We start from the raw sequence: 72,089 nt of genomic DNA, 5'->3' as shown, positions 1-72,089 counted from the left end.
CAGCGTGATTTGAATATGTTGTCTGTCATCTCTGGGATCTGTAGTGTTTACAATCATTGCGTTTCTTGTGTGGATCAAGTGCATCAGTTATTGTATAGTTTTAACATGTTTTTTTTCTATAAACGCTGAGTGCAATATCCCAGTTAAAAATAAAACTTTTCAAAGGAAGTTTTATTTATAGTTTGACTTTCGACACCGTAATTAAAATACGTTTAAATCAATTTAGGTCCAATAAATAATGTGTTATACCTACAGATCATAAACCATATGTTTCTAATTAAAGCTCAGCATTGAACTACATGCTTACATTTCAAGAGGCCTTCTTCATGTTATGTTTTAAAATCCCGTGCTACTTAATAATTACTTTCAGACAAAACCTGTTGTATGATCGAAATCAATGTGAACACATTTTTATGATACCAGTTTTCTTCATTCTAAACCAAAAAGGTAACATATTTTACCTTTTATGATTTTAGTTGTTTAACTATCTACACATCCAACCACTATATTATTAAGTCTTTTTTTTTTATTAAAAGGTAGACCTTTTTACATACAGTGGTAACTCGACATACGAGTGCCCCAATACAAGAGAGCGTTGGGGTAAGAATTGTTGAGCAAGCTAAAATGTGCTTTGACATACAAGCAAAATTTGAGATACGAGTAACCGGATTAGCGAGTGTAGATGTTCGTGGAAAAGAAACACCGCAAAACAGTATTCTTTAAAATTATTTTCCTATATTATTATATTAATGCAACTTTGTATTTCAATAAATTAAAGCGTAAGCCTCTAATAAATATCTAGACAGCGTTTTTATTTGCAAACATATGATAAGACCGTCCACTTTTAGCATTATTTGTGTACCGAGGTATTAACATGTAAGTGTATTATATTATTCTGTACGAAGCGTAAATGATAGCATATGGGTACCTGGTTTTTTTAGACATGCTCCAATCAACTTCCAACCTTTTTAAAAAATCAATACAGCAGCAACCCGTTCGTGGATTTTTATATAGCAAAAACGAAATATTATTGATTACATTTGCATTTATTAATGTACAGATTAAAATATTATTTTGATTTCAATACAGAAAGATCACCAGTACTAATTAAAGATGTGTACAGTTACTTATAAACAAAACGCTGTTGCAAATCTCTGGCGTTTGCTTTATGATTATTTAAATTTTAAAATTTACTCCATCACACACAAAAAAATTCCAAAGAGCATACTAAAACTTAATATGTTTACCCATTTTTTCAACACAAATGTATATTACCACTTGGCAACCTTCATTAGTTGACTTTAACAAATTTTGTTAGAGTTAATTTCCCTAACATAGGGGATATAACTAGGAAACTGTGCATTTTTACTTTCTCGTATATACGAAGTATAGAGAAAGTCTTGTAATCGTGCACAAAAATCACATTAAATTTGGACAGTTTTCACCGTTTTACTCCTCTGTCCTTCATCACATCCGGGATATAGAAGACTTATTTTAATCGGGCAAAAATTATAAACTCAGATATATAAAAAATGTTGGCGTTTTATGCGTAATGGAGTTGGAAAAACTGGATTATCCAATTCTGTCCGTGTGTGTGTCCGTGTGTAAACACGATAACTTGAGTACCGTTACAGCTAGGTTGATGAAATTTCATATATAAGTATTATATCAAAATCGTAGATCCATATCAACGTTTGAGCGATTTCCGATAACCAGAAGTGGTACTTTATCTACTTTGAATTTTTCAAAAGCCTATAACTTGAGTACTAATTAAGATAGATAAATGCAATTTCACATGTAAGTAAAAGATCTAATTCTCTACCTTCGGTTAAATTTTGAGTAATTTCTGTTGAATGGAAGTAGTAATTTACGCTACTTCCGATTTCTCAAAAAACTAATGTAAATTTATTAAGTATTAATAATATTGCGCACTATTACGCACATTTGGTTTTGGTGCTCGCTTGGTGCGCAATTTTTTTTCTACTAGATTTTATTCTATCTATAATAATAGTTTCGCTGTCTGTCTATCTATCTATCTATCTATCTATCTATCTATCTATCTATCTATCTATCTATCTATCTATCTATCTATCTATCTGTCTGACAAGAACGCTCTAGAGAAAAGACAAGCAATTTAAAAACATGCATAGTAATTCGAAAAACGAAGTATGACGTCGACACATTTAGCATAGAGTTGAAAATAATCTCACAGTAATATAATGACGTCATTGATTCTGGCGTAAACATTGAATAAAGAGGAAATGTTGTCTAATCTAAGTGGTTTGCGTGAAGAGTTTCTTGCATACAATTCTTCGGGTAGGGGCGAAGCCCCACCCCCCGCGTAAGAACGTCTGAGCCCCTCCCCCTCCCCGACTCAAAAGAAATTTCTTCATCGATACTCTATAATAAAATTACCGCCTAATTAATGTGTCTAATCTAAAAAGTGGTTTTCTTGCAATTTCTTTAATGCAATTCTTCGCGTAGTGGCTATGCGCGACACCAGTGTTTCTTTCAGACTTTTTCCTCCCCGGAAAGGGGTGAGGGTACTTGAAATTTTCGGGGGCGGGGGTAGAATTTTCGGGGAGGGGGCGGACACTGGAAAAAGTATGTAATTATATTTCGTTGAATGGGACGGTAGACATGTTTTTTAGGGGGGTGGGGGGGGGGGTGGGGGGTGGGGGTGGTGTGTGGGGGTGGGGGTGGTGGGGGTGGTGTGTGGGGGGTGGGTTGGTTTTAGTTTAGAGAAAAGAGACAGCACTATCAGCCTAGCGCCCGTTGTACCCTTCCTCAACGGGCCATTTTTCTCGTTTTTAAATGTTTAAGTAAACAAAAATCATGTCTATATTCCGAGTTGACATCCCACGTAGTGTTATATTAGAATATTCGAGAAAGTTTAGGGGAGATCACTCCAGGTTTATTTTTTCATACATTTAATATCTTGAAGAGAGTAGAATATTTATCAATGTACAATCGTGTTAATATTAGCGTCTGTTTTCTTTTAATGAATTTCACTAAGTGTGTGGTGTATCGATTAATTTGTATTTTTATTTTGTCACATATAGTCGTCCATATACAAACATAAATCTGATATAAATAAACAAAACAGTGCATTAAACTTTAAACATATTAAGCAATAATATATTTTTAAAAAGCAAAGCAAAAGTTAAAATTGTGCAACTTACGTACCTGCCAAATTATAGTAAAGAATAGGTTAGGTAGCAATCATATAATTTAGATATGTGTATGTTTATTAATTACAATGCCTTAGCTTTGTCTTAGCTTTCCTTGAAATATTTCTTTTAACTTGATGTCAGGGTATTTTTTAGAATAAAATCTGATTGTATTCCTGTATTTCCATATGGTGGATATATAAATAGCCGTTGCTGCAAGTCTGCTTTCGTATTCTGTTCTGTGTCTATTCGTGTTAATTAAGTGTAATAATAATTGCTTTATTTGTTGTGGCTGTTTGATTGGTGGTTTTTAATATATTCGCAAGCGTTTGCTTTTCTTTCCGTACTAACGTACAATCGTAATACATGTGTGTCCTAGTTTCTGGTATATTTTGTTAAGATGTTTGACATGTGGTTCTAATACAGGGGTCGGCAACCTTTTGAAGCGGAAGAGCCAAAAGTTACAATTTTTTAAATTTCCCTGGTTTTAAAGAGCCACTAACATTTTTTTTATTTCAAATATTTAATTTTTTGATTAAGATTATTAGTATTTGTGCAAGGAGCTGGAGAGCCGCACCTTGATATCCCAAAAGAGCCGGCATGCGGCTCGCGAGCCGCAGGTTGCCGACCCCTGTTCTAATATTTTGAATTGAGTTATTTCCTAAATTTTTTTTTTCTTTTTTTTTTTTTTTTTTTTTTTTTTGAGTTATTTTCTCTAAAATTAAAAAAAAATACAAACTAAATGATAGAAAACCTGAGAGCGTTGATGGAAGTTTGGGCAAAAAATATATTTGAGACTATACATCATTTTGTAATGGTTCTTACGAATTAAAACACATAAGCAATTTAGCTTATCTTCAAATCGAAACGTTTATCTTAAACGATATATATTTGAAATTATAAGTTCTTGTTAGAAAATTAATACAATATTGTAACAGTTGTATGCTATTTTGGAACTGTTTACATTTTAATAAGCTAAAAATGTTTATATTATTTCCCTTTAAAATTGTACATTACATTTAGTCCCCTTCTTTTATAAAAACGAATCAATACAATATAATTCTAATATGAGTCTTTCTCTTATTCGGTGAGCTTAGCACAGAGACATTAGTCCGATCAATTTTATTTTCTTTAATAAGTGTGACCATTGCAACCGTATTATTTATATTTATTTTGTTTTATGTTCCTATTCGTTTAATATCGAGTAGTTGAGAGCTAATGTTATATTGTTTGTTTTATTGTCCGCCATTCTTCTCTTATTTAATGTTGGATTTAAAATATTTTGGATGGATTTAAATTTGCATACTATGTCACATTTTTTGTCACTATTATCATTCGATACCTCTCGTTTCTTTTCTTTGTTGCTCTTTGTGATTTTTTTTTTGTGTTACAAAAACATCTATGATCTGGGTTCGGTGTAACATTTTCTCCATCTCTTCTGATTGTAGCTGATTTATTTTACTGCCAATAACGCACTTTTTAGTCATATACTTTAATTGATTGTAGTATAAGCATCTCTTATATGGTGACATGTGCCAACTTTTCTGACACTTGAAAACAGACAAGCAATATCTTGTATTTTTTTGTAGACGTCCTTGATGTCATGACTAACCTGCAGTATAAAATATCATATCTGTTCCTCTTCCGTTGTATGATCCATCTGGTACTACTGAACTACTATAGTAGTTAACTTTATCAATATCATTCATTAGATAAACTCTGTGATAAAACTGTGGAGGTTCTATCAACTGCCACACCCACAGCGTGATTTAAATATTGTGTATGCTTTCTCTTGTAATTTTTTTATTGGTCATTAACAAAGTTATCGCCTAAATCTTGATCTGGGCTTACCTGAGAGCTACAGACCGTTCTCCCTCTGCTCTAACATCAGCAAGCTCTTGGAAAGGCTGGTCAATGCCCGCTTGTTTTGTTTTTTGTCAAATAAAAGACTGATAGACTCGTGTCAATCGGGCTTTTTGTGGGGATGGCAGCCAGTGGACTCCGTTCTTCAGTTGATTAAGGAAATCATTGGCTGTTTCCACACAAAGGTCACCACCTATGTGCTGTCCTTCGATCTGAAACAGGCCTACAATAAGGTATGGAGATCCAAATTGATATTAAAACTCCGTCAAATGAGCGTGTGTAAGAACATGTACCGGTGACCAACAGACTTTCTGAACGCTTGTATTATCAGGACCAGGGTAGGAACTGACCTATCTGATCTGATAACGATCGAGTATGGTCTGCCACAGGGATCAGCTCAGTGTTGCACGCTCTTTCTATGCTGTATCAACGATCTCGATACGGAGATAGATGTTGGGAAGGTGTAATTAGCGGATGGTCTCATGACGTGGGTCCAGGGTACAAACAAAACTATCGCTCAGCAGAGAGTGAAGTTACAATCTAACCTGGCCTGTATTGCCGAGTACTGACGTAACTGGCTGTTGGAGATCAACCTGGAGAAGACCATGTACTCGCTGTTCACGAATGACATGGCCACATTAAAGAGCCGGTCAAGATTACGATTGACAGTGAAAGCCAGTGAACTTTTGGGCCCGTCTGGACCAGATATTGAGGCTAACGTAGAGTGTGTGAGATCTATGTAACAATGAGTCAAAACGTTTCAATCACTAACAATGTATGTGTACTCTATTCTTATAGTAGAATCAATATCATAGCAAAAACAAAATACATACATAATAACTTTTTTACGTGCACAAACAATATTAAAAAAAAAAAACAACAACAATCATACATTATATTTTGTATAAAATATGTATTTAATGTAAACGCTTTAGTCGCTTTATTAAAACTATTATTATTGCCGAATGTTTTGCATCTGAGCGAACATGAACAACGTTAAGGAAAAAACATCTTTAAATTGAAATTACTGTTACTGTTATTTTTTTTTTTATTTTTTTTTAATGGCTATGACAATTTTACTAACGACTCAATATTTCTTACTACATGCCTATTTCATATGAGATGACAGTCAAATATTCACATACAAATAGAAATTTGCTAATTTACTTTTTTCAAATTTAAAAAAAAAAATGATCAACATTTTTTTTTTCATTTTAAACTAATGATTATTTTAAAAACTCTCTAAATTTGGTCTTGAGGTTGTTCTAATATTAATTATGTACCAACTGTGAACAACCAACATATAGTCAATAACAAACTCATGTTATAAAAATTATAAAATAATCTGAACAACTGGCTAGCAGTGACGTCACGAGGTCGCCCTCTGTGACAACCATGTACCAAAACTGCCTGTTACTGTCAACTTTTATTAGAAAAAGGATTATCCAAATTTAACAATCAGGAACACTTGATTAAATATAAAACTCACAATATGTATTTGTAATATTTATAATTTGATTACAGTTCGTCTATTTGAGTTATATCACAATTTTAAACTAAATTTTGAGTAATTTTATACAATTAGTTCAAATAATGTATAATAATACATTCATTGTAATTAAAAGTTATATTTCTAATCATATTTTTTTGTGTTTTATATGTTATTTATATTTTTTTGCTCAATTGATTTACTAACGTTTAAAATGTCCCCTGATTTCTGAAAAAAAAACAATCATGGGAGATAACTTAATATAGAAAATGATTATCTATATTACATCCAAATTAATATAATTTCTTTTTGGGATGGTGCCCTTGTTTTGTCAAATGTGTGTGGATATAATGTGTTTTTATTTGTTTCTTTTACGTTACATGTAATGAATTACATTTATGTATTATCGCAATATCGTAGGTTTACTGAAGTTGTTGCAAATCGAGCTAAGCCATTAAAATACTTTACACTTTCTTAGTAGCTATTTATTTTAGCAGTAATAGTTTTATTATATGATACTAAGCTAAATAAATATTGTTTATCTTAAGTACTTTCCTCTTTTCATTTTGTTATATACGCTAATATCTAAAATGTTTATTATGTAAATCTTAAATATCTTCATGTATATTTCATTGTTAAGCTACATTGAACCTTTGGGCCCGTCTATGTTCTAAATCTAAGTCAAACACTTGAAATAATGTATGTGTGGTCGATACTATCGGTTGAATGAATATAATAATAGAAATAAAATGTATGCATAATAACTGTTATGAAATGCACAAAAGGTATTTTTTAAAAACGTACATACAATATAGTATGTAGCCAAATAATTTAAAGTTAATGCGTAAGTCTCTAAAATTAAATTTATTATTTCCAAAAAAAATTTCCTTTAATGAAACTTGATAACTTATCAAACTTTTGTATCATTAATTTGAAATTTATTTTGTTTAAATATTAAAAAAAAAACATTATTTTTTTTTATACTTTGTCAAACAGTGTTCCAACATAAAAATCTATATTTTGCGATAAGTATTTATCTTTCTAAAGTTTCACATTTTGAGTTATATTAAAGTAATTATATGGACTTTTCTATAGTAGTTCTGTTTTAGAGTTTTGTCGACTCAATGGGACAGCACTGAGCCCAGTTTATCATTAAAGATGTAGCAGATAGTGTGTATGATCTACATGCACATTTTACAGCTAGAGAATAGGTCTGTGATGTTCTATTGTTTGATATGATTGACATGCGCATTTGACAGATCAAGAAAAGGTCTGTAATGTTCTATTGTTTGGTATGATTGACATGCGCATCTGACAGATCAAGAAAAGGTATGTAATGTTCTATTGTTTGGTATGATTGACATGCACATTAGACAGATCAAGAAAAGGTCTGTAATGTTCTATTGTTTGCTATGATTGACATGCACATTTGACAGATCAAGAAAAGGTCTGTAATGTTCTATTGTTTGGTATGAATGACATGCGCATTTGACAGATCAAGAACAGGTCTGTAATGTTCTATTGTGTGGTGACCTGATACAGACAGTCTGACAAAAGAAGACGAAGACACTTGGGCGTAACTTAATGAAAAAAAAAAGGAGTTGTTAGGCAATGTGTTCTTCGTTAATTGAAATTTAGTATTGGGTATGCTGCCGTGTCGAAAATTGCAGTATTAAAGTTGTTGTTTGTGTCTAAATTCCCAGCAACTTCGTCAAACATATATGTAAAAGCATGATTATCAACAATCAAAGTTTAACAGTTCGTGGAATAGAAACAAAGTTGGAACTGGTTGTGTATAGGAGCTATTAAATGACACTTACCTAACTCATTCGCGAAACAGTTTTCTCTCAAATTATTTTACTATATTATTAAAGAAATGTAATTTTTTGTTGTTGTAAAGGCCTAAACATAAAAGCGTAAGACAATAGGAAATTCTTTTTTTTAAAAAAAAGTATTCATTTGCAAACACATGATAAGACCGTAACTTTTAGCATGCTTTGAGAACAGTGATTCTTCTAGACTCTTTTCTCCGGGGGGGGGGGGGGGCACTTGAAATGTTCGGGGGGGGGGGGGGCGGTAGACTTTCGTCGGGGGGGCGGACACTGTTAAAAGTATATATTTTCTATATAAATTATATAAATTTTATTTCGTTCGGGGGGTGGTAGAATTTTTTCAGGGGAGCTTTGCCCCCCCCCCACCCCCCGAAGAGATGCCTGGAAGAAACTCTGTTTGAGAACCGGCATAGTTATATGTTAGTATTTTATACTGTTTGGCCCAACGCGTAAATGATAGCGACTGTGTGACTAACCAATTTTATTTAAAAATTTCAAAAAAGATAATTCTACTACGTGTTCTTGTATTTTTATGTAACGAAATTTAATTATCATTATTTCCAATTGTATTTAGTTTTTGAAAGTAACTTTTAAAAAAATAACTATACTTTTAAAGTTTTTTTTTCATTCAAAGAAGGAATTATATTTCAAACACACGGTGGCTTATTAGCTAACGTTGATAATTATAAGTAAAAATTCTTAAAAGCATTTTTTGAAATATAAATTTTGGTGTTTATTTTGAAGAATAATTTAAATTTAAAATACATTATATAAAACACTGAAATAAATATGTATATTTTTACCAATATCGTATTTATTTATATCGAAATCATTAATACAAGTGTGTAATTTTACTTAGTTTCTTTCTCTTATTGACTTGTTTTTAAATATTTAATTGTTATCTCCCCTAACGCAAGGGAAATAAAAAGGTGACGTATTTTAGAACAGTGTTTATATTCTTCTAGTTGATTTCGTCTTATTCGCAAAAATGTGTTTGCTTGTTTCAGTATGTTTCAGCAATAAATTGTCAAGTACACGTAATACTAAATGGGACACAATCTTTAAACATTGTTTTCATAGGTTTATCTAATAATTTATTGCAACTATATCGCCTATATTTGCCTTGTATCTGTATATGTTTATATTTTATAATCTAAATTTTGCAATGGTTTACAGTAATCACGTTTAACCCTGAATGTATCTTATTTAGATGGTTAATATTTTATTTCATTTGAATTGTAATAATATAAGAAAATAGTGTTACCATGAGATATATATGCACCATTTTATGATGAAACTGATAATATTAACTAATATATATATATATATATATATATATATATATATATATATATATATATATATATATATATATATATATATATATATATATACACACACTAGTGTAGGCCTACCCGTCCCCGCGCGTTTCCGCGGGAATATAAGAAAGTCCTACGACATATATAAGAGTTTCACCCATGCATTAGCAATCCTGTGTTCTTGGACTCATTACCTTGTTTTCTTAAAGTGAGTTGTTTAAATGTAAACAATGCATGCGCTTGGATCATAAATATCGGGACACGGGTTTACCTACACTACCGCATAAAAAACCTTGAGTTTACATTAATCAATCACCGAAATAATGAGGTAGAACACACTTCGGTGACCGCCCATGTGCCAGGGACGTAGAAGGGCGCTCTCAGTAGCCCCACCCGATTATACTAACGCATAGGCGCCGCGTACGGCCCATGGCTCCTTAAAAATAACAGGCGTCGTCGTGCCAAATAGCATCATGTTAACAATAATGCAGATTGCGTCATTCGCTATATATATATATATATATATATATATATATATATATATATATATATATATATATAAAACCATATAACCAAGGTATTTTCATTATATTTTATATTCTCATAGTTTGCTTTATTTCTACATTTTCAAACAATGTTTCTAAATAAAGCCACTGCTGCTATTTATGACTCTAAATCACTTCTATTTGAATGTACAGGTATAGAATATTTATTTGAACAAATAGATAGATTAATATTCCAGGTTTGATTGTAACCACTAACTATATTTTTTTAAGATCTGTTTCATTTATGATATACAGGTTCATTCTAGGAAGAGATGCAGTTCTGTTGCTACGTGTACCTTACATAACTGACATTTAGCTTTTTGGATCCTAATAATAGGTGTTGTGTTAAAAAATAATCTATAAGCTATTTCCCTGGCGTTTGGAGTTATATTTTTAAAATGTAGAGTTCTAAAAGTATCCTTTACATCAATATCCAAGAATAATGTGCACCAAGATATTCTATTATATAATGGAGTTTGTAGTTTTTTAACTAGATTTTTGTAGATTTGTTTACTTGTTTCTTTTAATAAAGCTTCATTCCCTTTAATAATGTTTATGCATTGTGCATGAAATGTATTTAGTTGTGTTCCTGCATAATGGGGGAGTTATTATTGAATTTGGATAATTTATTTCATTGAATTCCTATATAGTAGTGAGCTAGTGGATGGTAAGGTGGTTCATTTATAACATTTGCAATATATTTCAGTCTTCTTTCTTCTTCTTCGTTCTTAATTATTTGTGCTGAAGGGGATCGAGATTTATCTGCCAGTGGGTTTGAACTGGAGACTGTTCGAATGTATCAACCATGAGCTTTTTGCCGACTCGACCACGCCTCCAACACAATTAAGAGTTACGTGTCAACTGGTTTTGCGCCATTGAGGCCATTGACTCCGATTTCAGCCTGCTTTTCTTTTTGGATTTGCTTCCATAGCCTTTGTCCAACCAAGAACAAACTACAAGGCAGCAGTTGTTTAATTTTGGAGTTGTCTCTCCTAGAAGAGTGGCTGTCCCCAGCTAACGAGCCTCATCTGCCCGAGGGTTCGAACTCGAGAGTATTTCAGTCAAAAAGTGTCTATTTGTTGTATATCATACAGGCTTATACATCCATGGAGTTTGTTCTGTATTAGAGTATTGTGACCAATATTGCTAATAGTATTTAAAAAAAAAACAACTTTCTGATGTATTGATTTGTTGTTTTAATTAAAGATTTATGAATAGGTTTTGTGGTGGCTGTGTATATTATTTTAGGAATGACATATCTAGTTACAATGGCCGCCCTGCCAAAAAGTTGTTGTTGAGCACACCATAAACTGATCTATTTTTCCTTTGACTTTACTCAGAACAGGTTCCCATATTTCGTCAGCTCCTTCTTGAGGATTGTTTAAATGTGATATTCCATAACTTTTCAAGCACTTTTCTCCCTTCAGATTCAAAAGATATGTTTGTTTGTCTTTCCATTTTCCCAGACCCATCACTTTTGTCTTTTCTAAATTGATCTTTCCTCCGTTGGCCAGTCCGAAATCTTGAAACGCTTTGAATATTGATGATATAGAATTTTCATTTTGAAGGCTGAAAACTGTGTCATCAGCGTATGCCAACATTTTCCTGTTTAACATATTTGGTATGGGGTCATCCATAAATGACGTCACATTCGTAGGGGGGAGGGGGGTCTGTAATTTTGTGACGATGTGTGATGAGGGTGGGGGGGGGGTCAGATGTTGCGACGTCACATTTTTGCATTATAAAAAAGCAATGTTAGAAAACGAATTTTAGACGTTATTTCGCGTTTTAGATAACTAATTTATTAATAAATTGTAATAATTTAGACAAGATTTTGGAAAAATATCGATGTTTTTAAAAAAATTCAACTGCAATTTTGAGGGGGGTTGTAGGTTGAGGTGTGACGTTATTTTAGGAGGGGGGGGGGGGTCTGGCTTTTTGTGACGACGTGTGACGGAGGGGAGGGGGGAGGTAAAATCGTCCAAAAAAGCGTGACGTCATTTATGGATGACCCCTATGTCAATGCCTTTTATTTCATTGCTTCAACCAAATATTCTCTAAAATTGGTTCTACAGACAATATATATAATATTGGGGAGAGGGGGCAACCTTGTCTCACTGATTTCTCAATATTATAAGCTCTAGTAATTTTATGATTGATAAGTAGGTGGCTGTGGGCATTATAATAAATTATGTTAATCTAGGTATTTAAATGTTTTCCTAAATCACATGTTTTCAAAACTTCAAAAGTTATGAGATATTCTGTCAAAAGCCTTTTCCTGATCTATACAAAGTATACATGCCTGTGTGTCTTGTTCAAAAGTATACTGTATGATGTCCCTAATTATATGATTGTTATTTTGTATATTTCTACCTCTTACACTACATTGTTGATCTATATTTATTAGTTTATGTAAAGAGGATTTTAATTTTATGACCAGGGCCTTTGTTAAAATTTTGTAATCAGTATTTAACAGGGATATGGGTCTATAATTCTTTGTGAAATAGTGGTCTGTATTGGACTTATGAATCAAATTTATCAATGACTTATTAACATTTTCAAGGCAATTTTCCAATGAATACATTTCTTTCAAAACTTCTAATAAAAATGGACTTAGTTCTACTTTGAAGATTTATAAAATTATCTAGTTATTCCATCCGGTCCTGGAGATTTGTTGTCGTGTAAACTGTTAATGGCTTTTTTTAGATCATCTACACTAAAAGGTGCGTCCAACTGTTTCATGTCCTCATCATTTAATTTTTTGGTGTAATTGACATAAAAGTCCTGTTTTTCCGCATGTGTTGGTTCATATGAGTACAGATCAGTATAATAATTTGTAAATGATTTTTTAATTAGAATTTACTCTCCTCTCCATTTGCCATTTCGATTTTTTTTATGCTTCTACTTTTTTGTCGACCCTGCTCCAGTATAAGGGAATGGTGAGTATGGCCATCTGACCCAATGATTTCAATTATTTTATTCCTAATCTGTGATCATTTATATTTGTATTCTAACAAATCCTCTAGTGTTTTTTTCCACCTTCTCTATTGTACCCACATTTTTAAATGTTTTTGACATCTATCTTCAAATTTTTCTAAATATTAAAATATTTTAAATTAAAAACCATTTTTTTTTACTCAGTAATAGTCGATTAATTATTGAATTAAGATTAGAAGAAATGATGATTTGAATTAAAAACCGTTAATATTTTTATATGGAAATAATTAGCTATCAGCCATTCAACATGTTACAATTAAATCACTATATATTAAGCATTAAGTATTGTAATCTGACTTAAGTTTCACATTTAGCGTTAGATCTAGTATTAAAGGGCATATTTATAGGTAGTTTCATTTTACTTTATTGTTTCAAAGATATTTTTGTTTCTATTTTTATTTTCTATTTTGGTATTAAAATTAGTATATGTTATTATATTTTTATTCTTTTGTTTTTGTGCGTTTCTTAAACTAATGTACAAATATGTAATTGTTTCCCCTGCTTAAAAAACATAAGAGTTATCTTTACCTAAACAATACTTTGTCAATGATTGATGATTGTCTATACTGCGATCTATGACAAAGTATGAATTGAAATATAATGTTTTTTTTTTTTACTTTATAAGTAAGCTATCATTCATCGGTGTTATTACACTAAAGTAGACCTAAACACGATTGTTTTAACTCAATTTAATCTATTTAAATATTGTACACTTTCTTAGCAGCTATATATCTTAGAAGTATTTTTTTTTAAATATGTTATACTTAGCTTTCTTTCTTAAAAATAACGCGTTGTCTCATATACGCTAAATTCTATGTATATTTGATTAATGTTAAAATCTTTGTATCAGAAATACATGCATTCTAAAAGCGCGTAATGATTAATTCAGTTCTGAAGTAGGTGGGGATAGACCAATATAGCTAGAACTTGTATATACAAATCGTACGAAAAGACGTGTTTTTGTTTTTTAAATGTGATAGTCTTTTGTACTACATTAACTACATGGACGGCTTCTTTTTCGACCACGACGACCGATTAAAGTTGAAGGCGAACATACATAATAACAAAACTGTGTTGATAATAGTCAGTGCTGACTTGTGATTATAAACTGGACATTTTTTAAGAGTGTTTTTATCTACACTACACAATGGGACATCGTCGAGCCCAGTTTATCATTAAAGATGTAGCAGCTAGTGTGTATGATCTACATCAGGGGTCTCCAAACTTTTCAGCCCGAGGGCCGCATTAACTATCAAATATCAGTTCGGGGGTCAGAGTTTCTTTACGGCATCTCTTCAGGGTCGTGGCGCCCCCCCCCCCCCTTTCGGAAGAACGTCTACCGCCCCTCCCCCCCCCCCCCAACGAAACATAATTTATATAGAAATATATACAAATTTCAAGTGTCCACCTCCCGAGGTCCACGTTTGTTCAAATTGTTCTTCACGTATTTCATTCTTGAAAATGTTTGTTCACACATATGTTGTTCGAAAATTTGAAAGGTACTTTGATGCAAAAGTTTTAATGTTAGGATAGTCTTCCTTGAGCAAAAACGTATGAAAACCCATCTGCCCTTCTTTGAACGTGTCTCTAAGGAAGTCATTTTCTTGCAATTCAATGACCTCCAGCTGCAGTTCACCTTTGCAACTGGCTTTATTTGCTTCAAATGGGCTTTGAAACAGTCTCACATCTTCTGCTTATGAATCCAAGTCAAAAAACCGCTACTAAACTGCAGATAGAGGTCTTTAATGATCTCGTATGTAAATGACGTGGTTGTTTCAGCCGTAAAGACCTTGCACTGCTGAAAGTGTGTCAAGTTGTTAGCCTGTACTTGTTCCAAAAACATGACAAGTTTGTATCTAAAGGCATTTATGTGGGTGTAAAGATCAGAAACTAGATTTCACTCTGTTGCCGTTTTAGGTTCCGAAAAATTAAATGACTAGTTATGTCTGCAATTTCTATACCCACTCTTCATCAGACAAAAATGGCTGTGACTTGGCTTTACTATCAGGAAGTCACCTATTTCTTTTCTTAGATACTCTGCTCAGAATTTTCTCGCAAAATTAGCAATCTTACTGATGTGAAATATGGTAAATCTTGCGTTTTTGTGTTTGTCTCTAAACTATCTATGGTTAGATATCCTCTCCGGTAACAGTGTCATACATTTTATATAGGGAAGACAGCTCTTGTGTTATGTTCAGGTCTTTACTCTCTAATGAACACACGAAGTTGAGAGGTGGAACAGCTGCCCAGCGACTCATCCGTTGCAATTGAAAAATGGCTGAACGTTCTTGAATTTTTCGCTATTAGAGTCACTATGTTTTCACCAATGTCTGCAACACGGCGAGTTATTGTATTTGCACACAAAGCTACATTTTCAAAGAGTTTTGAATTTTCTGTGCAAAGCTCCTCAGCCACCTCCAACAAACATTTATTCAGTGGACAAAAAGATCGTCGCGGGCCGGATAAAATGACCTCGGGCCGTAGTTTGGAGACCCCTGATCTACATGCACATTTGACAGCAAGAAAATAGGTCGGTAATGTTCTATTGTTTGGTATGAATGACATGCGCATTTGACAGATCAAGAAAAGGTCTGTAATGTTCTATTGTTTGGTATGATTGACATGCGCATTTGACAGATCAAGAAAAGGTCTGTAATGTTCTATTGTTTGGTGACCTGACACAGACAGTCCGACAAAAGAAGACGAAGACACGTGGGCGTAACTTCATGAAAAAAATGAAGTTGCTAGGCATTGTGTTGTTCGTAAATTAAAATATAGTTTTGGGTATGCTGCCGTGGCGAAAATTGCAGTATTAAAGTTGTTGTATATGTCTAATTTCCCAGCAACTTCATCAAACAAACATATTAGCGAGTTATATTTAAAAGCAGGATTATCAACAATCCAACTTTATTGCATCGAAAACTAAATACAGGAATAGGATTGCATGACATCACACATCACACCTTCAGAAATACATAGGTATTCCTTAACTTTTGAAACACTATAAAAGTCATAATATAATAAACTAAAGGAAAACAAAAACTGATATTTTTCCACTTGCATACTTGTAAAACGATGATAAGGAAAAACTTAAATAAAACTCATATTTTTTTATAACTTCATACATCAACTAAAAAAAGCTTATCATGCTGGTTTTTATTAATTGGCTACATCGCATTGTATCACCTTTATTTCTCACAACCATCATATGATAACTGTCGTTTTTGTTTGTATTTTTTTTTGTTACATCCTCTCTTCAAGATTTTTATCGTAACAAGAACGGCTCTAGCCTGGGTTGGATGTAACATTTTCTCCATCTCTTACGATTGTTGCTTATATATTTGTACAGCCAAATAAAGCACTGTCCAGTCCCACACTAGCACGTATTGATGTGTAGTCAGCTCTTGAAGCTTAAGATACCTCTGCTAACTTTTCAAACTCTAGAAAACAAAATAACCAGATCGTATCTCTTCTTTTACACTTCATTAATCTCATGACTAACCTCCAGTATTAAATCTACTATCTGTTCTTCTTCAGTTGGATGACCCAAAACTTTTCACTGGTGCTCTAGAAGTACAGTTAAAGCATATATCAACATTTGAGATACGAGTAACCGGATTAGCGAGTTTAACAGTTCGTGAAATAGAAACACCGCGAAAAAGTTGGAACTGATTGTGTATAGGAGCTATTTAATGACACTTACATGACTCAGGTGTGAAACAATTTTCTCTCAAATTAGTTTACTATATTATTATATAACTATACTATTTTTATATAAATGCATTTTTTTGTTGCAATTGCCAAAAAATAAAAGCGTAGGACAATAAGAAAAAAAATAAAAATCGTATTCATTTGAAAACACATGATAAGACCGTAACTTTTAGCATGCTTTGAGAACCAGTATGTTTATATTATAGTATATCTATATATATATATATATATATATAATTCTCTTCTGGGATCAGTTAGAAAACAAGCTGCAAGCGCGCCTTTGCAGTCCCCTCTCTTCCTCTCTATCACTACCACCCCCACCCCACCCCCACATGATCTGGTGAGCGGTGTTCACTCTGTTTACATTTTACAATCCCAGAGACGGGTTTGGTGACGGCTATTAGGGACAGATAATTTAGTTTGAAACGATTTTAAACTTAGAGGAGGTAACTAAGAGGAGGCTGCTTTCACGTGGGGGGGGGGGGGGGGGTAGTGTTTTTAAGCAAATATTTTCAATGGCAGCATTGGTACTGTCGAATTCACAAATTATAAATTACTGAAAAGTAGAAAAAAAAAAAAAAAAAACTAAATAGCGGCGTATGATACGCAGCGGGTCGGCTCGTATATATATAATTCTCTTCTGGGAGACATTAGAAAACAAGCTGCAAGCGCGACTTGCAGTCCCCTCTCTTCCTCTCTATCATTACCACCCCCCCCCCCCGCCCTCTCACATGGTCAGGTGAGCTGTGGTTCACGCTAAATGTTTACAAACCGTAGAGACGGGTTTAGTGACGGCTATTAATGGCAGATAATTTAGTTTGAAACGATTTTAAACTTAGGGGAGGTAACTAAGAGGAGGGTGTGGGGCAGGGGTTGGGGGAAAGGAGGGTTTTAGTGTTTTAAAGCAAATATTTTCAGTGGCAGCATTGGTTCTGTCGAATTCACAAATTATGAATTACTGAAATGTTGAAAAAACAACTAAATAGCGGCGTATGATTCGCCGCGGGTCGGCTCGTATTATATATTTCGGTCCGAAGCATACATACTAGCGACTGCGTGCCTATTTCTTTAGTCAATAGCCTACCAACTTTATATATTTTCTAAAAGGTAATTCATTCTCATGATTTCATTCCATTACTTTAAGTACATGTTCTGATTAGATTTAATATTAATGTTTGATATCATTCATTACGTCTTGTTTGTAATTTTTAAAAAAATGTAATTTGTATTCCCTGCCTAGAAAGTATAAAAAGAGATAGGATTATGAACCAGATGTCAATCATATTCGTTAAACTATGTTTCATTAATCGGTGGAATACCCACATCCATTAGTTAGTAATCAGTTTGGTTTTATTAGAAAATGTTTATATGAATTGGTTAGATCGATTATTAATACATCTTCACAATTGTAACGTAGGTTCGTTAAAAATAAGATTTGACATTTCGAGAATACGCTAAAAAGTCAGTAACATAACTGTAGTTTATTATTTAAAATGTGTACACACTACACATTTAAAATCGAGAAATAAAATATGTATCACTGACATAAAGACATGCTGCACAGTCTTGACTCGGGGTGGGGGGGGGGAGAGGGGGGGGCTTTTTAAGAACATCGATAAAGGTAATCTGACAACAAAGTGTGTTGTGTGTTTACAGCCCAAACAGTTAACTAGAACATTGAGCATTGGACGTTACTAACGGGGAGACAATAACAACTTGAAGTTTGTTATTCAACTTGTTACCCTTGAAAAAAACTAGGTAGTAGTTTTATATTAAATCGATCGTAATGGAGTGGAAATCAACTACATTTTAAAACGTTTACAACGATCTACTGTATGCCGTGAATAATGTCCTAAAGTACTAAACACATTTAAGTAGAGCTAAATTAAATTGGGGATTACAGATATTCAAAACGATAGTCAAAATTAAATAATTTGAAAATTTTGGGCACAAGTTAATCGTTATGACAATAGCAGTCACAAAATATATAAGAAAATAAGTAACATATTTATACAGTTTTGTAAATTTTTAAATACAAAAGCAATTTAGTTTTTTTTTTTTTATGATACGTGTCATTCTTTAAACACTACATACGAAATAATTTGTTACTATTTGAAAATTACTATGGTAATTTGATCGATGTATACTTTGTTGGTACTTTCATTTAAACTTTAAACAACAAAATATTGTGTAAGCTGTTTCCCTTTTAAAATGTAATATAAAGGAAGTTTCCATTATTTATCGAAGCTATAAAGAGTATTCTCATAGACGTCTTTCTCTTAATCGGTGAGTAGTTAAGAGGCAATGTTATGTCGTTTGTTTTGCTGATCGACTTTCTTCACTTATTTAATTGTTGCATTTAAAATGTTCTTGGGCGGATTTAAATTTCCTATATGTCGTTCTATAGACAAACAGGACAACTTTTGTATAGAAATGTATCAGATGATTGTCAGAACTGTAGGGTGTACTCATGTCTGTGCTGCTCGACCTATGTGTAGTTTAATCTTGGTTTACATTGACCCTGGTGTAGAAATAGATTTTTTGGGAATGTGAACATTCATAATATAAACAGATATTCAATCAACACAAAAGCAGAAATATATTTGTAAATTATTTCAACTTAAATACGAGACAAACAATGAAATTAGAAATCTTAAAAAATGACACTCGGGTTCAGAATTTTTTTTTTATATTTACTAAGCAGTAAACAATCAACTTTTGCATTAAAAAAAAAATTAATTGTATTTTATTGTACTGAAAGATTAGGTAGATACAGTTCAAGATGTTCTCACAAGTGTAAATATTCTTGTTCTTCTGCTTTTGTATTTAGTTAATCTACCAGAGTAATGTTTATTGTAGACACCACTTCCAGTGTGGGGGATTGAAGGCAGGTCTACACCCCCCACCCCACCCCCACCCCACTCACACACACACGCACACCTTATGAAAGAAATATACTTTATATAGAAAATATCTGCTATTAAAATTGTCAACCCCTCCCCCCCCCCCCCCTATCGTAGAAAACATAAACGCTTTCTTTATAGTTTAAAATCAGACACAGTAATTACAATTTTTTTTTAAAGTCAACTTGGGCCAACAAAATTATATGCTGTTGCTACAAATCATGTACCACATGTTTCTAATTAAAGCTCAGCGTTTATGTGTATTATTTAACAAGATTAATCCGAATATGACTTTTATTTTCATTAGCACTTAGTTCGGTATAACAAAAAAAAAATAATCATTCCTCATCATTATCATTTCATAGTTCTCGTTTATTTGTTTTCTCTGTTGCATCAACTTTTCAAATTTTTCCGTTGCAAGAACAGCTCTGACCTGGATTAGATGTGCCATCTTCCCTTTCTCTTCTCCTTGTTGCTTATATCTTTTTACAGCCAAATAAAGCACTGTTCACTTTTACACTTGCGCGTATTGATGTATAGTCAGCTCCTAGAGCTAAAGCTACATTTTTTAGTTTATTCATTTTTTTTTTAATTTAAAGCCGAAAAAAATCATTGGCAGTTTTCGTCATCGGATTTTTAGGACTGATGCAGATTTACAGTAGTAATACTTCTTTCTTACATGTAGCCTACATTCATTCCTTTAATATGGTTTACTTATACATAGATCTAATATAAATATACGAGCTGACCCGCTGCGTATCATACGCCGCTATTTAGTTGTATTTTTTCTACTTTTCAGTAATTTATAATTTGTGAATTCGACAGTACCAATGCTGCCATTGAAAATATTTGCTTAAAAACACTACCCCCCCCCCCACACACACACACGTGAAAGCAGCCTCCTCTTAGTTACCTCCTCTAAGTTTAAAATCGTTTCAAACTAAATTATCTGCCCTTAATAGCCGTCACCAAACCCGTCTCTATGAATGTAAAATGTAAACAGAGTGAACACCGCTCACCAGATCATGTGGGGGTGGGGTGGGGGTGGTAGTAATAGTGATAGAGAGGAAGAGAGGGGACTGCAAAGGCGCGCTTGCAGCTTGTTTTCTAACTGATCCCAGAAGAGAATTATATATATAGATAATTACAATTGTATTTTAAAAAAACCTGAAAATGCAAATGAGTAATTAAATGAGGATTCAACGGATATTTTTTTTTTCCATCGGCGTAATCTGAGTGGTGTTTGGGCATTTAAGTAGAGCTAAAATACATTTGGAATTACAGAGAGTTAAATCAATAGTCACATATTTTTTTTAAATAAAGTCAAAATTAAATATTTCGTATCAAATGGGTATAACCATCTAAACATTGATAAAAAGCAGTCACAAGACATATAACAAAATCAATAACACATTTAAATGGTTCTAATGCTTTTGAAATACAAACGCAATTTAATTCATCTTTTATGCTGAGTGTTATTCCTTGAATATTTCATACGTGATCATTTCTTACTATAAGAAAATTACTACAGTAATTTGATTAATGTATAATTGTTTTCTACTTCTTAGTTAGACTTTAATCAACACAACTTTGTGTAAGTTTTTTCCCTTGTTTAATAATGCTACAATTTGGTTAACGAGAAATAAAATACCATAACGGGAAATATTGTAGTATACAGTAAAATTTTCTTTTTAATAACATTTTATACCATGAAATAAAAACAAAAACGTTAAAGTATGTCACTGACCTACATATTATTGTAATAAGACTAGATGCACTACAGTGACTTTAGAAGTAAATTTTAAAAAATATATCTATATATTGTTTGTTGTTTAGATTCCAACACATTGATAGAGTATCCGACTTTTCTAGCTTTTGTCAACTGCTCTTGTAAGAAAGCTATGACATCAAAGGTTTCAGTAGACGTCTTGATTTCTTCAAGTTCCTTGCGGTATGTCTTCATCTTTTACATCAAAGGTTTCAGTAGACGTCTTGATTTCTTCAAGTTCCTTGCGGTATGTCTTCATCTTTGTAGCGTTCTAGGCTCACCTCTGTCTTGACCACACGAAGTACATCCTATGCCTTTTTTTTAAATTTGCGCTTCTTCATCTTTTTATGGCCAATCCTAGTGATACGTTTCATTTTTGCTTCTTTAGCTGGAGAGCTTCTACCTTTTTTTTTTGTTTATCATTTCAGTTTTTTAATAGTTTGAGCTTCAACAGCATCTATAATGTTATTTGCCACCGGGCAGTCATAGAAATATTTGACAGCAGAGATTTTGTCAAGGATCACTAGCTGGGTTAAATGTCCCAACAGTCTAGACGGGCATCTGTACTCCTTGTCATAATCCACTGCTACAGCTTTTTTGGGCTACACCCTCAGAGGGTAAAATCTGTAGAGCTTGCTTTAGAGGTTGAACATACTTTTTTTTTAACAGAATAATCTGTAATATAGACATTACTTTCCTGCAAGGGGATCTTTGGTTGGAGAAATGGCATCTACTAAATCCAAATGATGAAACTGATATTATTGAGAGATTATTCAAGAAATTGTGGCAGATGTATCCTGTTCGACACTGTTGAGATGATTTAATGTCAGCAATAAGAAGGATGAAAATAGGATTTAGCTGTAAAAGATTTAACTTCGGCGTCATAAAGAATAGAGGTTTTCCAAAAAAAAAAAAAAATTGGGGTGTTTTTCTTTTAAACGCAATATTTATATAAGACAAGGCACAACTTATATAACAAAGTATATAACATCTTTTTATGAATCTCACACATTTAAATACACAAGCACTTTAGTTACATTTGTATATAGAAACATATATATTTGATGATATATTCGAATTTATAAGTTGCTATTATAAAATGAATATCATAATTTAAAAGGTTTATATTATTGTTGTACTACTTAGGTACACGTTAATCAACACGATAATGTGGAGGTTGTTTCCCTTATACAATGTAAATTAAATTAAGTCCCCTTCATTTATCACATGAAAACAATAAGATTTTAAAATACGTCTTTCTCTTAATCGGTTAGCTTAGCACAGAGACATGGGTCTCATCAATTATTATTTTATTTTATTAGTATCCATACAATGCTTACGGTATAGACGTAATGTTATTCAATGTTGGTGTATTTAAAATGTGTTTTGGTGGATTTAAATGCGCCTATTATGTCACCATTTGTTGTCACTAATTTGATAGTCCTCGAATATTTTTTGTTTTCTTTTGTTGTTTTTCATCTTCATGATTTTTTTGTCGTTACAAAAACAGCTATGGTCTGGGTTACATGTAATTTTGTTTCCATCTCTTCTGATTGATTCTTTATAAAAAGACAATCACCAAACTCTGTGATAAAACTGTGGAGGTTCCATCAACTGCCACACCCACAGCGTGATTTTAATATTGTGTCTGTTATCTCTGATATCTTCACTATTATAGTGTTTACAATCATTGTGTTTCTTGTATGGATAAAGTGCATCTGTTATTGCATATTTCATGTTTACTTTTTCTTCTTCTTCTTCGTTCTTAATTTTTAGTGTTGGGAGGGATCGAGCCTTATCTGCCAGAGGGTTTGAACTCGAGACTTTTTAATTAAGGGTTACGTGTCAACTGGTTATGCACCATTGAGGCCATTGACTCCGATTTCAGCCTGCTTTTCTTTTTGGATGTGCTTCCATAGCCTTTGTCCAACCAAGAACAAACTACATGGCAGCAGTTGTTTGATTTTGGAGTTGACTGTCCTAAAAGAGTGGTCGTCACCAGCTAACGAGCCTCATCTGCCCGACGGTTCGATCTCGAGTAGTTTTTACAATCATTGCGTTGCTTGTATGGATAAAGTGCAACAGTTGTTGCATAGTTTTAACATTTTTTTCGTCTATAATAGCTGAGTGCAATATCCCAGTTAAAAATAACACTTTTCAAAGGAAGTTTTATTTATAGTTTGACTTCAGACTCAGTAATTAAAATATGTTTAAATCAATTTAGGTCCAATACTTTTTTTGCGATTCCTACAGATCATAAACCATATGTTTCTAAATAATGGTTATCGTTGGAATGCAAACTTTTCAAAAAGTCTTCTTTATGTTATGTTTTAAAATTCCTTAATATGTATGGTATAAATAAACAACTTTTAGACAAACCCTCTTGTATGATCGACAACAATGTTTACGTGCAATGTCCGCTGTAAAGTGAACACATTTTTATTATACCAATTTTCTTTGTTTTATACCAAAAAGGTAACATATTTTACCTTCCATGGTTTCAGTTGTTTAACCATCTACATCTCCACCCACTATAATATTATTGAGTCTAAGTTCTTCTTATTAAAAGGAAGATTTTTTTTTTCTTACTGTGGTACTCACGAGTGCCCCAATATAACAAAGTTTTGGGGTAAGAGTTGTTGAACAAGCTTAAATATGCTTTGACATTCGACCAAATTTTGAGATACAAGTAACCGGATTAGCGAGTTTAAAAGTTCGTGTAAAAGAAACACCGCGAAACGGTATTCTTTAAAATTATTTTACTATATTATTTTGTAAATAAATAAAAGCGTAATACTATAATACACATTTAGAAAGCGTTTTCATTTGTAAACACATACGACCGTACACGTTTAGCATTATTTTATTATCGGCGTATAAGTAAAAGTATAAAAAAGTAAAAAAAAAAAAATTGGGAAGACTGATCAATGCACGCATGCTTAAATGATAGCGACTGTGTGCTTAATTGTTTTTAAACATGTGCCTACCAACGTCCCACGTTTTTAAGACGTATTTCAGCTAGAATCTAGATCTTCGTGTTCTTGGAATTGTATGTAACCAAATCTAATTTAATATAATTTTCAGTCGTATTTTGTTTTTGAAAAGAATGAAAATTTTACTTGAAAAATAATTTAGCAAAAGATAATACTTCTCTTATTTACAAGTAAAGCTTTTTAAAAGCATTTTTAATAAGTAAAGCTCTGCTGTAAGTTTTGCAGAATATTTTAAATTTAAAATACATTTTACAAAAATTTAAAATATGTTTTCTATATCCATTCAAAAAGTAACGTTGTTTGTTTGATAGTCCTGAAACTAAAGTTGTATTTACACTTAGTGTTTTTCACTTATTGACTTTATTAAATAACTTTGAGTTATCTCTCCTAAAGCAAGGGAAATAAAAAGGTGACGTCTTTAAGAACAGTGCTGTATATATTATTTTAATCAATTTTGTCTTATCCGTGAAATTTCAAGATCAATATTTCATATACACACATTTAATATGTCGAAGTGAGTAGAATATTTATTTATACTTAACCGTATTAAATATATGCGTTTTTTTCGGTTTGCTTTTAATGAATTTCACCAAGTGTGTGATTAATCTACTGAATCTCTTGTTACATAAGGTCTTCCATATACGTTCATACATCTTCTATAAATAAACAAAACCTATGTTTATAGAATGTGTCCTATTATATGTAATGTCTAAAAATGTGTTTGCTTATTTAAGCACCAATGTGTGGTCAATCACACTTTATGCTAATTGGGAAATTATCTTTAAACATTGTTTTCTTAGGTTTATTTCTTTCACAGAATAATTTATTGCAACATTATCGCCTATATTTACCTTGTATCTGCATACGTTTTTATTTTATAATCTAAACTGTGCAATGAATTAAAATAATCATGTTTAACTCTGAATGCGCCTCATTTAAATGATTAATATGATACTGCATTTTAATAGTATTAATAAAAGAAAATAATGTTAACTTCAGAGAAACCATACTATTTATTATGAAACTAATGATACTATTCACTATAATATATACCATGTCAATATATATTTTTTAAAACCCAACATTAAACGTAATGTAAATCAAAAGATTATCTCATGTATACACTGGAAGGGCTTATATTATATTGAAAAATTGAAGGCGAAAAAAAACCATCCATTTGTTTGATGAACAATGGTTGTTAGGTCAAACCTTTGTTTCATTGGCTGAAAATATACTGATAATTGTCAAAACCTTGGCATACTTCTTCATAATATTAAATCGCAACTAACGTAGTAAAATTATGGAATACATTAATACACACACAGGTAGCTGATCAGTTTATTTGTGTGTGTGTGTGTGTGTGTGTGTGTGTGTGTGTGTGTGTGTGTGTGTGTGTCTGAAAACACGATAACTTGAGTAGCGTTACAGCTAAGTTGATGACATTTTAAATATTAGTATTATATCAAATTTGTAGATCCTCTAACTAGAAAACTATTTCAGATAGATACATGAAGTATCATATATAAGTAAAATATGTAATGCTCTACATTATATTAAATTTTGAATAACTTTCGTCGACCGGATGTAGTAGTTTAGGCTATTTCCGATTTCTCAAAACACGCATGTGAATTTATAAAGTACTAATAATATTCCGCACTATTATACACAATTTTTTTGGCGTTCACTTAGTGTGCAATTCTTTTTTCTACGAGATTGTATTATATTTTAAAAGTATAAGTAATTAAAATGGATAAAACATATTGTCTATATCCCAAGTTGACATTCCCCGTAGTGTTATATAAGAATATTCAAGAAAGTATAGGGGAGATCACTCCCGGTTTATTTAAGCATACATCTAATATGTTGAAGGGAGTAGAATATTTATTAATCGACAATCGTGTTAACCAGGGGTCTCCAAACTACGGCCCGCGGGCCGGATGCGGCCTGCGAAGTCCTATCATCCGGCCCGCGGAGATTTTTTTGTCCAAGGAAAAAGCGTTTCTTGGTGATGGCTAAAGAACTTTGCTTAGAAAAATCAAAGACATGCCTGGAAGAAACTGGCCCCCAAACTGAAATGTGATAGTTAATACGGCCCTCGGACCGAAAAGTTTGGAGACCCCTGGTGTTAACTACCAGCGTCTGTTCATTTTTCTATTAATGAATTTCACCAAGTGTGTGGTGTTTCGATTTTTTGTTTTGTTTTATTTGGTGGTCCATATACAACCATACATCTGTTATAAATAAACTAAACAGTGCATATGAATATATGGTTTAAACATATTAAGCTATAATATATTTTAAGAAAGAAAAACAAAAGTTAAAATTGTGCAACTTACGTAACAAAAAAAATTATAGTAAGGAAAATGTTAAGTAACACTAATATATTTTTAGACATTTATATGTTTATTAACTACAAAGTCTTAGCTATGTCTTAGCTTTTCTTGAAATATTTATTTTAAATCGATGCCAGAGTATTTTTTTAGAATAAAATCTGATTGTATTCCTATATTTCCATATAGTGGATATATTAATAGCCGCTGCTACACGTCTGCTTTCGTCTTGTTTTTGTCTAGTTATGTTAATTACGTTAAGTGTAATTGCATTATTTGTTGTGGCTGTTTGATTGGTGGTTTTTAATATATGCGTACGCGTTTGCTTTTCTTTCCGTACTAACGTGCAATCTTAATAAATGTTTTATAGTTTATTGTGTATTTTGTTAAGCTGTTTGACATGTGGTTTTCACATTTTGATTTAAGTCGATAGTTTCTACAGTTAATTTTTTTTTTTTTTTTTTTTTTTTTTTTTTTTTTTTTTTTTTTTTTTTTTTTTCTAAAGTTAAGATAGAACTAATACGAAAGGAAAGTATGCCTCGGTATGACTATTAGATAAAGATCTGGCACAAGATATATTTGAGATTATATATCAATTAGTAATGGTTTTTACGAATTAAATTACATAAGAAACTTAGCTTATTTTCAAATCGTAACATTTCTCTTAAACGACATATATTTGAAATTATAAGTTCTTATTAGAAAATTAATACAATAGTGTAATAGATGTATGCTATTTTTGAACTGCTTAGGTACACTTTAATTAGCAAAATAATGTTTAAGTTGTCTCCCTTATAAATTGTAAATTAAATTAAGTCCCCTTATTTTATAACATCGAAACAACCTATATATATATATATATATAACGAGCCGACCCGCTGCGTATCATACGCCGCTATTTAGTTGTTCTTTTTTTCTTCCACTTTTCAGTAATTTATAATTTGTGAATTCGACAGTACCAATGCTGCCGCTGAAAATATTTGCTTAAAAACACTAACTCCCCCCCCCCCCCCCCCACGTGAAAGCAGCCTCCTCTTAGTTACCTCCTCTAAGTTTAAAATCGTTTCAAACTAAATTATCTGCCCCTAATAGCCGTCACCAAACCCGTCTCTATGATTGCAAAATGTAAACAGCGTGACCACAGCTCACCAGACAATGTGGGGGTGGGGTCGGGGTGGTAGTGATAGTGATAGAGAGAAAGAGAGGGGACTGCAAGATATAATTCTCTTCTGGGAGCCGTTAGAAAACAAGCTGCAAGCGCCTTGATTTTTTTTTTTATTCCGTAAAAGGTCCCAGATGAAGGTAATTTTCCAGATTTTAATTATATAACATGTGTTTTTTAAATACATAATAGGGTGGGTCACTATATTATCTATTAAATACCACTGCTAAAATTAAACGTTCAGAGTAAAACGAGAAAGGTTTTAAAGTGAACGAAAGAGCTTAGCATTAACAGTAAGTAAGTGAACGAACTAAAGCTTCTCCGCCTATCGCCTTCACTCTACATTGGGCCGACACCACCAACAGCATCTTCCGTAGTCTAAAGTCGTCTGAACATTTTACGTAAGCTTACATACGTGTTTTATGTTAAAGTAATACTTCTGACATATTTTTTTTAAATTAATTAAATACTTGTTTTAGGTTATCAATAAATTAACTAATTGAACTTAAAACTTTTTTTTTTTTAACTGCGGCAATCAAATGTAGTTTCTTCATAGTGTACTAGACTTTAGCGCCTTTTTATGTCGGTGTGAACTTTTTTATCGTCACCGATGCTGCACTGTTTGATACTTTTGTGTGCTTTGTTCTCATGAGCCTCGACTTCCGTGGGTGTTGTATACTTCTTGGTGCAGAACTTGCATTGCGAGATGTCGTGGACTATCTTTATGGTCTTTAGAGCCTTTGTTGTTTTCTCTAACTCTGTGTGGCTGAGTTCATTTTTTTTCTTTTGGTTAACGTGTTGATGTTCATTTCCGTTTCCGGTTTGAGGCTTGGTGTTGCATTGTTTTGATTTGCTGTTGTTGTTGATTCTCCGACTGGTGGCTTCGCTGCAGTCGTAACTGGAGTTGCTTGTTGGTTCGTCGACTTTGGGGATTCCGTTGGTTACTGCGGTGTGGATGATCCGCCTGGTGGCTCTGTTATAATCGTCAGTGAACTTGGTTGTTGGTCCCTCGGTTGCTGCGGTGCGGGTAGTCCTGTATCCTGTGTTGTCGCGAGGTTTGCATCATGGCAATACAATACAACAACCAAAATTAAATAATTCGAAATCGACGGTCGAAAAAAGAGTTATTGTTAAATATTAGCCACATATGATATAACAACATATATACCATATTTAAATGGTTCTTTTGATTTTTAAATACAAATGCAATTTAGTTCTATGTTTATATTGAATGTTATTTCCATCTGAAGATATCTAATTTGATATACCGGAAGTTAGGTATAAAAACAATAATGGTGATTTAATAGAAGAAATACTTATCTAGCTTCACTATCCAAGTGTATATGTTTATATGCTAGAGTGAAATTGTAAAATCACTGTGGTGTACGCTTTAAAATATTTTTTTACCAAAATGTGTACGTTTGATTTGTAGGCGTGATTTAATTATTTTATTTCTCATTTATGTGAACTTCACGATCATCGTGTTTATAATCATCGCATTTCTTGTACAAATAAGGAACATCCGTTATAGCATAATTTTTTTAAATTTATAGTTTGACATCAGAAATAGTAATTATATTTTCTTTAAGTCAAATTTGGTTCAAGAAATTATATGCTATTTCTGTTGATCATATACATTATTTTTTCTAGTTAATGCTCAGCATTGGTATTCAATATCTTTGAAAACACGGCGTCGTATAGTTGTTAATTAAAGTGTAGACTTTAACATACAGTGGTACCTCAACATAAAAGTGCCCCAATATAAGAGAATGTTGGGGATACGAGCCGTTAAGCAAGCTAAAATGTTCTTTGATATACAAGCAAAATTTGAGTTACGAGTAACCCGATTAGCGAGTGTAGATGTTCGTGGAAAAGAAACTGCGCGAAAAAGTTGCAACTAACTGTGCAAAGGAGCGTTTTGATAACACTAATTGCCTAACACAATTCATTTTACTTTATTGCTACATAAATGCAACTTTTGTTTTATATACCAATACATATAAGCGTAAGACTCTAATACAAATTTTAAAAGCGTACTCATTTGTAAACACAAGATAAGACCGTCCACTTTTTGCATTATTTGATTATCGGCGTGTTTATATGTAAGCTAATTATATTATTTGGTACGAAGTGTAAATGATATAATGTGTGTACCTAGTTATTTTTATACATGTGCCTATCTACTTCCAACCTTTTAAAAAACATACTATATCCTAAAACCGTTAGTAGATTCTAATTGAGCAAAAACCCAAAATTATTATTGATTACCTTTTGACCTTTTAAATAACATAATATAGCTACAACCTGTTAGTGGACTTGTATTTAGCAAAAAATCAATTGCTATTTATAACAATTGCATTTATAAGTTTTGTAAAGTAAAATTATTTTTCAAATACGATAGACGTGAAATCGCAATAATAAAAGATTTTTTTCAACTATATATAAGCTAGTGTTTAGTGTAATGCTCTGGCGTTTTAGTTTTGATTATTTTAAATTTTAAATCTATTCCAGCACGAGTGAAAAAATGTATACATTTTTATGTGCAAACTATAACATTTTAATTCAACTCTTTTACTTTAATACAAAAGATTATCACAACATGACGACCACCATTTGTTGATAATTGTTGTATTGTAAGAGTTGTTTCCCCTAACATACAGAAGATAACTAGGTAACTCGGTGCATTTCTCTATCAGTGTTGTTTATATTCCTCTATTAGATTTCGTTATATCCGCAAAATTTCCATAACGAACTGACACATACACAAATTTAATATGTTTTAGTATTAGAATATGTATTTATACAAAACCATAGTAAATTTTCGCATGTTTTCAGTTTGCTTTTAAAGAATTTCAACAAGTGTGTAGTTCATCGATAGAATCATTATTTTTTTTCCTGTTTCATATTGTCGTCCATATCGATCCAAAAATATATTATAAATAAACGAAAAAGTGCTTATTCATACATACATTGAATATACATGTATATTATGCAGAGTTTCTTCCAGGCATCTCTTCCTCTGCCCCCCACCCCCCACGAAGAAAGTCCACCGCCCCAACCCCACCCCCGAACGAAATGGAATTTATATAGGAAACATATACTTCTTCTTCTTCGTTCTTAATTGAGAATATGGTGGGGGATTTTGACAACAAGTCCAACTTCGTGAATAAACCGGACTGTGGTCTCCATTTTGGCAGGTGCCCCATATAATTTTTCCCTGAGTGGGGTGAGCAGGGGCCAGTGTCTGACTCGCGCCTGGCTATATAAAGAACATTCCTGAAGGACGTGCTCCGTATTTTCCGGGGCCTTGCCACAACGGCATATTTCGCCACACCCAATTTTTAGTTTTTTATGCATGTGTTGATTTAGTCTGCTATGGCCTGTTCTAAGTCGAAAGATTATGTATTGTTGTTTTTGTGTCAAATTATAATATTCTTCATCTTTATTGAAGTGAGGGTGTGTGTCAGACCACATTTTTCATCTCTTCCATTCTTAAATATACATAATATAATACATAGAAACGTTTAGTGGTAGGGGTGGGAGTTATAATAAAGTAAGCTGGCATAATCAGTGTTCTGAAAAGAAACAGTGACATACGGTTATGAAGTTTTTTTAATTTTGTGGTGGTTGGGGTCGGGGGTTAAGGCCGCCAGTCTGTCCATCCAAAAGTGTTTTTTTTTCGTTATACACTTGTTTAATTTGTTATTTATTTTTGGTTTAAATTAAAAACCATTAATATATATATTTTTTTTTACAAGTTTAATAGATCTCCTTCCACACAGTTCACTCCAGTCGAGCCTGGAGCTAGCTGTGTGGATAGGTTGCATGAACATGATAAAATAGATACAATACATAGCATTGCATAAAGAGAAAAATGTACAATGTCATTTTCTTGATTTCCTCAGTTTTTCTCTGTTCCATTTTCCATGTTTCTTTGATTTCTTGTTTCCTTTTCTTGGTTTGATTTATTCCGTGTTTCTTTTGATTTCTTGTCGGCAACCTGCGGCTCGCGAGCCGCATGCGGCTCTTTTGATGTCGAGATGCGGCTCTTCAGCTCCATGCACAAATATTAATAATTATTTTATTTTATTTTTAAAATTAATAAAAATATTGTTCATCAACAGTCGGTAATGAACGATATAATAATAAATATAAACGATAAACACTCGCTATTATATTAGAATATTTAGTATGGCCATATTTCAATGTATTTCCTATAACGCTTTTATCCCAAATTGAATCATTCAACTTTGTTGTGGATATCACAAATAAAATAAACGAGCTAAATGTAAAACTGCATGAAAAGGAAAACCCAGCCTATGACTTGCTTGAAGAAGATGATTGTTTCGAAAACAAATTATTTCATTTTGTTGAAGACACGGAGAGCGGTAAATTACTTTATTTCGAAAAACCTAAAAAATTATCATGATAAAACCAACGCTACTGTTAACATGAATAACTTGAGCATTGCTATAAACCAAACATTTGTGGAGCGGTTAGTTCACATATCTCAAGAGCAAGTTGGATTATTTGGAGGTCCAGTAAAACGTGCACGTTTCACTGCACAACTGGACAACTCTAATAGAAATGTCGCGAGTTAAGGCCCTATTATGTGACTCATGAATATTCTTCAAGGATGCCACAGTGATGCGAATAAGTTGGCATTTGGAGTGCTGACGATCTTCGGGTCAACATATTCACGCAAGCAAGCGTTTTCTTGCATGAATATGATACAAAGCATAAGAGCCAACTAACAAATAACAATCTAGAGGCATGCTTGAAATTGAAAAAAAGTTATGAGCCAGGTTTAAACAATCTTTCAAAAGGCATGCAAGGCGAAACTGTTGTAAATAGTATTCAATATTCAATAATTAAAGTTATATACTTTGATTACTGATTTAATTATTCTAGCATAGCTAGATAAAAAACTTTAATACTTTTTCTGCGAAACATGTGCATGTTCTTATTTGAATAAATATTATTTCATATATATATATATATATATATATATATATATATATATATATATATATATATATATATATATATATACAATCATAATCAATAAATATCATAATATTGAAATAAAAATGGTAGTGGCTCTTTAAACACTGGGATATTTGGTAAATTGTAACTTTTGGCTCTTCCGTCTCAAAAGGTTGCCGACCCCTGGGGTAGAGTGAAGTTGTTGACGAGTGTTTATTTTGGGTAAGTTGAGTTGGTTTTGAGAGATGGTTAGTTCATTTGCTGGTATTTGACGGAACCTCCCACCTAAGATTTCTCCTAGGTGGGTGTCGTCAGAGTGTGAGTGAGTTTGTTGATAGCGAGGTAGTTGTGTTTGGCGTAGTTGATCTTTGAGAGATGAGTTTGATTTGCTGGCAATTGTGACGGACCTCCCACCTAAGATTTCTCCTAGGTGGGTGTCGTCAGGCAGAAAATTAGAAGATTGAAAGTTAGCCACTCGTACATTTGAAACCACCCAATACAAGTACTGGGTGACTCATCTCGAGGGCATGTGCACTTCAAGGGATGTGTGGGCGCATCCCCACAGCGGTCGTTGGCGAGATTTGCAATTGATTGCTTGAGGAGTTGAGTAGTAGATTGACCGCCTCTCGACCCCGGCAACCAGTCCTAAAAGGGCTGACCAACCAAATGACTAAGAGCTATGGGTTAATATTTTTATATCGAAAATAATTGAAGAATTGCTGGGAGTGAGATCAAATTTAAAATCACTATATATTTAACATTAAGTACTGTAATCTAACAAAAGTTTCAGATTTAGAGTTAGATCAAATATTAAAAGGCCTGTTTATAAATTATGTCATTTTACATTATCGTTTTAAAGAATTTTTTTTTAAATTTTTTTTTTATCTTTTGTTATTTAAATATTATAACTTTTTTTATTACTATTCTTTTTTTTGTTGTGTTTTTTTAAATTAATGCACTGGTATTGGATTGTTTCCCCTGCATAAAAAAACATAAGAGTTAACTTTACCTAAACAATACTTTATCAATAATTTTGTATTACTGCGATCTATGGCAAAGCATAATGTTTATAATTATATTTGCGGTTTGGGATGTGGGCCCTATATTTTGTGAAATTTTGAATGGAAATAAAATGTTGTTTTTTTTTACTTTATATGTAAGCTATCATTCATCGGTGTTATTACACTAACGTAGACCTACAGAGATTGTTGTTTTACATCAGTTAAATCTATTTAAATAGTGTACACTTTCTTAGCATCTTTATATTTTAGAAGTATTTTTAAAAATATGTTATACTTAGCTTTCTTTCTTAAAAATAATGCGTTGTCTCATATACGCTAAATTTTATGTATATTTTATTATTGTTAAAATCTTTGTATCACCAGTACATGCTTTCTAAAAGCGCGTAATAATTAATTCAGTTCTGAAGTAGGTGGGGATAGACCTTTTGTACTATATGAACGGCTAACAGTTAAAGTTGAAGACAAACATACATAATAAAAACTGTATTGATAATAGTCAGTGCTGACTTGTGTTTATAAAGTTGTGCCCAGTTTATCATTACAGATGTAGCAGATAGTGTGTATGATGGACATGCACATTTTACAGCTAGAGAATATGTCTGTAATGTTCTTATGTTTGGTATGACTGACATGTAGTTCTAATTGTTTTTTCTGTTGCTGGGTAGGGGAGAGAGTGGACGTGCTTTCTTCACGTGTATTGTTATTTCAGGGGTGGACGTGAATACTGTTATTGTTACGCGTCGGGTTAAGGCTTGTTAAGTCATTGTTTATGGTGAGTATGTGAGTTGTGTTCAGCCCCACGTTGTTGTGTTATTCCCCTTAGACCAAATGTAGGTATTCAGTTTACTAGGTGTGTGAACGAGAGTTGATGGGTTGATTTGGACAGAGGGCTAGGCGAATATATTACGGGTGTAGGCCCGCACTAATACTGTGGTCCAAACTTTGTGTAGTTTGTTGTTTGTACTTCTTAAAGTCGACCTTAACAGCTGGCGGCCAGTAAAAACAAAAATAACTTAGAAATAGACCGGCCGTACAAAAAACATCAACCCCTGTAGCGATCGCAATTTACCGGGACTTGCCACAGTCGCTGGTATTGTTTAAGGGTAAATGTTTACCATATAAGGTGTTTATTGCCTGAGACTTGCCACAGTCGCTGGTATTGTTTAAGGGTCAATGTTTACCATATAAGGTGTTTATTGCATGAGACTTGCCACAGTCGCTGATATTGTTTAAGGGTAAATGTTTACCATATAAGGTGTTTATTGCCTGAGACTTGCCACAGTCGCTGATATTGTTTAAGGGTAAAGGTTTACCATATAAGGTGTTTATTGCCTGAGACTTGTCACAGTCGCTGGTATTGTTTAAGGGTAAATGTTTACCATATAAGGTGTTTATTGCCTAAGACTTGTCACAGTCGCTGGTATTGTTTAAGGGTAAATGTTTACCATATAAGGTGTTTATTGCCTAAGACTTGTCACAGTCGCTGGTATTGTTTAAGGGTAAATGTTTACCATATAAGGTGTTTATTGCCTGAGACTTGTCACAGTCGCTGGTATTGTTTAAGGGTAAATTTTTACCATATAAGGTGTTTATTGCCTGAGACTTTCATCGTCGTCACAAGATGGTTGTTATCGTCGTCACATCTGAATTTGTATCATCGCCACTACCAAACTGTTACCGTCGTCATCAGCAAACTTTTAACGACGTCCCTACTGAACTTTGACACCATAATATTTACTACCAATGACAGAGAGTTGTTACAGGGATAGGGCTGGGAAATGTGGGGTAAGTTTTTTGTTTCTATTGGTCTTTAGCGGGTACTCACGAGCGGTTTGTTATCTTTTGTCAAATACAGAAATCTGCATCTAATAGAATGTTTTGCTTTACAAACATAGAGGTAAGATTCCATTCCGTCTCCAGTCTATCTCTCTCTTGATATAAAAGGCATAAGAAATGGCATCAACCTAGCTATAAGGGTACTCATGTTATCGTGTTCACAGTAACAGACAAACACACATACACACACACATACACACAGAGAGACATTTGGAAAACATGTTTTTTTTTAGACTCACGGGGGTATAAAACTTCAATATTTGTTAACATGTCAATTTCGATTTTTGCACGATTACAATAATGTATCTATACTTCGTATATGAGAAAGTAAAAAGGACGATTATAATTGTATAAAAGAGCACTTTAAAAAAGACAAAACTAAAAACAAGCCACATTTCAAAATATCGTATTTTGCAATCGCATATATTCACTAGAAGAAACTTACTGGGTCATTAGACTATTGACGTCTTTTCTTTTTTTTTTTTCGTTACAAAAACAGCTATGGTCTGGGTTAGATGTAACATTTTCTCCATCTCTTCTGATTGTTGCTGATATATTTTTATTTCCGTCTTATATTAAAACATATTGCTGTAAAGTAAGGTCCCGGAGCTAAAGCTACCTCTGCCAACTTTTCTAGCACATTTCTTTTAGACTAACATGATAACGACTGTTACTCCAGATGTACAATCACAGCATACATCAGCTCGCAGTATTTTTTTTTATTTTGAAATTATTTATTTATTTATTTTAAGCAAAAAAAGTTAAAACAAACATTTTCGCATAAGCGCAATAGCATATAGAAATAGTTAACACAAATAGTATACTTATATCAAAATAAGAATAATTCAGATTATATTGCGGACAAAGTAACATTAATCGAGGATCAGTCATAAGGTATATAACAAGATATAAAACATCTTTAAATGGTTTTCACAGTTGTAAATACAAAATAAATTTGTTATATTTTGATATACGGGTTTTTGTCGCACTCGGGCAAGTGTCCATTCGGGCATTTGTCGCATTCGGGCAAGTGTCATTGCATTCGGCAACACGCTTTTGTCCAAATTCGAGCAAACGCCAATTTTCGCGTTTGTCCCAATCAGGTAAAAGTTCATTCGAGCATTTCTCACAATTAGGCAAATGTCAATTCGAATATTTAAGACATTTAGGAAAAATGTCCATCGGCAAATTGTCTTTCCGGTAATTATTTGTAAATTCCAGTTTTTTTTCTCTAATTAGATAATTAATTAACCGTTAAATGTAATTAAAATTAAATTAAATAAATAAAGGAAAGATGGATGGCTAAGAGGGTATGCTACCTTGAAATATCCGCCAGTCCGGTTGAGTGGGGGGGGGGGGGAGTGTGTGTCTGTGGGGGGTGGGGTGAGGTGTGTTTCTCTTTCTACCATTCAGATTGTGCACTTTTAAAACCTGGGAAACAGAAGACTGTTATGTTAACTTGAGGGCTGAGCGAGTGATGTTTGGCTTGAGACCTTTCTAAATTAAAATAAACGAGCCGACCCGCGGCATATCATACGCCGCTATTTAGTTGTTTTATTTTCTACTTTTCAGTAATTCATAATTTGTGAATTCGTCAGTACAAATGCTGCCACTGAAAATATTGGCTTTAAAACACTATCAGTTGGTCGTTAAGAACGATACTACCCCCACCCTCCTTTCCACCAACCCCTACCCTACCCCACCCTCCTTTCCCCCAACCCCTACCCTACCCCACACCCCCCCCCCCCCCCCCGTGAAAGCAGCCTCCTCTTAGTTACCTCCCCTAAGTTTAAAACAGTTTCAAACTAAATTATCTGCCCCTAATAGCCGTCACTAAACCCGCTCTATGATTGTAAACATTTAGCGTGAACCACAGCTCACCAGACAATGTAGGGGTTGGGTAGTAGGGAACGCGCTTACAGCTTGTTTTCTAGCGTCTCCCAGAAGAGAATTATATATATATATATATACTTTATTTATTGATTTCGTTTTTTATTTTTTTTTCATTTTTTTTTTAATACTTTTATTTGCAATTAAAACAAGTACATCAACATCACATTTTTTAACATAATTTTGAACACCAAATGAAAACGAAAGGTTTTGCAAATGTAAGTAATGAATAATTGCATGATGTCATGTATTTGATTATAAAAAATTGCAAAGGATGACAGTAAAAGGGGTTAAGGTCAAATGAAAGTGTCAGAAGTCTGGGTGGGGAGAGGAAAGGAAATTTTTCAGAGAGGGTCAATGGGACAGTGAAGCATTTTCTATGTAGGGAAACAACTTAAGTTGACTAGTTGAAAGGGTGTTGTAGTGGTCGCATTGAGTTTTCAAAAGGTTGCTGTGTGAAAGATGAGGGGAAAGAGACAAGATTTAAAACTTTAAATAAGTTCTGGATATTGATGTTGCGGTGGGTGGTGGGGTTTTTCCAAAAATTATAAATCAATTAATTTTAACGAAGAAGAAATGCAGAACCAAACGCAAAGTAATAATTAGGCACTTAATATATTTCAAATTATATATCATCTTTAAATTGTGCTTGAGTTTTTGAATGCAGAAGCAATTTAATTGCATTTTTATATTGGAACTTATCTCTTAATTAATACATACGATCGTAAAAGTTTGTATTAGAACATTAATAGAATATATTTAACAGATGTATACAATATTTGAACTGTTTAGGTACACGTTATTCAACGAAATAATTGGTAAGTTGTTTCCCTTGAAAAATGTAAATTAAGTCCCGATCATTTATCACTCCGAAACAATATAATTCTAATATAAGTCTTTCTCTTAATTTGTGAGAGTAGCACAGATATATGAGTCTGAACAATTTCATTTTATTTAATAAGTGTGTAGAGTGTATATGGAATAATTACGTCAAATAATTGCAACAGTATTATTCATGTTTGCTTTGTTTTATTTTCCTATTCATGTAATATGAAGTAGTTTAGACGTATAATGTGCTATTGTTTGTTTTATTGTCCGACGTTCTTTTTTTATTTAATGTTTGATTTTAAATGTTTTTGGGTGGATTTAAAAGTTGGGGGTTCTGTTAACTTTTCTAACAATAGAAAACAAAATAGTTTTATCTTGTCATTTTTTTTAGACTTTACTGATATATAGTCAGCTACTGAAACTAAAGCTACCTCTGCTAAATTGTATAACACTACAAAACATAATAGCAGGATCCGGTATTTTCTTTTAGATTTCCTTGATCTCATGACTAACCTCCAGTATTAAATCTACTATCTGTTCCACTTTAGTTGTATGACCCAATACTGTAAACTGGGACTCTAGAATGACAATCAAAGCATACATCTTCTATCAGTATTTCTTTTTAATTTAAAGCCCCAAAAAGTCACACAAAAACATAAATGCATAAGCAATAGCATGCAAATAACTTACAGAAAAAGGTTACATTAATCAAAATTTAAATCATATTCGTCTCAAGTCACTCTCTTGAACGTTTTTGCGTTACTTAATGTTCTTCAATGTTTTTTTTTATTTGTATTGTTTTTTCGCCCCAGACATGCAATTTACAGCGTCAGTTTACCTTGCATGTTCGCTTTTGTATTTGCAATAGCATTTTCATTCATTTAATTAAGATGGTTTACTTATTCATAGATCTAATACAAAAAGTATAATTACAATTTAACTCTTCAAAAAACACCTGAAAAAGGAAATGTGCAATTAAAATGTAAATGATATTTCAATGGACTTTTTATTTCATCAGCGTGATGGACTGGTGGAGGTTTGGGCTTTTAAGTAAAGCTGGAGTAAATTTGGGATTAAAGAAAATTAAAATTATAAAAATTATAGACAGCCGGAATGTTTTGTTAAGATGTTTGACATGTGGTTTTCACATTTTGATTTCAGTCGATATTTTCTAAAGTTAAGATAATACGGAAAAAAAGTGTGATGATCAAACCTAGTTAATTGAAGATCTGGCACAAAACATATTTGAGATTGTATATCATTTAGTAATGGTTTGTCCGAATTAAAATACATAAGAAATTAAGCTTATTTTCAAATCGTAACGTTTCTCTTAAACGACATATTATATTTGAAATTTTAAGTTCTTATTAGAAAATTAATACAGTAGTGTAATAGATGTATGCTATTTATTGACAGAGAAAGCCAGTGAACCTTTGGACCAGATATTGACGCTACCTAGCGTGTGTGAGATCTATGTAACAATGAGTCAAAACGGTTCAATCAATATAAATGTATGTGAACTCTATGCGCACAAACGATATAAAAACAAACAAAAACAAGCATACATTATTTCCAGCTATATAGTTTATGTAAACGTTTAAGTCGCCATATTGAAATTATTATTATTGCCGAATGTTTGTGGATATTAATAACTTTTAGGAACTGAGCGTACAAAAAGTGCGTTATGATAAAACTATAACTATCTTTAAATGTAAAATAAATACTGTTACTTTTTTATTAAAAAAAAAGAATAAGATTACAGATTGAAATTATCGTAACACCTGTATCGTATATTAAATTTACATCTCACTATCTGAAAAACTTTCTTTGTTTTTTGACTAACGTTTGTCATTTGAGTTTTAAACAAAATTTCTATAGGGGGAATCATTTTATACACATTTTTCAAGATTAAAAAATTAAATTTGAACTATTATTCCTAATCATACATTTTGGTATTTTATTTCTACTTTATATTTGTTTGCTTAATCGATTTACTATCCTTTAACGAATTCCCCTGATGTCATAAAAATATATCATGGGAGGTAACTTTATCTAAACAGGCTGTGTCTATTATTTTTTATTTTCCTTACAGTGATCTATGGAATTTCCAAACAGTTATGATTACGTTTTGGGATGGGGGCCCTAGGCGGTCGCCTATAGCGCTATCCTTACGGGGGGGGGGGCGCAAAAAATGTGTAGTTTTCTTTATTAATAAGTACCTAATAATAATAAAAATCAACTCCATTAAAATTGTATTTGAACAAAAAAGTAATCTCTTTTGTTTTTAATATTTGTTTTGTTATCTTTGAAAAAACTTATAAGCTGCATGCAATTTGACAGATGTATTTATCCAACATTAGAAAAGTATGGAGGTCTGGTGTGGCCAGAGGATGACTTGATATATCTAGTCTTTGTTCGGTAGCTTAAATAGCTGAATTGGAGACTGAGGGTTGACTGCCCAGATGAAGATTTGGCACTATAGTTTTGTGAGTGTGGGCACGACAGGATAATGTTGGATTTGTCCAAGTAGGTGCAGATGGTGATTATGGTGATGATAATGATTTCTTGACCCTAACCCAAGGGATAATTGAAAAATGTATACTATAAAAAAGTGTGACTATTCTTGACATTCATGCTGATTTCTAACTTTCTAATTCTAACTTTGCTTTCGTTTTAATCATTTTTTTTCTCTTTTTTTTTGCCTCAGACATGTAATTTACAGCGTCAGTTGCGTGTGTTCGCTTTAGTATTACAGTTTTCATCACCGGCTTGTGAGGACTGATACAGATTTACAATAGTAATAATTCTTTCTTACTTGTTGCCTATTTTCATTCATTTAAGATGGTTTACTTATACATAGATATACATAATACAAAACGTCTAAATATAAAAAAAAAAACAACCTGAAACTGAAAATGCACAAGTGTAATTTAATGATGATTCAATGGATTTTTTTCTTCGGCGTGGTGGGCTGAGGGGACGGGGGGGGGGGGGGGGGGGGTGGAATTTGGGTTTTTAAGTAGAGCTGAAATAAATTTGGGATTACAGAGAATTAAAATGATACACATTTTAAGCAATCGGAAAAGTTATGTTATTACAATGAGACAAAGCAAAGCAAACATTCTTCTCTTTCAAACATCTATATCTAGTCAATTCTACTTTTATTTTACTTTTTTTTTTTTTTTTTTTTTTTTGCAGTTATTTTGATATTTATTTCATCATTGAAAATCTGGTTGTGTATGTCCTCCTTGAAGAAAGTCATAGTCTATTTTCAAAAAAAAGTTTCCTCAATAATTAGAATTATAAAAAGTATTAGAACCAGTTTTTATACTAGACTTGGTGTTTATCTTTCCATGCTATAAAATTACAGCAGCAAATATTTACATATTTAAGGACTAGGTAGTTTATTACACTACAAAAACATCAAGTACCTGCACTTGAAGATGAATGTCATTTTCTTCTTTTATAAGCAAAAGGCTTTTTTTATATTACTTATTATTGATGCATTTTTCAAAAGAAAATACCTCACATAATATGAATCATAGTGTACCATAATGATCAATTATTAAAAAATCATAAATAAATGAAGATAAATGCTATAAACAAAACATTCATACAATAACTTTGACAACTTTTATTTTTAAATGACCAAAACCAAGAGCATAACACAAAATTTGAAAATGATGGATGGATAGTAAAACTTTTTTTTGACAATACAAGAATAAAGAAAATTAAATATGTTGGACTTCTTTTAGCTACACTGTTAACATGTCTAAAGGTCATTAAAAATTAGGCACAGTGGAAAGACAGCATAGTATGATGAGTTAAAAAAAAAAAGAGACTATGTAGGCCTACAGGAGTGCTTTATGAAATCATCCTCATCATCATCATAATATGCTCCTTCCGCCACATCTGCCAAACCTAAGTCATCAGCCTTGTCTACTCTAATTGTGGCCTTTGGTTTCTTTTTCTTTTGAGTCTTTGCCTGTTCTCTCCTTTGTCGTTCCTTTTCATGATACAGTGTATTTAATGAAATACCAATTCGTTTGATGTCATCAGCAGGCAAGGTTAAGGTTAAATCATGGATAATTTTTTCTATAAATGCTGAATACAATTTGTTACTCTAAAAAAATGTGATTTTTGTTTTCAAAGCTTGTTCAAATTGATCAAACTGTTCTTTTGTTTCAGGATACATGCTGTCTATTCCAGATGCATCTTATTTTTCGCTTATTTTTCGCCGTTTTAATCAGAATAAAAATTGAAATACTTGATACACAAATGCGAATAATAATGAATGATCAGACACAAGGTATATAACAAATTATATACCATCTTTAAATGGTTCTATTGCTTTAAAATACAAAAGAAAATTAATTACATTTTTATATCAAAACGTATTTCTTAAATGTTATATACGAATGTAAGTGTTGTAATTAGAAAATCAATATAATAATATAAAAGATTTATACCATATTTGTATTTTTTAGGTACACGTTAATCAACAAAATAATTGAAAAGTTGTTTCCCTTAGAAAATGTAAACTAAGTTAAGTCCCGTTCATTTATCACATCGAAACAATATAATTCTAATATAAGAATTTTCTTAATTTGTGAGAGTAGCACCGATATATGAGACTGAACAATTTCATTTTATTAAAAAAAAAAGTAGAGTGGAATAATTATGTCAAATAATGGCAACAGTATTATTAATGTGTGTTTTTTTTTTTAATTTTTCCATTCATTTACTTTGTAGTAGTTTAGACGTAATGTTCAATTTTTTGTTTTGTTTTCCGCCGTTCTTCGTTTATTTAACTTTTTATTTACAATATTTTTTTGTGGATTTACATTTGTTCATTTTTTTTTCATTTTTGATTACTATTATCATTTAGTACTTTTTTTTTGTTGATTTTTTTTTGTTTCCTCCACTTTTCATGATTTTACAAAAACAGCAATGGTGTGGGTAAGATGTAATATTTTCTGATTGTTGCTGATATACTTTTACAGCTAAAAAAAGCACTGGTTAGTTGTACACTTGCAAGTATTGATGTATAGGCAGCTCCTAAAGCATAGTTTTAGTTTGCTAGATTAGCAGCAGGAAATGGTGGAGGCCCTATGTTCCATAAGAAGCAAAGAGGACTAAGCCAAAGTAAGTCAAGTCAAGATCAGCAGCTTTAAAGAGAAATTCACATTAAGTTTAATAGCAATCACACAGCCATGTTAGTTATCTGTTTATAATAGCGTTTGTATTTGTTTTACGAGCAAATCAAATAATTTGATGACTTTGGTTGACATTTGGCAAAATGTATTTTAGTTTCCCCTCAGTTCTATATAGCGGTGGATAGCACTGTCACCTTGAGCTGCGGGTGTTTTCATTTAAATTAAAGTAACTAACATGTAACTGTTTTATACTTATATATAAATATAGTATATGTTATATTAGTAGGATTTGATTCTAATCGAGAACGCCAATATATAATGCTTTTATTTTTATTATTTTCCTTTTTATATTTATGATATATAACTGATAACTTTTCTAACTTATTGATGTATAGTCAGCTCCTGAAGCTAAAACTACCTCTAGTAACTTTTCGAACACTAAAAAGCAGAATAGCAAGATCGTGTCATTATTTTAGAATTCCTTGATCTCATGACTAACCTCCAGTATTAAATCTACTTTACTTTATGACCCAATACTGTAAACTGTACTCTCGAGGGACAATCAAAGCATACATCTACTCGCAGTGATGTTTCACTTTAATTTTTTATTTTTATTTTTTTTTGTAATTTAAAGCCAAACAAAATAAATCAAACAAAAAAATGTTCATAAGCATAATAGCATATGCAAATGATTTGCACACATAGTTTACTTACATCAACATAAACATCCTATTCGTTTTAACTGATGCCTTTTTTTGAAAAACATTTTTGCGTTACTTATCCTGACTTTTATGACAGATATAAAGTAATTTTGTTGTTTAGATTCAAACACATTGATAGAGTATCCGACTTTTCTAGCTTTTGACAACTGTTCTTGTATAAAGTACTTTTGTTGTTTAGCTTCAAACACATTGGTAGAGTATCCGACTTTTTTAGCTTTTGACAACTGTTCTTGTATAAAGTACTTTTGTTGTTTAGCTTCAAACACATTGGTAGAGTATCCGACTTTTCTAGCTTTTGACAACTGTTCTTGTATAAAGTACTTTTGTTGTTTAGCTTCAAACACATTGGTAGAGTATCCGACTTTTTTAGCTTTTGTCAACTGTCCTTGTATGAAAGCTATGACGTCAAAGGTTTCAGTAGACGTCTTGATTTCTTCAAGTTCCTTGCGGTATGTCTTCATGATTTCTTCAAGTTCCTTGTGGTATGTCTTCATGATTTCTTCAAGTTCCTTGCGGTATGTCTTCATGATTTCTTCAAGTTCCTTGCGGTATGTCTTCATCTTTTTAGCGTTCTTGGCTCGCCTCTGTCTTGACCACACGAAGTACATCCTATGTCTTTTTTTTTATTTGCGCTTCTTCATCTTTTTATGGCCAATCTTAGTGATACGTATAATTTTTGCTTCTTTAGCTGGAGAGCTTCTACCTGGTTTTTTTATCATTTCAGTTTTTTAATAGTTTGAACTTCAACAGCATCTATAATGTTATTTGCCACCGGGCAATCATAGAAATATTTGACAGCAGAGATTTTTTCAAGGATTACTAGCTGGGTTAAATGTCCCAACAGTCTAGACGGACATCTGTACTCCTTGTCTTAATCCACTGCTACAGCTTTTTGGGCTACACCCTCAGAGGGTAAAAGCTGTAGAGCTTGCTTTAGAGGCTGAATGTTACGCTGAGTGAGTGGCTTTGATTATTTGATTCAATACCGTTTTGTCTTAACCACTACCATGTGGAGATGTTGTGTCCACAGACATGTATCGTACCATCATTCACTAAGACGACATGGGCGACCACCAATCAATGAGAGGAACGCAGGCTTCTTTTCTTATCTTTAATTCTGTACTCTCAACTCACGTACATCCTTCCAACAAGACCAAGACAAATCATCTAACTCACGCACAATACCCAGCAACCAGTCTCTACACCAGAACGCCACTGTCGCACCATACGCGTCATCATTCCTTGCGTTCAACATACCTTTCGCACCAACATTCATTCGCGCCGATCTATAGCATAGATCATAACATGCATCATAACATTATCCCCCTCTCCCACTGAAGTTAATAGTATTAGCTTCTACTCACGTAGTTAAGTACAACACATTGTTTAACCTAACAATATCAACTACGTCAGTATATTATTAATTCCTAATTAGTTCATACATTCAAGCTTTTAGCTTTACTCTCACAACAGATTATTGTATTCCAAATATACTGGCATTCATATTATATCAATGGTTGGTCTTAGAATCTCAGTCCATCCAGACAAGGTATTGGGTATCACATCGGCATTGTCCATCTTCTCCCAACAGTTGCTAAAATAAATATAAAACCAAACGTCACATTAGTTTAAGCCAGCAATTTGGCACATTTGTGGCTGTTCTCATTATAACATACAAACAGCATAATATGTCAATATCATAATCAGTTCCAATATTCTGAAACAATTTTTTTTTAAAAATAGAATAATCTGTAATATAGACATTACTTTCCTGCATGGATCTTTGACAGGGCAGGATTATGACTAAACTTTGGCTAAGAATTAATGTGGGTTGAACTGCTCTTCTGGTTGGAGAACTGGCATCTACTAAATCCAAATGATGAAACTGATATTAGTGAGATATTATTCAAGAAATTGTGGCAGATGTATCCTGTTCGACACATAACAATTTGAGATGATTTAATGTCAGTAATGAGAAGGATGAAAACAGAATTTTGCTGTAAAGATTTAACTTCGGCTTCATAAGGAATAGAGGTTTTCCAAACAAAAATAATTTTTAAAAATATGCGTGTATTACTCAACGTTTATATATGACAAGGCACACCTTATATGACAAAGTATATAACATCTTTATATGGTTCTCAAAAATTTAAATACACAAGCACTTTAGTTACATTTTTATATAGAAACATATATCTTTAATGATGCAATCGAATTTAAAAGTTGCTATTAGAAAATTAATATAATAAGTTAATAGATTTATATTATTTTTGTATTACTTAGGTACGAGTTAATCAACACGATAATGGGTAAGTTGTTTCCCTTATAAAATGTAAATTAAATTAATTCCCCTTCATTTATCACATGAAAACAATAAAATTCTAAAATACGTCTTTCTCTTAATCGGTTAGCTTAGCACAGAGACATGAGTCTCATCAATTATTATTTTATTTCATGAGTATCCATGCAATAATTACGGTATAGGCTACAATCGCTCCAGTACTATTTATGTTTGGTCTGTTTTATTTTCCTATTCGGTTAATATGGAATAGTTTAGACGTAATGTTATTCAATGTTGGTTGATTTAAAATGTGTTTGGGTGGATTTAAATGTTCCTATTATCTCACAATTTTTGTCACTATCATTATTTGATAGTCCTCGGTTTTTTTTTTCTTTTGGTTTTTTTTCCTCTTCATGATTTTTGTTTTGTTGTTACAAAAAAACAGCTATAGTCTGGGTTACATGTAATTTTTGTCCATCTCTTCTGATTGATGCTTTATAAAAGGGCAATCAAAGCATACATCAACTCGTAGTAATCTTTCGCAATATCATTCATTAGATAAACTCTGTGATAAAAATGTGGAGGTTCCATCAACTGCCTTACCCACAGGGTGATTTGAATATTTTGTCTGTTATCTCTGGTATCTTCACTATTATAGTGTTTACAATCATTGCGTTTCTTGTATGGATAATGTGCATCTGTTATTGCATATTTCAACGGTTTTTTTCTATAATAGCTGAGTGTAATATCCCTGTTAAAAATAAAACCTTTTCAAAGGAAGTTTTATTTATAGTTTGACTTTCGACACAGTAATTTAAATATGTTTAAATCAATTTAGGTCCAATAAATTATTTGTTATTCCTACAGATCATAAACCATATATTTCTTATTAAAGCTCAGCATTGAAGTACAGACTTAAATTTCAAGAGGCCTTCTTCATGTTATGTTTTTAAAACCCGTACTACGTAATAATTACTTTCAGACAAAACCTGATGTATGATCGAAATCAATGTGAACACATTTTTATGATACCATTTTTCTTCATTCTAAACCAAAAAGGTCACATATTTTACCATTTATGATTTCAGTTGTTTAACCATCTACATCTCCACCCACTATAATATTATTGAGTCTTATTTTTTGTATTAAAAGGTAGACCTTTTTACTTACAGTGTTCCCTCGACATACGAGTGCCCCAATATAAGAGAGTGTTGGGGGTAAAAGCTGTTGAGCAAGCTAAAATGTGCTTTGTCATACAAGCAAAATTTTAGCTAGATTAGCTAGTGTAAGTGTTCGTGGAAAAGAAACACCGCAAAACAGTATTCTTTAAAATTATTTTCCTATATTATTATATTAATGCAACTTTGTATTTCAATAAATTAAAGCGTAATACTCTAATAAAAATCTAGACAGCGTTTTTATTTGCAAACACATGATAAGACCGTCCACTTTTAGCATGCTTTGAGTACCGAGGTTTTAACATGTAAGTGTATTATATTCTTCTGTACGAAGCGCAAATGATATCATTTGTGTACCTAGTTATATTTAGACATGTTCCTATCAACTTCCATTTAAAAAAAAATACAGGTGCAACCAGTTCGTGGATTTTTATTTAGCAAAAACTAAATATTATTGATTACAGTTGCATTTATTCATGTAAAGAATACAGTATTATTTTAATTTCAATAATGAACCCTCACAACCACTAATCATAGATGAATACAGTTACTAATAAACAAAAAGTTGTTGCAAAGCTCTGGCATTGTGTTTAAGATTATTTAAATTTTAAAATGTATACCATTAGAAAAAAAACAAGCAATCGTTGCATTTCAAAGTGCATACTACAGCTTAACATTTTTACGTATTTTTTCAAAACAAATGTATGTTTCCTCTTGGCGACCTTCATGTGTTGACTTTAACAAATGTTGTAAGAGTTGTTTTCCCTAGCATAGGCGATAAAACTAGGAAACTGTGTGCATTTTTTAACATACATTTATTATATATGAAAGGGAGTAGACTATTTATCATTAAACAATAGTGTTAAATATTAGCGTCTGTTTTCTTTTAATGAATTTCACCAAGTGTTTGGTTTATTAATCTTTAATTTTTATTTTGTCACATATAGTCGTCCGTATACAACCATAAATCTTATATAAATAAACAAAACAGTGCAAATGCATATATGCATTAAACTTTAAACATATTAAGCAATAATATATATTTTTTTTTTTTTTAAAGTTACATATGTGCAACTTACGTACCTGAAAAATTATAGTAAAGAAAAGCTTAAGTAACACTTATATAATTTAGAGATTTATATGTTTATCAATTACAATGTCTTAGCTTTGTCTTAGCTTTTCTTGAAATATTTCTTTTAACTCGATGTCAGAGTATTTTTTACAATACAATCTGATTGTATTCCTGTATTTCCATATGGCGGATATATAAATAGCCGTTGCTACAAGTCTGCTTTCGTATTCTGTTGTTTGTCTAGTCATGTTAATTAAGTGTAATTGCTTTATTTGTTGTGGCTGCTTGATTGGTGGTTTTTAATATATTCGCAAGCGTTTGCTTTTCTTTTCGGACTTATGTACAATCTTAATAAATGTGTTTCGTAGTTTCTGGTATATTTTGTTAAGATGTTTGACATGCGGTTTTAACATTTTCATTTGAGTTGTTATTTTCTAAAATTAAAATAATACGAACTACAGATGATAATACACCCGTCCTTGTTCGACGATTTGGCAGAAAATATATTTGAGATTACATATCATTTTGTAATGGGTCTAACGAATTAAAATACATTAGCAATTAATCTTATTTTCAAATCGAAACTTTTTACTTAAACGATAAAAATTTGAAATTATAAGTTTATATTAGAAAATTAATACAAAAGTGTAATAGATGTATGCTATTTTTGAACTGTTTGGGTACACTTTAATAAGCAAAAAAGATTTTAAGTTGTTTCCCTTATAAAATGTACATTACATTAAGTCCCCTTCTTTTATAACCTCGCAACAATACAATATAATTCTAACATGAGTATTTCTCTTAATCGGTGAGCTTAGCACAGATACATTAGTCTGATCAATTTCATTGTCTTTAATAAGTGTGACAATTGCAACCGTATTATTTATATTTATTTTGTTTTATGTTCCTATTCGTTTAATATTGAGTAGTTTAGAGCTAATGTTATATTGTTTGTTTTATTGTCCGCCATTCTTCTCTTATTTAATGTTGGACTTAAAATGTTTTGGATGGATTTAAATTTGCATACTATGTCACATTTTTGTCACTATTATTATTCGATACCTCTCGTTTCTTTTCTGTGTTGCTATTCGTGATTTTTTATTTGGTGTTACAAAAACAGCTATGATCTGGGTTAGGTGTAACATTATCTCCATCTCTTCTGATTGTAGCTGATTTATTTTTACTGCCAATAACGCACTTTTTAGTCTTATACTTTAATTGATTGTATTATAAGCATCTCTTATATGGTTACATGTGTCAACTTTTCTGACACTTGAAAACAGACTAGCAATATATTGTCTTTTCTTTTAGACGTCCTTGACCTCATGACTAACCTGAAGTATAAAATATCATATCTGTTCCTCTTCCGTTTTATGACCCATCTGGTACTACTGAACTACTATAGCAGTTAACTTTCTCAATATCATTCATTTGATAAACCCTGTGATAAAACTGTGGAGGTTCCATCAACTGCCACACCCACAGCGTGATTTGAATATTTTGTCTGCTATTTCTCTTGTAATTTTTTTATTGGTCATTAACAAAGTTCTCGCCTAAATCTGGATCTGGGCTCACCTGAGAGCTACAGACCGTTCTCCCTCTGCTCTAACATCAGCAAGCTCTTGGAAAGGCTGGTCAATGCCCGCTTGTTTTGGTTTTTGGTGGGGACGGCAGCCTGTGGACTCCGTTCTTCAGTTGATTAAGGAAATCACTGGCTGTTTCCACACAAAGGTCACCACCTATGTGCTGTCCTTCGATCTGAAACAGGCCTACTATAAGGTATGGAGATCCAAATTGATATTAAAACTCCGTCAAATGGGCGTGTGTAAGAACATGTACCGGTGACCAACAGACTTTCTGTGTTAGGGATAGTTAAAGCGGCTGGATATACTGATTATAGTGCTAATATCCCCATTCATTTATTTGTCGAGGTCCCTTAAACAAGTGGACTCTTCTTTACTTGTCCCATGGACAATCTTTTGATAGGTTTGATATTAAAATGAACACTTTGAGTGTAGAAAAACTAGATTACAAGTGCTATTTTATTATAGAGTATCGATGAAGAAATTTCTTTTGAGTTTGGGAGGGGGGGGGGGGGGCTCAGACGTTCTTACGCGGGGGGTGGGGCTTCGCCCCTACCCGAAGAATTATATGCAAGAAACTTTTCACGAAAACCATTTAGATTAGACAAAATTTCCTTTTTTTCAATGTTTACGCGAGAATCAATGACGTCATATTACTGTGTGCACTCTCTGGTTTGAGATTATGTTCTACTCTATGCTAAATGTGTCGACGTCATATTTCGTTTTTCGAATTACTGTGCATGTTTTTATTTTGCTTGTGTTTTCTCTAGAGCGTTCTTGTCAGACAGAGCGTTCTTGTCAGACAGAGCGTTCTTGTCAGACTAGATAAATGGCCCGTTGAGGAAGGGTACAACGGGCCGCTAGGCTGATAGTGCTGTCTCTTTTCTCTAAACTAAAACCATCCCACCCCCCCCACACACCCCCACCCCCCCCCCCCCCACCCCACACACACCACCCCCACCCCCACCCCCCACCCCCCCCACACACACCTCCACCCCCCACACACCACCCACCCCCACCCCCACCCCCACCACCCCCACCCCCCCACACACCTCCCCCCACCCACCCCCACCCACCCACCCCCCACCCCCCAAAAAAACATGTCTACCGTCCCATTCAACGAAATATAATTATATACTTTTTCCAGTGTCCGCCCCCTTCCCGAAAATTCTACCCCCGCCCCCCGAAAACCTCAAGTACCCCCCTGCCCCTCTCCGGGGAGGAAAAAGTCTGAAAGAAACACTGGTGTCGCGCTTAGCCACTACGCGAAGAATTGCATTAAAGAAATTGCGAGAAAACCACTTTTTAGATTAGACACATTAATTAGGTGGTAATTTTATTATAGAGTATCGATGAGGAAACCACCCCACCCCACCCCCCCACCCCCACACACACACACCTCCACACACCACCCACCCCCACCCCCACACACACCCCCCCCACCCCCACCCCCCACACACAACCCGCCACCCCCCCCCCACACCCACCCCCACCCCCCCCCCCCACCCCCCACACACACACCACCCCCCCACCCCCCCCCCACCACCCCCCCAGCCACCCCCCCACCTCCCACCCCCCACCCCCCCACTCCCAAAAAAATCATGTCTACCGTCCCATTCAACGAAATATAATTATATACTTTTTCCAGTGTCCCGCCCCCTCCCAGAAAATTCTACCCCCGCCCCCGAAAATTTCAAGTACCCCCCACCCCTCTCCGGGGAGGAAAAAGTCTGAAAGAAACACTGAAACCAACCCACCCCCCACACACCACCCCCCACCACCCCCCACACACCACCCCCACCCCCCCACACACACCACCCCACCCACCCCCCACACACCACCACCCCCCCCCACCCCTCCACCACCCCCACCCCCAAAAAAAACATGTCTACCGTCCCATTCAACGAAATATAATTATATACTTTTTCCAGTGTCCGCCCCCTCCCAGAAAATTATACCCCCGCCCCCGAAAATTTCAAGTACCCCCACCCCTCTCCGGGGAGGAAAAAGTCTGAAAGAAACACTGAAACCAACCCACCCCCCCCACACACCACCCCCCCACCCCCACACACCCCCCCCCCCCACACACCCCCCCCCCACCCCTCCACACCCCCCCCCCCCCCCCCCCCCCCCCCAAAAAAAAAACATGTCTACCGTCCCATTGCAAGAAAACCACTTTTTAGATTAGACACATTAATTAGGCGGTAATTTTATTATAGAGTATCGATGAAGAAATTTCTTTTGAGTTGGGGAGGGGGGGGGGGGGCTCAGACGTTCTTACGCGGGGGGTGGGGCTTCGCCCCTACCCGAAGAATTGTATGCAAGAAACTCTTCACGCAAACCATTTAGATTAGACAACATTTCCTTTTTTTCAATGTTTACGCGCTAATCAATGACGTCATATTACTGTGTGCACTCTCTGGTTTGAGATTATGTTCTACTCTACGCTAAATGTGTCGACGTCATATTTCGTTTTTCGAATTACTGTGCATGTTTTTATTTTGCTTGTGTTTTCTCTAGAGCGTTCTTGTCAGACAGAGCGTTCTTGACAGACAGCGAAACTATTATTATAGACGAGAAAAATGGCCCGTTGAGGAAGGATACACCGGGCGCTAGGTTGATAGTGCTGTCTCTTTTCTCTAAACTAAAACCAACCCACCCACCCCACACACACCACCCCCCACCCCCACCCCACCCACCACCCCCCCAACCCCACCCCACCCCCACCCCCAAAAAAAACATGTCTACCGTCCCATTCAACGAAATATAATTATATACTTTTTCCAGTGTCCGCCCCCTCCCCGAAAATTCTACCCCCGCCCCCGAAAATTTCAAGTACCCCCACTTCTCTCCGGGGAGGAAAAAGTCTGAAAGAAACACTGGTGTCGCGCTTAGCCACTACGCGAAGAATTGCATTAAAGAAATTGCGAGAAAACCACTTTTTAGATTAGACACATTAATTAGGCGGTAATTTTATTATAGAGTATCGATGAGGAAACCACCCCACCCCACCCCCCCCACCACCCCCACCCCCTACCCCCCCACTCCCAAAAAAATCATGTCTACCGTCCCATTCAACGAAATATAATTATATACTTTTTCCAGTGTCCGCCCCCTCCCAGAAAATTCTACCCCCGCCCCCGAAAATTTCAAGTACCCCCACCCCTCTCCGGGGAGGAAAAAGTCTGAAAGAAACACTGAAACCAACCCACCCCCCACACACCACCCCCACCCCCCCCACCCCTCCACCACCCCCCCACCCCCAAAAAAAACATGTCTACCGTCCCATTCAACGAAATATAATTATATACTTTTTCCAGTGTCCGCCCCCTCCCAGAAAATTCTACCCCCGCCCCCGAAAATTTCAAGTACCCCCACCCCTCTCCGGGGAGGAAAAAGTCCGTCCCCCCCCCCCCCAAAAAAAAACATGTCTACCGTCCCATTGCAAGAAAACCACTTTTTAGATTAGACACATTAATTAAGCGGTAATTTTATTATAGAGTATCGATGAGGAAATTTCTTTTGAGTTGGGGAGGGGGGGGGGGGGGGGGGGGGGGGGGGCTCAGACGTTCTTACGCGGGGGGTGGGGCTTCGCCCCTACCCGAAGAATTGTATGCAAGAAACTCTTCACGCAAACCATTTAGATTAGACAACATTTCCTTTTTATTCAATGTTAACGCGAAAATCAATGACGTCATATAACTTTGAGCACTCTCTGGGTTTGAGATTATTTTCTACTCTGTGCGCTAAATGTGTCGACGTCATATTTCGTTTTTCGAATTACTGTGCATGTTTTTAAATTGCTTGTGTTTTCTCTAGAGCGTTCTTGTCAGACAGAGCGTTCTTGTCAGATACACAGACAGCGAAACTATTATTATAGATAGACAGACAGCGAAACTATTAGTATTAACGGAAAAAATGGCCCTTTGAGGAAGGGTACAACGGGCGCTAGGCTGATAGTGCTGTCTCTTTTCTCTAAACTAAAACCATCCCACCCCCCCACACACACCCCACCCCCACCCCCACCCCCCCCACCCCCCACCCCCCACCCCCCACACACACCTCCACCCCCCACACACACTTCCACCCCCACCACCCACCCCCCACACACACCACCCCCACCCCCACACACCACCCCCATCCACCCCCACCCACCCCCACCCCCCAAAAAAAACATGTCTACCGTCCCATTCAACGAAATATAATTATATACTTTTTCCAGTGTCCGCCCCCTTCCCGAAAATTCTACCCCCGCCCCCGAAAACCTCAAGTACCCCCACCCCTCTCCGGGGAGGAAAAAGTCTGAAAGAAACACTGGTGTCGCGCTTAGCCACTACGCGAAGAATTGCATTAAAGAAATTGCGAGAAAACCACTTTTTAGATTAGACACATTAATTAGGTGGTAATTTTATTATAGAGTATCGATGAGGAAACCACCCCACCCCACCCCCCCCCACACACACACCTCCACACACCACCCCCACCCCCACCCCCCCACACACCACCCCCCACCCCACCCCCCCCACACACCACCACCCCACCCCCCACCCCCCCCTGCCACCCCCCACCTCCCATACCCCACCCCCCACTCTCAAAAAAATCATGTCTACCGTCCCATTCAACGAAATATAATTATATACTTTTTCCAGTGTCCGCCCCCCTTCCCGAAAATTCTACCCCCGTCCCCGAAAATTTCAATTACCCCCACCCCTCTCCGGGGAGGAAAAAGTCTGAAAGAAACACTGGTGTCGCGCTTAGCCACTACCCGAAGAATTGCATTAAAGAAATTGCAAGAAAACCACTTTTTAGATTAGAAACATTAATTAGGCGGTAATTTTATTATAGAGTATCGATGAAGAAATTTCTTTTGAGTTGGGGAGGGGGGGGGGGGGCTCAGACGTTCCTACGCGTGGGGTGGGGCTTCGCCCCTACCCGAAGAATTGTATGCAAGAAACTCTTCACGCAAACCATTTAAATTAGACAACATTTCCTTTTTATTCAATGTTTACGCGATAATCAATGACATCATTATATTACTGTGTGCACTTTCCGCCGTGAGATTATTTTCAACTCTATGCTAAATGTGTCGACGTCATACTTCGTCTTTCGTTTCACTGTGAGAGTTTTTAATTTCCTTGTGTTTTCTCTATAGCGTTCTTGTCAGATAGAATTTTTTCTTATGTTTTCTCTAGAGCGTTCTTGTCAGACAGAGCGTTCTTGTCAGATACACAGACAGACAGCGAAACTATTATTATAGATTAAGCAATGATCTCATAAGGAATAGGTGTCAAGAAGTCGGGCTTGCTGACAAAATGGGCTTTCCTTGGCTGGGCGGGATCTCTCTTAGTGTTAGCTTTAACACCTAATTTAATTTCCTTGTGTTTTCTCTATAGCGTTCTTGTCAGATAGAATTTTTTCTTATGTTTTCTCTAGAGCGTTCTTGTCAGACAGAGCGTTCTTGTCAGATACACAGACAGACAGCGAAACTATTATTATAGATTAAGCAATGATCTCATAAGGAATAGGTGTCAAGAAGTCGGGCTTGCTGACAAAATGGGCTTTCCTTGGCTGGGCGGGATCTCTCTTAGTGTTAGCTTTAACACCTATCTCCTTAGCTTGTCTCTTCAGCTCTTCATTCTTCTCGACGCGTTTCAAGAAATCAAGACGGCAGTTACTGTGCTTAACAGGCTAAATTCTGACATTGATTTGTTTAGGGATAATACGGTTGCCCAACTGTTTTTTTGACAACCACACCAACCAACAGCGTGAGGGGTTACATTGATGTGTTTGGGGATAATACAGTTGCCCAACTGTTTATTGACAACCACACCAACAGCATGAGGGGTTACATTGATTTGTTTGGGGATAATACGGTTGCCCAACTGTTTATTGACAACCACACCAACCAACAGCATGAGGGGTTACATTGATTTGTTTGGGGATAATACGGTTGTCCAACTGTTTTTTGACAACCACACCAACCAACAGCATGAGGGGTTACATTGATTTGTTTGGGGATAATACGGTTGCCCAACTGTTTATTGACAACCACACCAACCAACAGCATGAGGGGTTACAATGAAAACACGACCAGTCTTTCCGTGATAGAACTTGTGTGGCATACCTTTTTGAATGGCACCATCACCCTTAATGTCAACGATGTCCCCACGTTTGTAAACTGACATATAACGTGACAGCTTGGTCACACCTTTGTTTCTGAATCTACGTGAGAACATGTACCGCGTTTGTTTTCTGAATCTACGTGAGAACATGTACCGCGTTTATTTTTCTGAATCTACATGAGAACATGTAACGCGTGCCGCGGCGATAACCTTTTGGATTTGTCATTTTCAATCACAATACGTTTGTCCTGTCAACCACACGGCTTTAGTAAGAGGACAAGAAGTCAAAACGATAGCCTTTTTTTTAGAAAGTAGGGGGAAATAAGTTTTTTTTTTACAGCAAAATGTTATAACACGGAAGTAATAATGAGGACCCAACGTTGATTAATTAGCAGTCACAAAGTATATTACAAGAAAAGTGACCTATTAAAAAAGTTTTTGTCATTTTTTTATTACAAAATAAATTTAGTTATTTTTTATGCAGAATGTCATTTTTGTAAATATTACATATGCAATTATTTGTTGCTATTCGAAAAATACTATGGCAATTTGATTGATGCATACTTTTTTGGTACTTCTTATTTAAACTTTAAACAACAAAATATTGTGTAAGTTGTTTCCCTTATAAAATGTAATATAAACGAAGTCCCCATTATTAATCGAAGCTAAAAATAATATTCTCATAGACGTCTTTCTCTTAATCGGTGAGCTTAGCACAGAGATATGTCTGATCAATTTTTATTTTATTAAATTAGTGTGTAGAAAATAATAACGGTAATTAATTGCAGCAGTATTATTCATGTGTGTCTTGTTTTATTTCCCTATTCATTTAATATTGAGTAGTTTAGAAGCAATATTATGCCGTTTGTTTTGCTGTTCGACTTTCTTCACCGATTTAAATGTTGCATTTAAAATGTTCTTGGGCGGATTTAAATTTCCTATATGTCGTTCTGTAGACAAACAGGACTATTTTTGTATAGAAATGTATCAGATGATTGTCAGGACTGTAGGGTGTACTCATGTCTGTGCTGCTCGACCTATGTGTAGTTTAATCTTGGTTTACATTGACCCTGGTGTATACATATATTTTTTTTTTGGAAATGTGAACATTCATAATATAAATAGATATTCAAACAATAGAAAAGCAGTACTATATTTTGAAAATAGAAATTATGCTAATTTACAAATATGTGACTCTTAAAATCAAGTTAACATCTTTCAACTTAAATACGAGACATATAATGAAATGATAAATCTTTAAAAAAATGACACTCGCATAGTTTAGAATTGTCTGTATTTATTAAGCAGTGAACAACTAATCAAAAGTTCTCACAAGTGTACATATTTTTTTCTTGTATTAAGTTAATTTAACAGAGTAATGTTTATTTCAGGCATCACTTCCGGGGGGGAGGATTGAAGGCACGTCTACCACACACACCCCCCCCCCCCGCCCACCCATACACAACTTATAAAAGAAAACGGATTTATATAAAAATATCTGCTATTTAAATTATCCGCTCCCCCCCCTCCTATCCCCCTACTGAACATTTTGTTTACCCCCCGCCCCTTTCTTTATAGTTTGACATCAGACACAGTAATTACAATTTTTATTAATTAAGTCAACTTAGTCCCACAAAAGTATATGCTGTTGGTACAAATCATATACCACATGTTTCTAATTGTGTTGTTTAACAAAAACTAATATAACGTTTTTTCATTTGCAATTAGTTCGGTTAAAAAAATAAACATGTCTCATCATTATTATTTGATAGTTCTCGTTTATTTTTATTTTTTCTTTGTTTCTTCCATTCTTCATGATTTTTTTTTTGTTAAAACAACAGTTATGGTCTGGGTTAGATGTAACATTGTCTCCATCTCTTCTGATTGGTGCTGATATATTTATACATCCAATAACGATTGTTTTAGTCTTGAATTTATTGATGCATAGTTAGCTCATGAAGCTAAAGCTACTTTTACTAACCATTCTTTGACGACAGATTAGCAAGATCTTGTCTTTTCTTTTTGACTTTCTTGTGGTGACATATGTTAACCTTTTTAACTCTAGAAAACAAAATAATTTCATCTTGTCTTTTTTTTTTTACCCTTTATTGATATATAGTCAGCTTCTGAAGCTAGAGCAACCTCTGCTAAACTTTCTAGCACTACAAAGCAGAATAGCAGAATATTGTATTTTCTTTTAGACTTCCTAGATCCCATGACTAACCTCCAGTATTAAATCTACTATCTGTTCCACTTCAGTTGTATGACCCAATACTGTAAACTGTACTCTCGAGGGGCCATCAAAGCTTACATCTACTTCCTGAAATATTTCTCAATATCATTCATTAGATAAACTCTGTGATAAAACTGTGGAGGTTCCATTAACTGCCACACCCCCAGCGTGATTTAAATATACTAGATGTCATCTGTATAGTTTTTACAATCATTGCAATACTTGGATGGACAAAGAGCATAAGTTATTGCACCATTTTAACGTTGTTTTATAATAACTGACTGTTATATCCCAGATGACCATCGTACATAGTTTCCTTTTTTTGCGTTTTGAGTTTGGATCTTCAATATCACCGTAACAAAGTGGTACCTCGACATTATAATCCCCCGACATCTGGTTTTATTTTAGATACTTGCTAGATAAAATTTGCTTTGATACTTGAGGATAAAAATTGGGAATAACCAATATTAGCGCGAATGATAGTTAACACCCTAAACATGTTTCAGCTGAATGTGCATCGGGGCTAGTTTATGACAAATACCTAATTTATGTTTGAAACATTCTAAAATGATAGAAAAAAACAAACCTTGGACACGTTTATTTTAACGGCCAGCTTGGAAATATGAAAAAAAGTGTGGCAAAAAGGCAATGACAAGCTGAGAGAAAAGAGGGCGAGACAATAGGGCTGGTAAGTAGGTCACCAACTAGTTCTATGTCTCATGCAGGTTTTATTCAGCCGTAGAACAGGTTGGTGATCTTCTTACCAGCCCTACTAAGTTAAATAAACCAAACATTCTTTTTTTTTCTTTTTTTTTTTATTCACAAGTTTGAGAGTAAAAAAGAAAATCGTGACGTAAAAAAATCATTCAATTATCAATGAACACTAATGAATTACTGATGTAGACTAATACTCTAATTCAGCATAAGGCGTTCCAATCAATTATTTGACTGTGTGACTCAATCGACAAAGTAAAAATTACGGCAGCAACTGTGTTTTCATTTGAACTAAATTACCTCGTGTGGTTTTTCTATATTTTCCTGCTAACATGTTTACATATAATCACGTCCTTCTAACAAAAAGTATTATGATAAAATGTAAGACTATTTTTGATAACTTAAAATACGACGCTAGAGTGACCGCAATAACTTGTCTTTAAGCCCCATCTTTGTTTAAATAGATGTATTTAGGTAAAACATACAAATCTTTAAAAAAAATATATGTAAATATTTATAATTTAGATATGTGGATTAAAAAAGGATATATTTAAACACCGAATTGATATATTTTAAAACCTTTAAAAATACATGTTTATGAAATAAAAGACAAACAAACAAATAAATACATTGTTTTTTAAGTCTCAGATTATGTAATTCTTTTCAGCTCGCCTGAGCTTTGTCCCGAAGGTGACCACTGTCTAATTACTTGTATTTCATCACGTGACATACGAGGACCGTATTAGATTTACAAACCTCCGCTATCTTCATCTCTTTCATTCTTAAATATGCATATAATACATAGAAACGTTTAGTGGTAAGGGTGGGGGTTATAAAGTAGTAAGCTGGCATAATCAGTGTTCTGAAAAGAAACAGTGACATTCGGTTATGAAGAAGTTTTTGAATTTTGGGGGGGTTGGAGTCGGGGGTGAAAGCTACCAGTCTGTTCATCCAAAAGTGTTTTCTTTTTTTCGTTATACACTTGTTTAATTTGTAATTTATTTTTGGTTTAAATTAAAAACCATTAATATTTTTATATGGAAAAAGTAGCGAAAACATGGCACCAACTTATCAAATGATAAATCGCTCTATATTTAGCATTAAGTAATGAAATCTGACAAACGTTTCACATTTAGAGTTAGATCCAATATTAGAGGACTTGTTAATAGATAATGTCATTTTACATCATTGTTTCAAAGACATTTTTTTTTAATTTTTATTGTATCTTTTGTTATTAAAAAAAGTATGTTTTATTTTATTTCTATTATTTATTTTTGTTGTGTTTCTTAAATTAATGTACTAATATTTGATTGTTTCCCCTGCATAAAAAACATTAGAGTTACCTTTACCTAAACAATGCTTTGTCATTTATTCTCTATTACTACGATCTATGGCAAAGCATAATGTTTATAAGTATATTTGCGGTTTGGGATGTGGGCCCCATATTTTGTTAACTTTTGAAAGAAAATAGATTGTTTTTTTTTTTTACTTCATAAGTAAGCTATCATTTATCGGAGTTATTACACTTACACTTATTTAAAAATATGTTTAACTTAGCTTTCTTTCTTAAAAATAATGCGTTATCTCATATACGCTAAATTCTATATATATTTGATTATTGTTAAAATCTTTGTATCACTAATATATGCCTTCTAAAAGCGTGTGTATACAGTTGTACCCAGTTTACCATTACAGATGTAGTAAATAGTGTCTATGATGGACATGCACATTTTACAGCTAGAGAATAGGTCTGTGATGTTCTTATGTTTGGTATGATTGACATATTGTTCTATTTTTTCTGTTGCTGTGTAGGGGAGGGAGTGGACGTGTTTTCTTCACGCGTATTGTTATTTCAGGGGTGGACGTGAATACTGTTATTGTAACACGTCGGGTTAAGGCTTGGTAAGTCATTGTTTATGGTGAGTATGTGAGTTGTGTTCAGCCCCACGTTGTTGTGTTATTCCCCTTAGACCAAATGTTGGTATTCAGTTTACTAGGTGTGTGAACGAGAGTTGATGGGTTGATTTGGAAAGAGGGCTAGGCGAATATATTACGTGTGTAGGCCCGCACTAATACTGTGGTCCAAACTCTGTGTACTTTGTTGTTTGTACTTCTTAAAGTCGACCTTAACAGCTGGTGGCAAGTAAAAACAAGAAGAACTTAGAAATAGACCGGCTGTACAAAAACATCAACCCCTGAAGCGATCGCAATTTACCGGGACTTGTCACAGTCGCTGGTATTGTTTAAGGATAAATGTTTACCATATAAGGTGTTTATTGCCTGAGACTTGTCACAGTCGCTGGTATTGTTTAAGGGTAAATGTTTACCATATAAGGTGTTTATTGCCTGAGACTTGTCACAGTCGCTGGTATTGTTTAAGGGTAAATGTTTACCATTTAAGGTGTTTATTGCCTGAGACCTGCCACAGTCGCTTGAATTGTTTAAGGGTAAATGTTTACCATATAAGGTGTTTATTGCCTGAGACTTTCATCGTCGTCACAAGATGGTTGTTATCGTCGTCACATCTGAATTTGTATCATCGCCACTACCGAACTGTTACTGTCGTCTTCAGCAAACTTTTAACGACGTCCCTACTGAACTTTGACACCATAATATTTACTACCAATGACAGAGAGTTGCTATGGGAATAGGGCTGGGAATTTCAAGGTAAGTTTTTATTTTCTATTGGTCTTTAGCGGGTACATACTTTCGGTTTTTTATCATTTGTCAAATACAGAAATCTGCATTTTACAGATTTCATTCCGTCTCCTCTCTCTTTCTCTCTCTCTTTCTCTCTCTCTCTCTCTCTCTCTCTCTCTTGATATAAAAGGTATACGAAATGGCATCAACCTAGCTATAGCGGTACTCAAGTTATCGTGTTCACAGTCACAAACACACACACATACATACACACATGCACACACACAGACATTCGGAAAACAGGTTTTTTTTTTCGACTCACGGGGTATATGGCCCGGGGACAAACTTTCAATTTAGCGCCCCCTCTGGAGCAAATTTTCAATTTGCACCCCCCCCCCCCCATCTCAACTTTCGATTTGCAACCCCACCCTCCTCAAACTGCAAGTATGCAGCTAAAATGACATTTTAATTAGTTTTTACAACCCATTTTGCCCCCCCCCCCTCCTGCCCCCCCCCCCCTCCATCGCTACGCCTCTGTGTGTGGGTTAGATGTAACATTTTCTCCATCTCTTCTGATTGTTGCTGATATATTTTTACAGCCAAGAAAGAACGTCTCCGTCTTATATTTTAACATAATGCTGTGTAGTCAGCCCCTGCAGCAAAAGCTACCTAAGCTAACTTTTTTAGCACTAAAAAACAGAATAGCAGGATCTGGTCATGTCTTTTAGCCTTCCTTCATCTCATGTCAAACATCCAGTATTAAATCTACTATATGTTCCTCTTCAGTTGTATGACCCAATACTGTCGACTGTTACTCCAGATGTACAATCACAGCATACATCAGCTCGCAGTATTTTATTATTATTTTGAAATTATTTATTTATTTATTTTAAGCGAAAAAAGTTAAAACAAAAATGTTCGCATAAGCAAAATATCATACAAAAATAGTTTACACAAATAGTATAATTTTATCAATTTTTTAATCCTTTTTATTTTCCAATTAAAAACAAATACAATAACATCCCACGCCGTTTGGGTGGATATTTACAAGGTAGATACATTGATGTACAGAAAATAGGAGATACATAGCGAAATAAGTAAATGAATACGTAAGTTGTTAAAATATACTTATATCATTTTTTTTTTATTTAAAATGTTTATTTTTCACTAGCTTCCCAACAAAATTAAAATCTTTAACTTATAATGTAACACCCTTGAGGGGTGATAATCTAAATACTTAAGAAATGAAAGATAAAATACACATTTTAAATTGTAAGATATAAATAGCAAAGCCAAACCTGCTTTTTAAAAAGTGGGTACAACTATACACTGATCAATTGAAACTTTAGTAGCCTTAAGAATGTCTAACTTTGGGTCCTTGTTTACATCATCTATACAATTGTTTTAGCTCCAATTACACACGTTCTTCGTCATGAAGAAAAAATATTCAAGCTGTCTCAAATCAATTTTACTTTTCGACTTCATCATCATCATCATCGTCTGAATCATCATCTGAATCATCGTCATCATCATCGTCGTCGTCATCTTCATCCTCATCTGACTCAAAATTGTGATCAGGAATATCATAGATCCTAACAACAGGCTTGTTTGGATCTTTCATGATGAGATATTTGCCTTCTTTCAGTTTCATACACGTGTCCACGATACATCTCAGAATATCCCAAGCATTATCCATGTTCAAGTTGATCTGACTGGCAAATTCTACAGGCTTAAGCTGTTGGGTTCCAAGTAGCACATGCTTGGCTGTGTCTTTCACGTGTAACCGAGACACATATCCAAATTTAATCTGGTCAGATCCTGCCAACAAAGCACTGACAGTCCATTTGGCTAATTTACAACTATTGTTTTTAAGTTCAGTGGCAAGAACAGCACATCTCTGGCTGTCTAAACGACTGCGCCAATCAACACCACCAGAAAACCTTGAATCCCATTCATTTAGAGACTTGATATTCATAAACTGAATTTCATTATTAGGACCATTTGTCACAGCATCATGCTCTGTTCGAGCTATCAAGACAATATCCTTACCAAGATCCCATTTACGATACCTGTATCCAACAGAAGCTACTTCTGAATCATCAGCACCTTGGATGAAGGGATTGGGCTTCTAAAAGGTGTATTTTTCCTCATTCATTCTCAAAACGTGCTGAGAAAAGTTGTGGTTAATAAAAGTTGCCTCAAGAGCCAAACTACGAGGGGAGTTAGTGCTAGCACTGCCATCTTCTTGAGGGGGTTCTGTTGCTGTCTCACTTACAGTGAGAAGATCAAAGTCAGAGTCATCACGTTTGTCAAAGAATAACTTGTTTCCAACACATGGGCAACAACATCCCAGGAATAGGATGAGCGGGGGCAACACATCATTGTTGCTAATATAGCATCGGTTGCAACCACATTTCCTTGGCTTTTAGCCAACTGTCTAATGATGGGATCATCTGTTGTGGTAACCTTGTGAAAAATTATGTTAATCCTTTTCAACCTTTTTTTTTCTTTTTTAGTTGTGACTCTGTCATAATATTTGTCATAAAACTCCATGGAGCCACATGTCATCAACTCTTCTCCTTCTTTAATATCAGAAAGATTAAGCTTTGTCAGTCGTGGGAAATTCATCTCTTCAACTACGACCCAATCATCCTTGATTTGCACAGATGCATCACGGTTTCTAATAGGCATTTTGCTTATGTTCTCCTGCATTTGTTTACCAAATTGTTTCTGCCATTTTTTAAGCAGTCGCTGCCTATCCCTCTCACGATTCTTTTGAGTCTTGGTAAGAACAAGCATATTAGCTTGAGTTTGCTGCTGGCGTCGTTCTCTATCCCTGCGTTGACGATTCTGTTGAAGCAGACGACCTCTTCTCTGGTAAACTGGTTTTTGGACCCTTGAAGTGTCCACCAATTGAAAAGTGCTTTCACCCTCTTCATGGTAATAGGCATATTGACTCCCACCTCCAAATGCAGAATTGTATTTTCCTAGATATCTTTTATCTTGATAAGTGCTTCCTGTCCAATCAGATACCTTTCCAAGACGAACATCTTTAGAAAAGGCTGATAGGGCATATCTTTAAATTGATCGGGTATTTGATTGGGTCCCCATCCATTCGGGTTGTCCTAAATTTGCGGCGGTATAAGGTGGGCAGTCGACATCTTTATTACATAAACGTGAAAACTGGTCTGAAATCAATGTACGTACGCTTTCGACCTGCGCTTATACACTATGGTATACTTATATCAAAATAGTAATAATTCAGATGTATGGCTATCATCGTCAACATTTATCGAAGATAAGTCACAATATATATAACAAGATATTAAATATCTTTAAATGGTTTTCACAATTGTAAATACAAAAGTAATTTCGTTATATTTTGATATCAAAATAAATCTATTAAATGGTACATACGAACAGTTTAATAAGTTTACGTAAATGAATATACAACAGTTTAATAGATGTATACTATTTTGTACTACTAATGCACACTTTAATCAACACAATAATGTGTAAGTTGTTTCCCTTATATATTATCACATCGCAGCAACAGTATTCTCATTTCCGTCTTAACTTAATCGGTGAGCTTAGCACAGAGACACGACACTGTGTTTAATACATTTTATTTTATGTAATTGTTGTGTATGGAATAATTACTGCAAACAATTGCAACAGCATTATTCGTTTGTATTGTTTTATTATCCTATTCATTTAATAAGGAATATTTTAGGCCCTAAACTTTAGGGGTAATGTTATATCGTTAGTTTTGCTGTCAGCTATTATTAACGTATTTAACTTGGGATTTAAAATCTTTTTGGGGGGATTTAAATGCCCTATATATCTTTCTGTAGACAAACAGGACAACTTTTGAATAGAAATGTATCAGATGATTGTCAGGACTGTAGGGTGTACTCGTGTCTGTGCTGCTCGACCTATGTGTAGTTTAATCTTGGTTTACATTGACCCTGGTGTAGAAATAGATTTTTGGAAATATTAACACTGATATTATAAACAATTATTCAAACCATAGAAAAGCAGTATTATACTTTAAAAACAGAATTTATGCTAATTTACAAATATTTGAATCTTTATAAAGCTAATATTTTCAAACTTGAATACGAGACAAATAATGAAAGTATAAAGCTTAAACAGCACTCGTACGGTTTAGAACTTCCAATATGTATTAAGCTGACAACAACGAATCACCTGTAATATTTTACAATAAAAATTGTATATAGTGGTATTGAAAGATTGGGTAGATACATTTAAAGATGTTTTCTCTAGTCTATATGTTCTAGTTCATCTACTTTTGTCTTTAGTTGTTAAAACAGAGTAATTTTTATTTCAGGAATCACCAAAGGGGGGGGGGGGGGGGGGAATTGGAGGGGCGTCAACCACCACCCAAACCCCTTAAAATAATATAGAATGTATACATAAATGTATACTTTAAACACATTCCGCTCCCCCCTCTCTCTTTATCCATCCCACCCCCTCCCCCCTCCATCGGAGAAAAAAATGGAAATTGTTAGGCACAGTTTGACATAGACACATTATTTTCAATTTGCCTTAACTAAACTTATGCCCAAGAAAATATGTGATATTGCTAAAAATATTCATCTACCACATGTTTTTAATTAAAGTTTTTCATGAAATTTTTTTATTTGCATTTCGTTCGTTAAAAAAAATATTTTCAAAAACATCATTTGATAGTTCTCGTTTATTGTTTTCTTTGTCTTCCACTCTTCATAATTTCCGTCGTTACAAAAAAGCATTGGTCTGGGTTAGTTATAACATTTTCTCCATCTCTTTTGATTGTCGCTGATACATTTTATCTGCCAAATAAAAACACTGTTACGTTTTACATGTGCAACTATTGATAAATAGTCAGATCCTAAAGCTAAAGCTACAATAATTTTGACTTCTGTTAACTTCTCTAACACCAGAAAAGTAAATAACAAGATCGTGTCTATTGTTTTAGACTTCCTAGATCTCATGACTAACCTCTGCTCTTCTTCACTTGTATGACCTAATACTCTAGACTGGTCAAAATCGTTGCGGAGGGGGGGGGGGGGGGGGTTAAGGTACATGTGTCCCCGGGCGCCGACCCAAGGGCGCCAAAATAAGCTCATTTTAGCTGCTATTTTGAATTATAATTATAAAACAATATAATGGGGGGGGGGGGCGTCAAATTGAAAGTTTGTCTCGATGCGCGGGTGGGGTAGCTACCCGCTGAGACTGTTCTCTAGAATGACGACTAACGCATACTTCTACTGGTAATAATCTTTCTCGATATAATTCATTAGATAAACTCTGTGATAAAATTATGGAGGTTCCATCAACTGCATTACCGTGATTTAATCATTCTATATATCGACGCTGGAATCTTCACGATTATACAGTTTACAACCAAAGCATTTCTTTTATGGATAAAGTGCATCAGTTATAGCAAATTTGTATTGTTGCTTTATAACAACTGACTGTAATATCCCAGTTAAATATGGAGCTTTTCAATGGAATGTTTATTTATAGCTGAGATGAGACAAAATAATTAGAATTTCTTTTAAGTCAATTTAGGCAAAATATATTATTTGCTATTCTAATAGATTGCATACATAATGTTTCTAATTAATGCTCAGCATTGGAATTGTCACGTCCTGGTTAGTTTCTACTCAATAACGACTCGTGTTTACGTTCCATACTTTTATTCCGTCTCAAATATTCACATTCCACAGTAGCCCTCGTCCTAACCGCTACCAACTAACCCCTAACAATCATTCACTCCAGCTTTGGGATAACAATACATAAACACACCGGGGTTAACAATATTCTAGGGTAAACTCAACTCACACACACACTCTCCCCTAATTCTAGATTATTCTAACATATTTCTATCTAACCTACAACTGACCCGTAACAGGAATGCTAACATATTTTTCAAAATGCCTTCTTTATGTATTTCTTTTTAAAGTATTTATAAGAACTTTAGAACAAAACCCAAAGTGTGATCGAAAACATTGTTTATGTACAACATCCGTTGGACAGTGAACACAATTTTATGATATCATTTGTCTTTATACAGTTAAAATATTTTACTCTCACGTGATAACAATAGTCTAATGTCTACTTTTATTTTATATAACAATAAATAAAAGCGTAAGACTGTAATAAAACAAAAGCGTATTTATTTGCCAACACATATTAAAGACCGTCAAATTTTAGCATTCTTTATCGGCGTATTTATATGTAAATGTATAATATTAATCTGTACGAAGCGTTAACGATAGCATTTGTGTACCTGGTTATTTTTTTACATGTGCCAATCAACTTTCAACCATTTAAAAAACAATACAGTTACAACCCGTCCGTGATTTGTATTTAGCGATAAGTAATTATTATTGCTTAAATTTGGGTTTAGTTATGTAAAACCAAATGTTGTACTTTAATACATTTTTTTAATATATATATAATTTGTTGTGTTTATTCAAAGCTGGAAATTCGTAAGCATAAAATGCACAATGAACACGATTTTAAAAACAATAAGACCAATACTTTAAAATATGGCGTCGCTCAGTGAACATATCAAGTTTGCGAATAATATATACATTAGATTTCTCAAGGGGTTAAGTCCAATTATATATAACATCTGACATTCTGCATGAGTGAGCAAGACTCAAATCTTCCGAGAATTTAAAAATAATTTAAGCTGGTCTGGATGATAAATGATACATGACTTGGTAACTATACTCAAAAAAAAAGTAAAAAAATAAAAATGATGACATTGCAACTTGGATGAAAATCTTGTGAATCCTTGATGCTTTTATCTGCTGAAAATGGTTGAATAAATCCCCAACCACGGCCACGATCGTTTCCATTAACAATTTCAACTCCAGCATCTTGAATAAGCCTTTTTGTTTCAGAAATAGCGTTTTTGCTCCCAGATAACTCAACAGAACTTCTACCAGATAAGTGGCCATCACGTGACACATTTATCCGACAACCACTGTCTGCTTCCATGTCTCGTAGTCTGCCTACTTCAGACGACTCAACATCAATTGTTTCAGATTCGCCACCACCATCACCTCCAAAGCCTCTACCACCACCGCCGCCACCACCATCACCTCCAAAGCCTCTACCAACTCCACCGCCACCACCATCACCTCCAAAGGCTCTACCACTATCACCTCCAAAGCTTCTACCACCACCACCTCCACCATCACCTCCAAAGCCTCTACCACCGCCACCTCCACCATCACCTCCAAAGCTACTACCACCACCACCTCCACCATCACCTCCAAAGCCTCTACCACCGCCACCTCCACCATCACCTCCAAAGCTACTACCACCACCACCTCCACCATCACCTCCAAAGCCTCTACCACCGCCACCTCCACCATCACCTCCAAAGCCTCTACCACCACCGCCTCCACCATCACCTCCAAAGCCTCTACCACCGCCACCTCCACCATCACCTCCAAAGCTACTACCACCACCACCTCCACCATCACCTCCAAAGCCTCTACCACCGCCACCTCCACCATCACCTCCAAAGCTACTACCACCACCACCTCCACCATCACCTCCAAAGCTACTACCACCACCACCTCCACCATCACCTCCAAAGCTTCTACCACCGCCACCTCCACCATCACCTCCAAAGCCTCTACCACCGCCACCTCCACCATCACCTCCAAAGCCTCTACCACCGCCACCTCCACCATCACCTCCAAAGCCTCTACCACCGCCACCTCCACCATCACCTCCAAAGCTACTACCACCACCACCTCCACCATCACCTCCAAAGCCTCTACCACCACCACCTCCACCATCACCTCCAAAGCTACTACCACCACCACCTCCACCATCACCTCCAAAGCTTCTACCACCGCCACCTCCACCATCACCTCCAAAGCTACTACCACCACCACCTCCACCATCACCTCCAAAGCCTCTACCACCACCACCTCCACCATCACCTCCAAAGCCTCTACCACCGCCACCTCCACCATCACCTCCAAAGCTACTACCACCACCACCTCCACCATCACCTCCAAAGCCTCTACCACCGCCACCTCCACCGTCACCTCCAAAGCCTCTACCACCACCACCTCCAGCATCACCTCCAAAACCTCTACCACATCCGCCGCCACCTCCATCACCTCCAAAGCCTCTACCAACGCAACCGCCACCACCATCACGTCCAAAGCCTCTACCGCCGCCGCCGCCACCACCATCACCTCCAAAGCCTCTACCACCACCGCCGCCACCACCATCACCTCCAAAGCCTCTACCACCATCACCTCCAAAGCTTCTACCACCGCCGCCGCCACTACCATCACCTCCAAAGCCTCTACCACCGCCACTTCCACCATCACCTCCAAAGCCTCTACCACCGCCGCCGCCACCACCATCACCTCAAAAGCCTCTACCATCACCACCTCCATCATCACGTCCAAAGCCTCTACCATCACCACCTCCACCATCACCTCCAAAGCCTCTACCACCGCCGCCGCCACCACGGCTTCCACCACTAAGGCATTCTTCAATTAGTCTCTTGGCATTTTCAATCTCTTCCGTTGTTCCACTGATTTCAACAGATTTCATTCCATCCTCATATCTGGATATTTTGATTCTGGCATTACTGTCTTGTTCTAGATCTCTGATTTTACTTCCAACAAGACCTATGATCTTTCCCACATTTGATGACTCAACCATCATTGTTGTTGAACTTACGCCGCCACCAGGGCCTCCGCCAAAAGATCCGCTAAATGACATTTTGTCTAATTCCTAAAATTATAAATACTTTTTTTTTTCATTATTTAAAACTTAATTATAAGTTTAATTTCTAGAATGTTAATTAATAATGTATTACATAAATATAACTGATTAATCCTTGACTGAGTGAAAATATTCTAGTTTGATTTGACATAAATCTTTCCCATCTCTTACAACAGATGAATACACAATGTTATATTCATGTTGTTTTTGCCATAGAGATGGACATCCAACGTTTGACCTTCTACACTCTAATTAAAGTAACGGATCTGGACATCCTTGAGCCCATTTGTGATTATGTTTTTACTTATCCCAGGCAGGGCAATGACTGCAATAGCACCGGCAGCTGTAGCATTGAATGATGTAACTGGTGAAGCGCCAACTGACGTAGCACCAGTGTTGTTAGAATGTGTTGCAGTGTTTGAATATGTGTCTCGCAGCATGATAGCGTGGTGAATGGCATTGATGGCCCAGTGTACGTAGCTGGCAAATTGTGTGTTTGAAGTTGTCTGTGTCTGACCATTGCACCACAACAGATTGTTTGTATGTTGGAGATGGACGATCCAAAGGGTTGAAGAACACAGGTTTCTCCATACACCCCTTGTCTTTGTATTTATTTTTATACCAATCAGGAAGTGCTGTGGGTTTCCTTGTTTCTCTGTCAATGTACACCAGCTGATTCAACTGTGTCCATAAAGGTTCTTCTATGGTTTTACCAGCGGTGTAGAAATGTGACACGCTTCCCATTGAGGAATTTCTAACATAGCCCATGACAAACACCTCGTCCAGTGGCTGTTTGAGAACTTCAGCAGAGTACAACGACCTTGACATTGTGAACTGAGTGGAGGACACAAAGGTGAAGTTGTTTTTAGTAATGCTTGGCCAGTCGAGAAAAACGTGACCAGCATTGTTGTAGGGTCTGTTCATGACGTGCGATCTGGATATGACAGAGGTCAACATCAGGCTGGT

General features: G+C 34.7%; 1 protein-coding gene and 2 pseudogenes across 1 annotated transcript; all 3 read right to left on the bottom strand.

The window, feature by feature from the left end:
- Positions 1-56,135: 56,135 nt before the first annotated feature.
- Positions 56,136-59,384, bottom strand: LOC131935324 (large ribosomal subunit protein eL21-like). Its single transcript, XM_059291704.1, has 3 exons — positions 59,274-59,384; positions 58,983-59,078; positions 56,136-56,315 (listed from the first exon to the last, which is right to left on the bottom strand). Exons 1-3 carry the CDS (start codon positions 59,382-59,384, stop codon positions 56,136-56,138), a joined length of 387 nt encoding a protein of 128 aa, XP_059147687.1.
- A 4,407-nt stretch (positions 59,385-63,791) lies between these two features.
- Positions 63,792-66,026, bottom strand: LOC131935323 (eukaryotic translation initiation factor 3 subunit D-like; annotated as a pseudogene).
- A 2,819-nt stretch (positions 66,027-68,845) lies between these two features.
- On the bottom strand, positions 68,846-71,120 carry LOC131935344 (uncharacterized; annotated as a pseudogene).
- Positions 71,121-72,089: the final 969 nt, after the last annotated feature.

Source organism: Physella acuta, unplaced genomic scaffold (genome assembly GCF_028476545.2).
Source record: "Physella acuta isolate Inbredline_101_S28 unplaced genomic scaffold, ASM2847654v3 ptg000142l, whole genome shotgun sequence".
In the NCBI taxonomy this organism is placed as follows: Eukaryota; Metazoa; Mollusca; class Gastropoda; family Physidae; genus Physella; species Physella acuta.
The sequence above is the reverse complement of the archived record's forward strand: the minus strand, read 5'-3'. Positions and strand labels throughout refer to the sequence as shown.

Bases quoted from the DNA above. Each gene is read 5' to 3' on its own strand.
- LOC131935324 (XM_059291704.1), bottom strand. From the start codon at position 59,384: ATGTCGGGGGATTATAATGTCGAGGTACCACTTTGTTACGGTGATATT. The intron at 59,079-59,273 runs GTCAGTTATTAT...GAAATATTTCAG, and splicing joins TGGTCATCTGGGATATAACA to GAAGTAGATGTAAGCTTTGA. The intron at 56,316-58,982 runs GTTAGTCATGGG...TAGCCTGTTAAG, and splicing joins TAGTAGATTTAATACTGGAG to CACAGTAACTGCCGTCTTGA.